This window comes from Arvicanthis niloticus, chromosome X (assembly GCF_011762505.2).
Source record: "Arvicanthis niloticus isolate mArvNil1 chromosome X, mArvNil1.pat.X, whole genome shotgun sequence".
NCBI lineage: Eukaryota > Metazoa > Chordata > Mammalia > Rodentia > Muridae > Arvicanthis > Arvicanthis niloticus.
The window spans coordinates 124,073,052-124,145,140 of record NC_047679.1 but is presented as its reverse complement, the minus strand read 5'-3'; the positions used below and the strand labels follow the sequence as shown (position 1 = coordinate 124,145,140).

General features: G+C 38.8%; 1 protein-coding gene across 1 annotated transcript; it reads right to left on the bottom strand.

Annotated features, from left to right (window-relative positions):
• Window positions 1-39,045: 39,045 nt before the first annotated feature.
• On the bottom strand, window positions 39,046-65,238 carry Fmr1nb (FMR1 neighbor). Its single transcript, XM_076918377.1, has 6 exons — window positions 64,887-65,238; window positions 63,217-63,312; window positions 55,795-55,932; window positions 52,907-53,003; window positions 39,887-39,978; window positions 39,046-39,185 (listed from the first exon to the last, which is right to left on the bottom strand). Exons 1-6 carry the CDS (start codon window positions 65,182-65,184, stop codon window positions 39,169-39,171), a joined length of 738 nt encoding a protein of 245 aa, XP_076774492.1. The 5' UTR covers window positions 65,185-65,238; the 3' UTR covers window positions 39,046-39,168.
• Window positions 65,239-72,089: the final 6,851 nt, after the last annotated feature.

The following is a 72,089-nucleotide window of genomic DNA, read 5'->3' as shown; positions in this document are numbered from 1 at the left end:
CTACTATCCTCACACTTAAGAAAGGAAATCCCAGGCTCTTCTGCAGCTAGGATTCTAAACATAAATTCTCTTTGGCCCATGAATGCCTTTGAACAGTGTGGAGAGGAGCTGAGGGAAAAGGCCATGCTCTTGCTGCTACTGCCTCAGTCAAGAGTCACAGTTAGCTGTGAGTTCTGTGAACATGAGGACTAACAGCAGAAACAGCTGTAGTGTGAGAGATTTAATTACAAGTATGGTTGCTAACTACCAACCTTATCACCCTTTCAAGGGCTTCATAAGCACTGAACCCTGAATACTACATTTCCCTAGGTACTATAAAATCCTTTCATGAAAAACCTTTAATATCAGTGAATCATAAAGGCTACCACTTCAAAGTCTAGGAATTTAGCCCAAATCAACTCCTGTATACATTAAATTTCTAGAGATCACATTTGTATTAAATTTATTTATTGTGTGTTGTGAGGGGTGTGCATGTGCCACACCTAGTACAGGTGGAACTCAGAGGACAGCTTGAACAAAGAGTCACTTCTTTCTTTGCATCTTGGAGTCTTCAGGGATTGAATTCAGGTCTTCAGGCTTGGAAGCAAGTGTTTTCACATACTGAGCCATCTCATCATCCCTAAGGCTCATATTTTATTTTACATTTTAATGCAAATGAAATGTTTCATAATTCATGGCTTTATTAAAATGTTTTAATTCATTTAAATACAAATAAAACACATGCTGGAAAAGGTTGTGTTTATTGTTTATAAACATAAACATTTTTTAAGAACATTCAAGGAACATTTGTAATTACAGGTTCTCCAGGTCCATACTGGAGATCCACTGTGATGCATAAAATCTAGGTTTCTATTTTTTAATTGAAAATAGATTCTTCTCTCATACAATACATCCCAACCACAGTTTCTCCTACATTTATTCCTCCCAGCTCCCTCCAACCACATCTCTCTCCTGGATCCAGTCGCCCTCTGTCTACCTTCAGAAAAGAGCAGGCTTCCAAGATACAACAACCAAACACAACCAAACACAACCAAACACAAGACAATAAGAAAAAGCAAAAAACTCTCATATCGAGGCTGGACAAGGCAAACCAACAGGAGGAAAACAGCCCCAAGAGCAGGCAGATGAGAGTCAAAGACACACCTACTTCCACAGTTAGTAGTCCCCCAAAACACTAAGCTAACAGTCACAACATATACATAGAGAACCTGGTACAGACCCCTGCAGACCCCATGCTTGTCTCTTCAGTCTCTGTAAGCCCATATGCACCCTGCTTAATTGATTCAGTGGACCAAGTCCTTCTGCTGTCCTCCATCACCTCTGATTCATACAGTCTTTCCCCTCCCCCTTCCACTGGGATTCCCAAGCTCCAAGGGAGGGACCCAATGGAAACCTCCAATTCTCATTCTCTCTCTCTCTCTCTCTCTCTCTCTCTCTCTCTCTCTCTCTCTCTCTCTCTCTCTCCACATAATGTCTGACTATGGCTCTCTGCACAGCAGGGTACCTTTCTGAACCTAAAAAACTAGACAGTATGGGTGAAGGTTTTATGCAGGCACTAGAACCACTTCTCTGTGTCCATTGACTTGTGTGTGTGTGTGTGTGTGTGTGTGTGTGTGTGTGTGTGTGTGTGTCTCGCTAGGCAATGGGGACGATCTGCTATCCATTTGCAGAAAACAAGCCTCTGTCTTATCAGCCTGGGATGTTTAGGGATCTCCAGGGGACCCCCTTGGCCAACAACACCACAGAATGGAACCCAGTCCCACCAGTGGAAGCCTTGCCTGTGGCCAAATAAGACTCCATATCCTCACTAGAGTTACCATCATAGATCCCAAGATCACCCTTGGAGATACCTAGGAACTTTCCACAGAAGCAGGTTTCCACACCACCCGAAATGTCCCCAGTTCCAGCCATCACTCCAGGTACTCTCTCCCTCCATCCCATCTTCCCATGCACCTGATCCCCTCTGCTCCTGTGCCCACACATTCCAAGTCTACCCACAAAATCTATTCTATTTCGTTTTCCCATGGAGATCCACACACACCCTCCCCTAAATCCCTTCTCTTTACCAAACCTCTCTGGGTCTAAGGATTGTAGCTGGATTATCCTTTACTAAGTATTTATATCAACTTATAAGTGAGCATATACCATATTTGTCTTTCTGAGTCTGGGTTACCTCAGGGATACTTTTTCTAATTGTATTTATCTGCTTGAAAATTGCATTCTGTCATTTTATAATAGCTAAGTAATAATATATTGTGTAAATGTAATATATTCTCTTAGTCCATTCTTCATTTGAGGGACATCTAGGATGTTTCCAGTTTCTGCTATTATGAAGAAAGCTACTTGGAACATAGTTGAGCAAGTGTCCCTGTGGTAGGATGGAGTGCCTTTTATGTATATTCCCAAGAGTGATATAGCTAGCTGGGTCTTGAGGTTGATAGATTCCTAGTTTTCTTAGGAAATGCCATATTGACTTTCATAGTAGCTGTATGAGTTTGCACTCCCACCAGCCATGAAGAACTACATTCCCCTTGCTCCACAGCCTAGCCAACATGAGCTGTCACTTGTGTTATTGATCTTAGTAATTCTGTCAATTGTATGATGGAATCTCAAAGTAGTTGTGATTTGTATTTTCCTGATGGCTAAGAATGTTCAACATTTCAGTGTTTCTCAACCATTTGAGATTCCTCTATTGAGAATTTGCTGATTAAAACTGTACCCAATTTTTATTAGATTATCTGGGGGTTTTTGTTTTGGTATGTTTTGGTATCTAGTTTCTTAAATTCTTTATATATTTTATTAGTCCTCTATTGGATGTGGAGTTGGTAATAAAATATTTTCCAATCTGTAGGCTTCTGCTTTGTCCAACTGACAGTGTCTTTTGCCTTACAGAAGCTTTGTCAGTTTTATCAGGTCCCATTTACTAATTGTTAGTCATTGTGCCTTTAATGTTACTGTACTGTTCATAAAGTCATTTCCTGTGTCAATGTATTCAAGGTTATTCCCTATTTTCTCTTTTATGAGGTTCAGTGTTTCTAATTTTATATTGAGGTTTTTGATCCATTTGAACTTCAATTTGGTGCCGGGTGAAAATCTATTTAGATTCTTCTACATGCAGATACTTAGTTTGACCATCACCGTTTTTTGAAGATGCTGTCTTTTTTCCAGTGTGTATTTATGGCTTCTTTATTCCTTGGATCAACCTGTTTGTTTTTATACCAATATCATGTAGTTTTTAATACTATAGGTATGCAGTAGATCTTGAAATCAGGGATGGTGATATCTTTAGCAGTTCTTTTATTGTTCAGGATTGTTTTAGCTATGTTGGATTTTCTGGGTTTTTTTCATATGAAGTTGAGAATTGCTCTTTCCATGTCTATGAAGAATTGTGTTGAAACGTTCATGGAGATTGCATTAAATTTGTAGATTTCTTTTGTAAGATGGCCATTTTTACTCTGTTAATCCTATTGATTGATGAGTATGAAAGATCTTCCCATGTTCTGATATCTCCTTCAATTTTTTTTTCAGAGACTTGTCATACAGGTCTTTCAAGTTCTTGGTTAAAGATACACAAAGATATTTTATTTCTGTCTATTGTGAAGGGTGGTGTTGCCCTAATTTCTTTGAGTCCATTTATCTTTTGTATAAAGGGCTATTGTTTTTTTTAGTTAATTTTGTATCCAGACATTTTGCTCAAGGTATTTATCAGTTGTGTGAGTTTTCTGGTAGAATTTTGGGGGTCACTTAGGTCTACTTTCATATCATCTGGGAATAGTGATATTTGACTTCTTCATTTCAAATTTATATAGCCTTGATCCCCTCTACTTGTTTTATTGATCTAGCTAGAACTTCAAGTACTATACTGAATAGATAGGGATAGAGTGGACAGTCTTGTCTTGTTCCTAATTTCAGTGGAATTGCTTTGAGTTTCTCTGCATTTAATTTAATGTTAGGTATAGGCTTGCTGTAATTTCCTTTATGTTTAGATATGCACCTTGTTTCCCTGATCTCTCCATGACTTTTATCATAAAGGGATGTTAGATTTTGTCAAAGATTTCTCAGCATCTAATGAGGTATTGATTTTTTCCCATTCAGTTTGTTTATATGGTGTATTACATTTACTGATTTTCATATATTGAACCATCCCTGAATCTCTGGGATGAAGCCTATTGATTATGGTAAATAATAATTTTGATGTATTCTTGGATTTAATTTGCAAGTATTTTTTGGGTATTTTTGCATCTATGTTCAGGGGGAAATTGGTCTTTAATTCTGTTTCTTTGCTGAGTCTTTATGTTGTGTGGATGTCAACGTAACTGTAGCCTCATAAAATAAATTTGCTAATGTTCTTTTCTATTTCTTTTTAATGGAATAATTTGATAAGTATTGGCATTAACTCTCCTTTGAAAGTTTGAAAGTCTGGTAAAATTCTGTGCAAAAATCATCTAGCCTGAACTCTTTCTTTCTTTTTTACTTTCTTTCTTTTGTTTTCTTTTTTCTGTTTTTTGTTCGTTTTGTTTTGTTTTGTTTTGGAGACTTTTAATGACTGCTTCTATTTCACTAGGAGCTAGAAGTGTATTTAAATTGTTTATCAAATCTTGATTTGACTTAGGTTAAGTATCTGTGGAGAAAATTATCCATTTCTTTTAGATTGTTCAATTTGTTGGAATAAAAGATTTTAAAGTATGTCTCTGGTTTTCCTCTGTGTCTGTTGTTATTCACCATTCATTTATGATTTTGTTAATTTGGATATTCTCCCTCTTTTAGGTGTTTTGTTTTTTTAGTTAAGAACTTGTCTATCATGTTGATTTATTCAAAGAATTAACTTTTCGTTTCATTGATTTTTTAATTTAATTATTAATTCCCTTTAAATCCCAGTTTCATTGATTCTTTGTATTCTTTTTTTCAAGGTCATTCAAAAATTTATTGTCAATTATCTACAGATAAAGTTTAGGGAAAACCGGTCACATTATTTTTGTTTTTGATGCAACAAAGAAGTTGCTGAATATTTTTGTGTTTCCTTTTGGACATCCTGATATTGATCTGGATATTATGCAGTAGTAAAATTTCTTGGGTGAATCTGTTATTTTCTCTTTTTTATTGGATATTTTATTTTCATTTCAGATGCCATCCCCTTTCCCCATTTCCCCTCCCTAGAAAACCCCTATTCCATGCCCCCTTTTCCTTTTTGCTTTTATACAATTTTTTAAAATGTTAATCAAAGGCTTTATAAGTTTGGTAATGCTCAATCAGAAGTGTAACCCAATACCCAACCTAGATATATCAACTATCTTTGACTGGTGGAGACACATGGACATCTGTCTCCATGTCCCCCCCCCCCCTTCTCTCTCTCATCACCTAGCTTCTCCTCTCCTTCTTCTTCTCCTCTCCTTGCTCCTTCTCTTCCTCTCTGTACTCCTCCCACCTTAGCTCCTCCTACATATCACCCTTCCTGTTAAAATAAACTTTTCTATCAAAATACAATTAGAGCATAATTATGCCAATTTGTACCAGTGAGGTACAAGATAGTCCTAATACCCAGTCCATCATTTTGTTGGTTAACCAGAAGCTCTGTCATCTCTCTTAACTAAAACACTTAGTTCTGAACCTGGCTTTTTCCTTGGCTTTAGAATGAATGTCAGCTGACAACCATCCACTCAAATCTTTTCTCTCAAGGTAAATAGCCAGGATTGGCTATGAGACTATAAGTTTTCAACCCCTTCAGAATTCCAGAATGGCCGAGTTAACTAAAATTATGGGAAGCACAAAGCATAGCTTCTAACACTTAGCCAATTTATAGAGACCACTGAACACCTGGACACTCCCTATACTACAAAATGTTGGAGCATCTGATCTTCAGCCTTCTGGCCCAGGATCATCCAACAGACCTTAGTGCTGCAGAATTATTAAGGGCTGATTACTCTGTCTAGGCAGATATAATCAGCCTTGTATTCCTAAATGTGTTATACAGGCACAATGCCCATGAGAGTATCAATATTTATCTCACTTTTATATCAATAAGAAGCTCGTACCAATGAAAACCTTAAATTTGAAATCAAAGTAAATTTTGTACCATTTAAGAAATTATAACTTCATCTTGATAATAATTATACAGATTTCTACCAATAGGTTATGGCTATGCAATAAATCCTAGCTAATCCTCCCTGTTCTAACAAAAACCACTACTTTTCCCTAGAAAGACAGCCCAATATTAACCACCTCAGTCCCCAAGCCCAGGGAATAGGGGCACTGACTCTTCATTAACTTCTTCAAGCTGATTACGGGCGTTGAGATATTAGAAGAGGGGTTGGGGGGGAAGTAAATTGATAAGCCTCTGATGCTGTGTCTTCACTGCCTCCAGCTGGAATTCCCGGACCTCAGAGGTTTGAGCAGGTCTGCTCAACTTGCTTGATAAGTAGATACACCAAGGCTGTGTATTCTGCAATATAAAATTCTCAAAACAAGTTTTAGTATCAAGATAATTTTTTAGAAGGTTGACATTTTATTAAAGATGTTGGTTCTAACAACTTTTCTTTTATTCCCTTTTTTATTGGATATAATATTCACATTCCAAACTTTATCCCCTCACCCCATTCCCCCCACCACCCAGGAACCCCCTATGCCATCCCCCCTCCCTGTGCTTCCATGAGGGTGTGATTTTCCTGTTCCTTTTTTTTTTAATTGGGTATTATATTTACATTTCAGATTTTGTCCCCTTATCCCACTTCCTCCCACCACCCAGAAACCTCCTATCCCATCCCCCCTCCTCATGCTTCTATGAGGCTCTGCCCCCACCTAACCCCGCCCCCACTACCCCCTCCCCATCCTCACATTCCCCCACGACTCTGTGTTCATTTTTCATGGGACCAAGAATCTCCTCTCCCACCTATGCCTGACAAGGCCATCCTCACCTACATATACCACTGGAGTCATGGGTCCCTCCCTATGTGCTCCCAGACTGGTGGTTTAGACCCTGGGGGGCTCTGGTTGGTCGGTATTGTTGTTTTCCTCATGGGGTCACAAACCCTTTCTGCTCCTTCAGTCTTCTCTCTACTCCATTGGGATATTTATCATCATCATGAGAAGTGATTCTAAATCTGAATCCTGCTTTTCCAGTGTGATGGGGTGTCCAGGACTTGCTGTGGTGGGAGAACTGGGTTCTGATGATGCCAAGTAACTTTGGTTTCTGTTGCTTATGTTCTTGTGCTTGCCTTTCACCATCTGGTTAACTCTAGAGCTACCTGCACTCACTGTCTCTGACTGGAGCCTGTCTTTCCAGTTATCTTGCTTGTGTCAGAACTCCTCAGAGTCCTGATGTCTCCATGATCCTGTGATCCTGAGCTCCTGGATGGAAGAGCTCCTGGGACTCAGGCTGTCTCTGGGATCCTGAAATGCTGCTGCTCTGAGTGCAGTGGGTCCTCTAGGGTGGTTCAGGATATGTAGTCTTCACAAGCGCAGACCAGCTAGGTGTCTACCCCAGCCAAAATCCAGTTTGCCTATTAATATGACTGTAAAGAAAGAACTGCTAAACATCTTCATCTGGTTAATTGAGAATCAGGGATTTTAAAAAGCATGTTTTGCATTACAATCAAACAAAGAGAAAAACTCACTTAATATGTGTTGTCACTGGGGTTGGTTTAAAGAACTGTTTACTAATTTCTCGCCAAGTTTGTTCTCTCATCTTCACCAATACTAAAGTTTTCCTTAGTGAGGACCATGAACTTCATGTGATTAGAACTGAGATAATAAAGTGCACAAAAAGCCTTTAGAAAGGAACTTCTTTTGGGGTAGAAAGAGGGGCCAGAGGTTAAGAGCACTTGTTGCTTTGACAGAGAACCCAGGTTTGATTCCCAGTATCTACATGGTGGCTCCACATATCTGTAACTCCAGCCCCAGCATATTGATTCAAAGTTCTCTTCTGACTTTTGTGGTGACCAGACATGCAGGCAAAACATCCATACACATAAAGTAATTAAATAAATAAATAAACAAACCTAAAAGGAACTCCTCTGTGTTCCCAGTGAAAACATACTATGTCATAGTTTTCAGTTTTTGCTTGTTTGATTTTTAAATGATTTTTTTTAGTATAGAATAGTTTATTCAGGGCATTGGGAGGGGAGTTAAGAGGGTAGTAGAGGCAGAGAAAGACAGAGAGAGAGAGTAGAGAAGTAGAGGCCAGCCATGACCACATGGAGAGAGGGTGAAAGGAAGGGAGAAAGGGCAAGGGGATAGAGAGAGCAAGCTAAATAATTTTAATAGAAATAAAATTACATTATTTTCACTCCTACCTGCCCTTCCTTCAGCCCCTCCCAACTGCCTCCCCCAAGTCCCTTTCCTGCCTTAAGCTGAAAGTATTTTTCTTTGATTATTGCTACATATATATATGTACAAGTGTGTGAGTGTGTGTGTGTGTGTGTGTGTGTGTGTGTGTGTGTGTGTGCAAATACGTAAAAATACAACTGCTGAGTCTGTTTTTGTCGTTTGTTTTTATATAGCATCTGGACTGAGCACTCTGCATTGGAAAACATTAAAGGGCATCCTTGGGAGAGGCTAATTCTCTTTTTCACGACAGTCATTTGTTGCCCATAGTTCTTTGTCTATGAGTGGGTCCTGGCAACATATTACATCATTTACATTAGCATGTGCATGGAAACTGCCATTGTTTATACAGCCATTTCTAGGACAGACTGTCTTTCAACAGACTTTCTTGTATACAATTTTATAAAATCTCTTCTTCGAACATGTTCCCTGAAGAGAAGATGCAGGAGCTGTGATGAACATGCATGCATTGGGGCTAGGCCCCTCACAGTATAGTTTTGGTTTTCTGTGATAGTCTCCATTTACTCTAAAGAGAGACTTCAGTACCAGACACTAGAAACCTCTTTTTGAGTGGTTGGTTGAAGTAGTCCAAGTGACTCCCAAAACAATATAGGAGTGTTATCACTGTACTTCTTGGTTGCCTCTCAGGGCTTTAGTGTGGCCTGCTATTGCTAAAGACACTATACTTAGGACACAAGACTCAGATGATTTGAGCTGGATTTGACCTGCAGTTTAACTTCCATGGTTCTAGAAAATACTATGTCAGATGCCAAGGGAGGAACACAACTAAATAATTATAACCAGCTTCAATACTTGTAAACCATTACAATGTCCAGCATGGCAAAACATGCATAAAGATGGAGTATGTAGTTTTCACATGTCAGTAGCAAACCATGGTTTTCTAATTGGATTTAAGGGCCACTCAACAGGAAGGAAATATGCCTGGCATTGGAAAACTAGCTTTCCATGGCTAGTGAGGTCATGAAAGTTAGAAGAAAATTTACAACTCTCCTAGACCAACATAATTTTTTACTACATTGTAAATATTACTTTTATACCCACAAATAAATATAGCCACTACCTTTAACAAAAGAAACCTTTCTTTACATCAGCTGTGCTGTGTTTTTTACTAGAAGAGCTTATATTCCGTAAAGAAATCATAAGTTATAACTTCCAGGTAATGGGATCATCCATGGCTATTGTAAATGACATAGATTCATAAATACTGACACAGAAAGATATCCATGCTGAAATATAAGAAAGTCTGTTGCAGAACAACAAGTAAAGTACAATCCTATTTTGAAAACATATATTTGCTATTATATGTTTAAAAAAATAAGATCTGTGAGATCGCAAAGGAATTTGCTTAAAAGTGGTTTATGTTGTGGGAAAGCTTTGTAGTATAAGGGGACTTATGTTTTCTACTTTATATATTTTTCTGCTGTTTGGATATTTTAATGAGAATGTAGTCTGAATAAATAATGATAAAAGAAAGTTTATGCTAGCACAATCCTCTGAGACCTTGATGTGCAGAATAGAATGGCTGCTCAGTACAATCGTTTCTGCCATTCATCTTGAAAAGACAAAAGCCAAAACAGAGCCGATTAATTAACTTATAAATTACATCCATTGCACATGCAAAGCTGTTTACAATATTAAAAGACTTGAAATGGAACAATAAAAATAAGTATATAAACCACAACGACAGATTGTTCAGAAGGCAGGAGAAAGCAGCTCTGGGAATATGGAATGACTTTGTTACTGGGTAGTTCAGCCCTTACCTTTCTGGTACCTAATAGGAAAGATGCTGACTCTGTTTTCTGTATTTCAATTAAAGGCAAAATACTATAAGGCCATTTTTGTATGACATCTTGCATAGCTGACATTAAGTGATACATAGGACACTTAAAAATTATACATTTTATGAAATATTTAGAACCTTATGATTGAATGTTCTCTCTTTGCATCAAACCACCATTTTTTTCACTAAAAGCTCTTCTTTGGGAAACTGAGGGAATATATTTTAGGCATATACTTACCCAATGGTCCAAATAAATCATTTTAAACCTGTCCGCAAATAAGAATCCACTAGGGAGCGTTTAGAAATTTAGATTTTACCCTGCAGACCTTTTCTCTCTCTGTTCCCCCGCAGACCCAATCTCTCAGGCTTGTCATTAGCACTGCAGCAGTACTATCTGAAGCCTCCCTTCCCCCATCTCCATTCCGCTTGTTGATCCCACAGACCATCCCCTCCTGGTTTCCCTTTGCCAGTTCATTACTATGTCCCTCTCCAGCTTGGGCAGACATTCCCTGCTCAACCAGAGGCCACACCTGCCAGAAGACCAGGTAGCCTTCCCACAGACATTTCCTGCTCTCTTTGTTCCCCCAGCAGACCCAATCCCTCAGGCTCATTCTAGCTGCAGCCTTCTTTCCCCTCTAACCAGGTTTTGGGGAGATTCCAGAGACCATCCCCTCCTGACTTCCTAGAAATCAGCACCTAGACCTATAATTACCCCAAACCCTAAAGCCTATACACCAGTGTAAAAACACTATCAGTAACAGCCAAGACAACATGTGTCCACTAGAGTTCAACTATACTATTACAGCAGACCCTGAATATTCCAACAGAGCTCAAGCACAAGAAAAAGACCATAAAACCACTTTATGAAGATGGCAGAGGTCTGTAAAGAGGAAATAAATAAATCTTGTAAAGAAATCCAGGAAAACACAAAACAATTAGAGGAAATGAATATATTCCTTAAAGAAATCCTGGAAAACACAAACAATTGGATAAAATGAATGAATCTTTTTTAAAAACCAAGAAAAAAATAGTTGAAGGAAATGAATAAAACTGTTCAAGGACTGAAACTGGGAATAGAAGCAATAAAGAAGACACAAAGTGAGGGTATTCTGGAAATCTAGGTTAAAAAATAGGAATTATAGAGACAACCATCACCAACAGAATACAAGAGATGGACTAGAGAACCTCAGGCATTGAAGACACAGAGAAGAAAAAGATACATTGAGCAAGGAATATGTGAAATCTTTAAAAATTCCTGACACAAAACATCCAGCAAATCTTGGATGCTATGAAAAGACTAAATCTAAGAATAATAAGAATAGAAGAAGGAGAAGAGTTCCAGCTCAAAGGCCAGAAAATATTTTAAACAAAATTATGTGAGAATGTCAGGAGCCATCTAGGATAGGCTAAGGCTAACAGGTGATCTTCATGCAGGTGGTCCATTGTTTTGTGTGGTCTGCAGTGAGTGAGTTTGATGGTAAGGTTCCAGTGAGACTTCATTTCAGGATTGTTTTTTGCAGCTGATACACTTTTCCTTTCTTTATTAAATCAATAAAATAATCTCTGGGCAGTAACCTACCCTATTGATCAAATTTCTTACAGACCAACATAAAGATGAACTTTCATGAATTAATGCAGGTTGGATGAGTTAATGATTCTATAGAAGTCCTGGTTTGATTCAAATAATTTTAGAAAGTTTTAAGATATGATCTTAGTTGCTTTGCTAGCAAGATGTAATAAAGTTAGAATCAAGAATAAAATGTGCCCGATTCCTCATAATAGTAAGTAAAGGCTGCAAAATAAGAAATACAATGAGCTTTCATAATTACACTAAAAAGAGAAATAGGCTTGGGACAAATTTATGTTCAAGGAAAAACATTTAAGTCCAAGGATAAAGACACAGGTGTGCACTGTGATAAGACAAAGCCATGTGAAAACTGCTTTGAACTTATAATCAGCATATAGAATGAAACACTGCCTTGAACTGAATGTCAACATCCTTCCATAATTCCCCTTTTATGTAACATTTTAACTCTGAGGTAAATTTCTAAAGAACTTTTTGTCTCAGAAGGTATAAAAAGTCCAGAGAAAAGAAATAAAGTTGGTTTTTTGGGGATCTCTGCCCCATCCATCCATCCATCCATCCACATATGTCTATTTGTATGTGGCTAGGTATATGTGTATATGTAAGCATGTATGAATACTTGTGGAGAGTATTCTCCCAAACAGGTGGTTGAGACCAACAAAAATGTGAATGTGTTAATGTATAAATGAGAATGTTAATGAAAATGTAATTATATATGTGTCTATGCATATTTCTTTTTCTTCCTCTCTTTTTTACAAAGTGTTAACCAGCCAGGCTAGTGAAAGACTTCTGGAGAAAAGGGAGCCCTAGCAATAAATCCTTTACCCAGTCTCTCCACTGTTAGCAACAAGTGTCAAAAGATCCAGAGGAATGCAGCTTTTGGCCTCAGAGTAACTTGAAATCAAGATAGGTATACATTATTATAGACAGTAACCTTACTCTCTCTTGCAAGAAGTCTTGCCCCTGTCAATGAACTTTCCCCTTGGCTGCTTCAGAGAGGATGCAGCCTGGGGCTAAGTTTCCAGAAGAAGAAAATTTTCTTACCCTTAAAAAGAATATTCCATAAATGTATAAGAGGAAGCTTATATAAAACCAAATAAATTGGAACAGAAAAGAAAATTCCCCAGTCACATAATATTCAAAACACTTAACAGAAGAAAGAAGGAATATTAAAAGCTGAAAGGGAAAGGGGCCAAGTAACATATAAAGGAAGACCTATTAGATAGAATTATACTTGACTTCTCAAAGGAGATTTAAAAGCCAGAAGGACCTGGATAGGTGTCTTGTATACCCCAAGAAACCACAGATGCCAGCCCAGACACCTATACCCAGCAAAACTTTCAATCATTAAAGATGGAAAAAGCAAGACATTCCATAAAAAGTCAAATTTAAACAATTTCCATCCACAAATCCAGCCCTACAAAGAGTACTAGAAAAAACTCCAACACAAGGAAGAAAACTGAATCCATGAAAAGACAGGAAATAATCTTATACCATCAAAATCAAAAGAAGGGAAGTTCATGAGCATGCATGTACACGCTTTCACACACACCCACACACCCACTTGCATGCACGTACACACACACACACACACACACACACACCACTATGCCAACAACAATAAAATAATAGGAATTAACAATTATTGGTCATCAATATCTTTCAGTATCAATGAACACATGTCTCAACAAAAAGACACAGGCTAACAGGATGGCAGGATAGATGTGAAAACAGAACCTATCCTTCTGATGCCTACAAGAAACACACTTCAACATCAAAGATAAACATTACTTTAAAGGGTTAAAAAAAAAACACTTTCCAAGCAAATGGACCCAAGAAGCAAGCTGGTGTAGCTATTCTTTTTTTTTTTTTTTTACATCTTTTATTTACACTTCAGATGCCATCCCCTTTCCCCATTCCCCCCCCCCTTAGAAAACCTCTATCCCATGCCCCCTTTTCCTTTTTGCATTTATACATTTTTTAAAAAAATGTTATTCATAGGCTTTATAAGTTTGGTATTGCTCAATCAGAGGTGTAACCCACTACCCAACCTAGATATATCAACTATCTTTGACTGGTGGAGATACATGAACATCTGCCTTCCTGTCTCCCCCCTCTTTCTCTCTTTCATCACCTAGCTTCTCCTCTCCTTCTTCTTCTCCTCTTCTTACTCCTTTTCTTCCTCTCAGTACTCCTCCCACCTTAGCTCTCAGCTATGGACAGATCATGGAAACAGAAACTAAACCAAGACACAATGAAGGTAACAGAAGTTATGAACCAAATGGACTTAACTGACATCTATAGAACATTTCATCCTAAAAGAAAAGAATATACCTTCTTCTCAGCACCTCATGGTACCTTCTCCAAAATAGACCATATAATTGGTCACAAAACAGGCCTCAACAGATACAAAAAGATTGAAATAATTCCTTGTACCCTATAGACCACCATGGACTAAGGCTGGTATTTAGTAATGACAAAAACAATGGAAAGCCCACATACACTTGGAAACTGAACAATGCTCTACTCAATGATAACTTGGTCAAGGAAGAAATTAAAGACTTTTTAGAATTTAATGAAAATGAGGACCCATCATATCAAAACTTGTGGGACTCCATGAAAGCAGTACTAAGAGAAAAACTCATAGCTCTAAGTGCCTACAAAAAGAAAATGGAAAGGGCATACACTAACAACTTGACAGCAAACCTGAAAGCATTAGAACAAAAAGAAGCTAATATACCCAAGAGGAGTAGATGGCAGGAAATAATCAAACTCAGGACTGAAATCAACCAAGTTGAAACAGAAGGAACTATACAAAATATCCCAAAAATATACCCCAAAAGAAGATAGCTACACAAACATAATTCCACCTCTAAAAGAAAAATAACAAGAAGCAACAATTGTTTTTCCTTAATATCTCTTAATAGAAATGGACTCAATTCCCCAATAAAAAGACATAGGCTAACAGACTGGATACATAAACAGGACCCAGAATTTTCCTGCATACAGGAAACGCCCCTCAGTGACAAAGACAGACACTGCCTCAGAGTAAAAGGCTGGAAAACAATTTTCCAAGCAAATGGTCCCAAGAAACAAGGTGAAGTAGCTGGCTAATTCTAATATAGAATAAAATGGACTTTCAACCAAAACTTATCAAAAAAGATAAAAAAAGGACACTTCATACTCATCAAAGGAAAAGTCTACCAAGATGAACTCTCAATTCTGAACATCTATGCTCCAAATGCAAAGGCAACCACATTCATAAAACAAATTTTACTAGAGCTCAAAGTACATATTGCACCTCACACAATAAGAGTGGGGGTTTTCAATACCCCACTCTCAGCAATGGACAGATCATGGAAACAGAAACTAAACAGAGACACAATGAAACTAACAGAAGTTATGGCCCAAATGAATTTAACTGATATCTATAGAACATTTCATCCTAAAACAAAAGAATATATACCTTTTACTCAGCATCTCATGGTACCTTCTCCAAAATAGACCATAAAATTGGGCACAAAACAGGCCTCAACAGATACAAAAAGATTGAAATAATCCCTTGCATCCTATCAGATCATCACCGACTAAGGCTGGTCTTCAATAACAAAAACAATGGAAAGCCACTTACACATGGAAACTGAGCAATATTCTAATCGATGACTTGATCAAGGAAGAAATAAAGAAAGAAATTAAAGACTTTTTAGAATTTAATGAAAATGAAGGCTCGTCATACCAAAACCTATGGGCCACAATGAAAGCAGTGCTAAGAGGAAAACTCATAGCTCTAAGTGCCCCCCAAAAGAAACTGGAGAGAGCATACACTAGCAACTTGACAGCATACCTGAAAGCTCTAGAACAAAAAGAAGCAAATACACCAAAGAGGAGTAGACAGCAGGAAATAAATGCAGGGCTGAAATCAACTAAGTAGAAACAAAAAGATCTATACAAACTATCAACAAAACCAGGAGCTGGTTCTTTGAGAAAATCAGTAAGATAGACAAACCCATAGAGAGACTAACCAGAGGGCACAGAGACAGAATTCAAATTAATAAAATCAGAACTAAAAAGGGAGACATAACAACAGAAACAGAGGAAATTTAAAAAAATCGTCAGATCCTACTACAAAGGCCTATACTCAACAAAATTGGAAAATCTGGATGAAAATGGACAATTTTCTAGATAGATACCAGGTACCAAAGTTAAATGAGGAACAGATAAACCATCTAAACAGTCCCATAGCCCCTAAAGAAATAGAAGCAGTCATTAAAAGTCTCCACACCAAAAAAAAAAAAAAGTCCGGGGCCAGATGGTTTTAGTTCAGAATTCTATCAGACCTTCCAGGAAGACCTAATACCAATTCTCTTCAAACTATTCCACAAAATAGAAACAGAAGGAACAATACCCAATTCATTCTGTGAAGCCACAATTATGCTTAAACTACCCAAAGACACAACAAAGAAAGAAAACTTCAGACCAATCTCCCTTATGAATATCAATGCAAAAATACTCAATAAAATTCTCACAAACGGAATTCAAGAACATAACAAAACAATCATTCATTATGATCAAGTAGGCTTTATCCCTGGAATGCAGGGATGGTTCAATATTCAGAAATCCATCAATGTAGTCCAATATATAAACAAACTCAAAGAAAAAAAACCACATGATCATCTCACTAGATGTTGAGAAAGCTTTTGACAAAATTCAACATCCTTTCATGTTAAAATTCTTGGAAAGATCAGGAATTCAAGGCCCATACCTAAACATAGTAAAAGCAATATACAGCCAACATCAAACTAAATGGAGAGAACTTGAAGCAATCCCACTAAAATCAGGGAATAGACAAGGCTGCCCACTCTCTCCCTACCTATTCAATATCATACTGGAAGTCCTAGCCAGAGCAATTAGACAACAAAAGGAGAGCAAAGGGATACAAATAGGAAAAGAAGAAGTCGAAATATCACTATTTGCAGATATGATAGTATACTTAAGTGACCCCAAAACTTCCACCAGAGAACTCCTAAACCTGATTTAAAAAAAAAAACTTCAGCAAAATGGTTGGATATAAAATCAACTCAAACAAGCCTTCCTTTACTCAAAGGACAAATAGCATGAGAAAGAAATTAGGGAAATAACACCCTTCACAATACTCACAAATAATATAAAATACTTTGGTGTGAATCTAACCAAGCAAGTGACAGACCTGTATGACAAGAATTTCAAGTCTCTGAAGAAAGAAATAGAAGAAGATCTCAGATGATGGTAAGATCTCCCATGCTCCTGGATTGGCAGGATTAATTTAGTAAAAATGGCCATCTTGCCAAGAGCGATCTACAGGTTCAATGCAATCCCCATCAAAATTCCAAATCAATTCTTCATAGAGATAGAAAGAGAAATTTGCAAATTCATTTGGAATAACAAAAAACCCAGGATCCTGAGACTTATTCTCAACAATAAAAGAACTTTTGGGGGAAATCACCATCCCTGACCTCAAGCTGTACTACAGAGCAGTAGTGATAAAAACTGCATGGTATTGGTACAGAGACAGGCAGGAAGATCAATAGAACAGAATTGAAGATCCAGAAATGAACCCACACACCGATGGTCACTTGATCTTTGACAAAGGTGTTAAAATCATCCAGTGGAAAAAGGACAGCATTTTCAACAAATGGTGCTGGTTCAACTGGAGGTCAGCATGTAGAAGAATGCAAATTGATCCATTCTTATCTCCTTGTACACAGTTCAAGTCCAAGTGAATGAAGGACCTTCACATAAAACCAGACATACAGAAACTAATAGAAGAGAAGGTGGGGACACCCTGGACTTCTTAGGCACAGGGGAATCGTTCCTTAACAGAACACCAATGGCTTATGCTCTAAGATAAAGAATTGACAGATGGGACCTCAAAAAATTGCAAAGCTTCTGTAAGGCAAAGGACATGGTCAATAGGACAAAACAGCAACCAACAGATTGGGGAAAGATCTTTACCAATCCTACATCTGATAGAGGGCTAATATCCAATATATACAAAGAACTCAAGAAGTTAGACTCCAGACAACCAAATAACCCTATTAAAAATGGGGTACAGAGCTAAACAAAGAATTCTCAACTGAGGAAACTTGAATGGCCGAGAAACATCTAAAGAAATATTCAACATCCTTAGTCATCAGGGAAATGCAAATCAAAATGACCCTGAGATTCCACCTCACACTAGTCAGAATGCCTAAGATCAAAAACTCAGGTGATAGTAGATGCTGTCGAGGATGTGGAGAAAGAGGAACACTCCTCCATTGTTGATGGGGTTGCAAGATGGTGCAACCACTCTGGAAATCAGTCTTTTGGTTCCTCAGAAAATTGGACATAGCACTACCTGAGGACCCAGCTATACCACTCCTGGGCATATACCCAGAGTATGCTCCAACATATAACAAGGACATATGCTCCACTATGTTCATAGCATCCTTATTTATAATAGCCAGAAGCTGGAAAGAACCCAGATGCCCTTCAACAGAGGAATGGATACAGAAAATGTCATCCATTTACACAATGGTGTATTACTCAGCTATTAAAAATGATGAATTCATGAAATTCTTAGGCAAATGGATGGAACTAGAAAATATCATCCTGAGTGAGGTAACCCAATCACAAAAGAACATACATGGCATGCACTCACTAATAAGTGGATATTAGCCCAAAAGCTCAAAACAGCCAAGATACAACTCATAGACCACATGAAGCTCATGAAAAAGGAAGACCAAAGTGTGGGTACTTCAGTCCTTCCTAGAAGGAGTAACAAAAATACTCAAGGGAGCAAATATGGAGACAAACTGTGGGACAGAAACTGAAGGAGGGGCCATCTGGAGACCATTCCACCTGGGTATCCATCCCATGTGCAGTCACCAAAGGCAAACACACTGATGTGGATGCCAGGAAATACATGCTGACAGGAGCCTGATATAGCTGTCTCCTTAGAGGTCTGCCAGAGCCTGAAATATAAAGAGGCAGATGCTCAAAGCTAACCATTGATCTGATCAAGGGTTTCCCAATGGAGGAGTTAGAGAGAAGACTAAAGGAGCTAAAGAGGTTTGTGGTCCCATGGGGAGAGTAATAATACCAACCAGCCAAAGCTCCCAGGGTCTAAACCTTGGAGCCTTGGAGCACACATGGAGGGACCCATGGCTCCAGGTGTATATGTAGGGGAGGGTGGCCTTGTTGGGCATAGGTGGGAGAAGAGGTCCTTGGTCCTGTGAAGGCTGGATGCCCCAGTGTAGGGGAATTCCAGGGTGGGGAGGTGGGAGTGGGTAGGTGGGTGGGGCACATCCTCACAGAAGCAGGAGGAGGGAGGATGGCATAGGGGGTTTCTGGAGGGGGGAATGTGGAAAAGGAATAACATCCTAAATATAAATAAAATATCCAATAAAAAAGTTTCTTTTAAAAAAATAGACAAACTGATAACAGCTACCCGTTAAGTTGTTTCCAGTTTCTTAGTAAACAACAGTATTTCTCTGGTTAGTGAATTAATAATGGTATATAGAGTCTAGAGAGATGGCTCAGAAGTTAAGAGCATTTGGTATTCTTGCAGAGGACACAGATGACACACGTCCCAGAACCCACATGATGGCTCACAACCATCTGTAACTCCATGACACAAGATCTGAAATTCTCTTCTGGTTTCTATGGGCATCAGGTACACATATGGTACATAAGCATGCATAAAAGCAGAACACTCATATACACAAAACAAAAATTATTTTTAAAAAGCTGTTAGATAATTTGGCTCTTTCTGTGATCACCAAGCTAAGTAAATTGTGATTGTAAAAACCTAGTTTTGATTCAAATCAAGACATTTCAGAGAGGGAGGCATAGAGACCCATATCGTGCTGAGAAAGCTTCTTTTAGCCACAATCATGGTTTATATTACCCTAAAAATATCTTGGACTTTTTCTTTAAATTTATAGCTATGTAAAGAAATCTACTACAAGGAATTGGGTCACACAGCTATGGAAGCTGAGAGGTCTCATGGTTTGCTTTCTGCAAGATGAGGGCCCCAGAGAGCAAGATATAGCATTCCAGAATAAACCCAGAACCCAGCAGTACAGACAGTCAAAGTTCTATTCTGAGTGGGAAGACACTGGTTAGTCTGTGCTATGAACTCAGCCTAAATTCAGTCTATGATTTAGATTCCAATCTTCTCCTGGGAGACCCATAGGCATACCCACAATCATACTGGAGCAGCTATCTGGGCATCCCCTGACCCAGGCACACATAAAATGAACCACCACAACTCATTTTCCTTATTCTCACACACAATTCATGTTTATATGATCTGTGGTCTTCCTTGGAGATTCCTGTCACTCCCCTAGAATGAATTACTTCTTTTCCTTCCTTATATTCTTTTTTTTATTTTTAAAAACTTTTTTCCTTTGGCAAATGTTTATAAAAAGAAACTTTTATATAGCTCATATATCTAATGAACTAAACAAAAAACCTATTTCTTCTGGAGAGGAAAAAAAACAAACAAAATCCACACAGGGAAACCACTGATTCTGTTTGGTATGGAATTGCTTTCTACAACCATAAATATACAGCTAAGTATTTTTTAATCATATCTTGGTGTGTGTGTGTGTGTGTGTGTGTGTGTGTGTGTGTGTGTGCCTGTGTGCGTGTATTTGGAGGAAGGAAAAAACAGAGACAGCAAACTCTAATTTCACATCATTTGTTATTTTTTTCTATCCACTTAACAATTGATCATTGCCAAGATGCTTCACCGATCTCAACGACTTTCAAGAATGTATTTCAAAATAAGGAAGTCTGATGTGGTGCTTCCTTGAGTCCCTCAAATGTGCCAGTTTGCATCATGCCAGACACCTTAAGATGTGGTAAAAGCTGTGGGTGCTTTTAGTAGAAAAATGCTCAGTAGTACATTTTGGACCTGCTTCAAGATAGATGAAATTGATCAAGATGATACTTATTTCAATAAAAGCAATTCATAGAGCCATATGACTAGTGGCAGGTGTGTTCATACAGTTGCATAACTGTTCAGAGAAATGTGTTCAGACAGTAAAAACAATCCTTTGCTGAATTTCACATTTTCTTTTCAAATCAGAAAATAATGTCACTTTATTAAAAGGCCATGCAAACCCATTCAAAGAATGTGCCTCTACTGCCATCTTGTGGATTTGAGGTAAAAAAGAAAATCAGTAATCAAAGGCCACAAAGGATGTTCTTTTTTTTTTTTCTTTCTTTTTCAGTAACTTATTTGTTCATTTTACTCCCTTATCGCAGCCCCCCTCCCTCCTCTCCTCCCAATCCTACCCTTACAAGTCCCTCAACCCATGACCTCCTCCCTTTCTCTGAGGAGACAGGGAAGCCCCTCTTGGGCATCACTCCTGCCCTGGGACATCTAGTCCTAGCAGGACTAAGCACATCCTCTCCCACTGAGGCCCAACCAGACAATCCAGTAGATCCAATGGCAGGCAACAGAGTCAGAGACAGGATCTGCTCCAAATGTTAGACGAGCTACATGCAAATCAAGCTGCACATCTGCTACAAATGTGTAGGGGATCTAGGTCCAGCCCCTACATGATATTTGCTTGGTGGCTCAGTCTGTGTGAGCCCCCATGGGTCCAGGTTAGTTGACTTTGTAGGTCTTCTTGTGGTGTCTGTGTCTCCTTCTGCTAGCTCACTTCCTCAGAGTTCTGGGAGTGAGAACAAAAACCAGCAGATGGGGTGGGGCAAGGCTGGTAACTAGCTCAAGACTCTAGCTGAGATTCCTACCATCAGGGTATATGGAGACTGAAGTGGCCACCTCCTGTAGCCAGGCAGGACTTCCAATGGAGGGAGAGGGACATCAACACACCCACAAAACCTTCAACCCAAAATTTCTCTGCCTGCATGATGTTCAGGGGAAACAATGATGTAGAGACTGAGGGAAAAGACAACCAATGTCTGGCCCAATTTGAGAGCCATTCCAGGTGAAAGAGCCAACCCTTAATATTATTAGTGACACTCTGCTATGCTTACAGACAAGAACCTAGCATAACCGTCTTCTAACAGGTTTCATCCAGCAGCTGATGGAAAGAGATGCAGAGACCCACAGCCAAACTTCAGGCAGAACTTGGGGAGACTTGTGGAAAAGTGAGAGATTTTTTTTTAATATAAGCCCAGTAATGATTCTTGGAGACCTGTGGTTAGAACCTGAGACCTGGGTGATACGGGAGAAATCAGGAACAGATTTTAATCCATTCTCCTAACTGGGCTGCCTTGTCTAACCTCAGTGAGACTATGTGCCTAGCCCTGCAGAGATTGATGTGCTAGAGTGGGAGGATACCCAGGGGCACCACCCTCTCAGAGGAAAAGGTAGGAGGAACTGTGTGAGGGGGGCAGGGAGGAGGACAGTGATCAGGATATAAAGTGAATAAATACATTAATGGGGAAAATGTAATGAATAGGTTCAAACAAAAGATGGGAAGTGAGACTTTGTCACTGAAGCTGAAATCTATAATAAAATGCCATATGTAACATCTGGAAAAGAAAATAGCTCAAATTAAGACCTCAACAGATGGATATAACAACTCATTGGGCAAAGCTGGAAATGGGATTAATACAGCAAAACACAAGCTGGCAGATATTATCTATGGGGTGGGAAAGTAAAAAGGGAAGGCATCCCAAAAAGAGTAGAACAGGCATACGAAAATGGTGGGGAAGTCAACTCTAACTGTTGGAAGAGGGCTCAGAGAAAAAGACAACATGGCATTAGTAGCCTCAGGACAGCAGATACAGTTCTTAAGGAATATAAGTCTATAATATTGACATGGCTATTCCTATATCCTTGAAAAATGAAATCAATTATTTAAAACCTTGCTACATGGAAAAGCTAGATCTAAATGGCTTCATATAATACCCAGAAGAAAACTAATGAAAAAAAAATAGACATACAGTAACAAAGTGAACAGAATGTGCTTCAAAAGACACTAGTAAGATACTGAAATGGGGGTTAGAGAAATGGTTTAGTGGTTAAGAACACTTGTTCTTGGAAACGGTACAGGTTTGGTTTCCAGCACCCTCCCATGTGGTACTTCCCAGGCATCCCATAACTCTAGTTCCAGGGAATCTGATACCCTCTTCTGACCTCTGTGAGCACCAGGGACACATGTGATATATGTATGTATGGATGGATGGATGGGTGGATGCATGTATGTGTATATGTGTGTGTGTTTGTGTGTATGTATAGTGTGTGTGTTTGTGTGTATGTATATACAAGCAGGCAAAATATTCATGCACATAAAAGAAAACTTGAAATGCTTCAAACAATGTAAAGATACTGAAAACAGTAAATATATAAATGAACAAAATTTTGGCATATATACTATCTGATAAGAGACTGTCATCAAAAAATACATAAATAATTCTTACAACAAGGCTTGGTGGCATGTATCTCTAATTCCAGAGTTTAGACATCGCAGACAGGAAGATCACAACTTTAGGACCAGTTTGCTGTAAGCAGCAATCCCTATCACACAAAACAATGATTCTTCTAAATGAACAATGAGAAAACAACTCAGTTACACACCAGACAGAGGCTTTTCATTTCCTGTAGCCCAAAGCACTTAAGCTGTTCAACGTCAGTAACCGTTAGGGAGATGCAAATAAAAAACAAAATTTAATGCCTCTTTACTCATTATAATGTCTAGAATCAAAAGAGGAAAACAAGTGTTGGTGGGAATTTGGAGAAATTGAAAGTTTTATACATTGCTGTCTTCAAAACATTAAGAATCACAGCGTATTATCCAGCAAGTCCATTCGTATCTATGTATAGCCAAGAACTATGAAAATATGTTCATAAAAATTTCTTGTACATGAATGCTCATAGAAGTGATTGAGATTAGAACAAACACAAATATCTATCAAATTAATAAATTAACAAAAGTGCTATATCAATATGGGGAAATGTTACTAAACTCTTAAATGAAGAAGTGATAGTTATACAATACAATAACATGAATGACTTTGGAACTTGGTGTTAAGGGAAAGAAGTCAGACACAAAAGACCATATGTCATATGGCTTTGTGTATATAGAATGTCTAAACTGATGAATTCACAGAGGAAGCAGATTAGAGGTTACCAGGGGCTTAAGGAAAGAGGACTAGGATGAGGCATTTATCAGTGCAGTATGAAAATGTTCTCACAGACTCATCCACATATGTGAGAATTAACTAAAAATGATTAACCTGTTCTGGATGTTTGTGGAACCATTCACCAGGGGGACAGGCCCAGATGGGACAAAAGAAGAAACATAAGAGTGTCTTACTGACACAGGCATTCATTCTCTCTGCTTCTCAAGCTACCATGATGTGAGCTGCTATGACTGACTAAAACCTCAGAACTACTGATCCCAAATAAATTCTCCCACACTTTTAAGTTGTTTCTGTCAATCATTTTTCACAGTGATGGAAAAGTGTACCTGGCTGGGCAGTGGTGGCACATGCCTTGAATCCCAGCACTTGGGAGGCAGAGGCAGGTAGATTTCTGAGTTCGAGTCCAGCCTGGTCTACAGAGTGAGTTCCAGGATAGCCAGGACTACACAGAAAAACCCTGTCTCCAAAAACAAAAACAAAAAAAGAAAGAAAAGTGTACCTAACACAATGGTAGTCCTCAAGACAAAACTGAAAATTCAAAAAGTATTCTACTGAATTGTGTTCCTTTTAAAATTGTCATATTTTAGCCAGCAAGATGGCTCAGAGAGTAAAGTCACCTGCCACCAAGTTTGACAATCTGAGTTCAGTACCCAGAACCCATAAAATCAACGGAGAGAACTGACTCCAGAAAGTTGTCCTCTGACCACTGGAGCACTGTGCTGCATGTGCACACTCATATGTACAAAACAAAATAAATAACAAAACTTTTGAAAAATAAAATGGCCATCTTAACGTATTGAAGTGTATCACAATAGGGCTACTTACAAATTCTGTAGCAGAATAGCTCCTCATCGGGGATGTTAGAAGCCCATCTCTAGTCCATACACTATTTCTATTCACATCCCTTATTTAATCATTTTCATCAATTTTACTTTATTCTTCCTGTATCTTTTTTTCTAAAAATAAGTAATACTCTAATTGCTTTTTTTTGTACAAAGCAATAAATAACATACCACAGAAAGTCCTTTATGCTGCATGTTTCATCTATTACTTCAGCAAGGAGATTATTCTCCATTAGCACACAGAGACCATACTTACTCTGTGTAAGGCCACAATGACACCCCATCAACCAGTTCCATATAAACCATCATTTAGATTATGATATTTTCTTATTAAGAATACTGCTGCACTAAATAACCTCGGTGCATATGTTGGTTCATTATTTGTGGAGAACTATGTTCTGGCTAATTTACTAGGAATGAGATTGCTCTGTCAAAGTACAAAATAGTGCTAAATCTCTCTCCTTAAGATTCATTATTAATTTCAAGCTCCAATTAGCAATATACCAGACTCATCTTGTCCCACAGGCAATAGAACTGCTGCCCACAAAATATGTTCCCAAGTTTCTGAGGCCTCCTCCATTCTCAGCTAACAATTTTGCTTCCTACCTACCTGAGAATATTGGTATAAGAACCTTCCTCAGAAATCTATTGATACTCATGATTCCAATATTTTTATGCCCACCCCTCCTTTCTATATTATTATACCTTACCTTACTATTTGATTTCTCCTACTAGCATGCAAGTGCTTCTATTTCTCAGAGAGAGGAGAGAGAGAAAGAGAGAGAGAGACAGAGAGAGACAGAGACAGAGACTGATTTAACCTTAAGGAGATTCTTGAACCTGAAGGTGAAGAAAACATACTTTCTGTTGCAAAATATGAGATAGAGCTGTTCTCTGACCATAATTTAGAAGTAAATTTGCCTGATAAGGGTGTTCTGCATCAGTGACTCCCAAGCCTTAGTGTGCATTAGTATCCTGTGTAGAGCTTTTTAAGACACAGAGCTTCTAATTCAGTACATTTGGAGTAGGCTCTTCTGAATTTGCTTTTCTAATATATCCCCAGGTGATTTTGATGTAACACTTGTGAGAACCTTATTTGAAAACAACTGCTTTTTACATTTAACACATCAAGTCTGAACACAATCTGCATTAATGGTGCATTTGTCAAATAATTTTAATAGTGGTAATTATTTCCTTTTAAAAATTATAAAATACATTACCTTAAGAAACATACACACACACACACACACACACACACACACACACACACACACACACACACATCTTTTGATCTCACTCTATCCACCAGCTACTGCTTGATTTCTTTGTTCCCTCTGAAAAGAAATTTCCTCAAAGGAGGGCCTATCTCAGCAGTCTTCAATCCCTCCAGTCTTACTTAACCACACTACAGTCAGGCTTTCATTCTGACTACTCCATCACCACTGTGCTCAGTGAAGTTTATAATGACCTGCATATTGAGAGATCTGCCTTCAAGTTTCCACTCTCATCTAATTGACCAATAGGCAGCATTTGACAGTGAATCACACGCTTCTCTTTTCTTCTCCTGGCTTTCAGAACACTATATACTTCTTTGTTTTCCTTCCATTTCATTTGAGTCTGTCTTCTTTATTGGCTTTCCTTTGTTCCCACCTCAATATTGGTCCTTACTTCTACAACTTTCCCAGTCAATCAACTGAATGACTTGAAATCTCATTTTTAAGCAAATAATCAACTTTAAAATCTACAGCCTGAGCCAATGCATATGCCTAATTACTACTTCAAACATGTGTACTCCCATATCTAATAGCCACCTCAAATCCAACATCACCCATTAATTTTTAAACTTCTAACAATTGAGCCCGTGAAATGGCTCAGTGAGCAAAGGTGCTTACCACTAGGCATGACTATTTGAGTATAATCTCTGGGCCCCACATGGTGAAGGGAGAGAGCAACTCCCCCTAGTTCTCCTACGACCTTCACACAAGTACTGACATGCACAGGCACACATGCATGCATGTACATGTGAACATATGCACACACACACACACACACACACAAGAAATAAATAATTTAAATTTTAAAATCATAATTATCAATTCATATTGTTTATAATAATGAGTTTCCTTGTGAAATTTCCACACTTGTATGTAGAATACTTTAATTACATCCACCTTCATACTTTATTTTGCCCTGCATTTTTAACCTCTTGTTCCTTTTTTTCTTCCTCAGGGATCTCTCCACTACCTTCAGGAACCTTTATTATAAAAATAAACATTTAGCTTATACATATTAAGGGAAAGTTTGTTTTCCTTCTGTGTCATTTATTTTACTTAACATGATGACCTCTAGTTTTCCTGGAAATCAAATTAATTCATTCTTATTATTGTTGAAAATATCCTGGGCATATCCTCACAAGACACACCACCATACAACAAGGATACTTGCTCAACAATGTTCATAGTAGGTTCATTCATAATAGCCAGAAACTGGAAAACCATAAATGTCCCTCAACTGAAGATAAAGAAAATGTGGTATATTTATTCAATGGAGTATTACTCAGCTATTAAAAACAATGGCAGCATGAAATTTACAGGCAAATGGATGGAACTAGAAAAAAAATCATCCTGAGTGAGGTAACCCAGATCCAGAATGAGAAACATGGTATGTATTCACTTCTAAGTGGATAGTAGCTTTAAAAAGAAAAAAAGAAAAACAAAACAAAACAGGATAACCATGCTATAATCCACAGACCCAAAGAAGCTAAGTAACAAGGAGGACCCAAGAGAGGATGCTTGAATCTCACTGAGAAGAGGAACTAAAATAGACATTGGGGCGTGGAGAGAGGAAGGGATCAGGCATCGGGGTGGGGGGAGGATGGAGGGAGTGAATACAGGGAGAGGCTATTGAAATCAAAGAGCTATGATACGCAACGGAATCTTCCAGGAATCTGAGCGTGACCTTAGCTAAGACTCCTAGCAACATGGAGCCTGAATCTGCCATCTCATGTAACAAAGCAAGACTTCCCTCTAGAGGGCTTGGGACATCAACGCAGCCACAAAACCTTCGACTTACAATTTGTTCCCCCTACATGACACGCTGGGATAAAGATGGCTCAGAAATTGTGAGAGTGGCCAACTAATGTCTGATTAAACTTGAGGTCCATGCCAGGAGAGCAAGCCCATGGAATGATTTCTAATGATATTCTGCTATACTCATAGATTAGTGCCTAGCCCAATTGTCATCAAAGAGGCTTCACCTAGCAACTGATGGAAACTGTTGTAGACATCCACATCCAAATATTAAGTAGAGCTTGGAGAATCCTGTGAGAAATGGGGAGGAAAGAATGAAGGAGCCAGAGGGGTCATGGACACTACAAAAGATCCATAGAATCAACTAATCTTGGCTCATGGGGGCTCAAAGAGATTGAACCACCAAACAGGGAGCCTACATGGGACTGACATAGGCCCTTTGCACATATGTTACTGTTGTATAGCTTGATCTTCTTGTGGCACTCCTAACAACAGGAGCAGGGGTTGTCTCTGACTCTGCTGCCTGCCTTTCCTCTTGCTGGATTGCCTCATTTATAGGAGAGGAAGTGCCTAGTCTTACTGCTACTTGATATGCTATGGTTAATTTATATCCATGAGGGACATGCTCTTCTCCAAAGAAAATCAGAAGAGGGGCAGATGAAGAGGAAAGAGGTGAAGTTGGGGAAGGAACTTAGAAGAGAGGAAGGAGAAACTGGTCAGGATTTAAAAATGTTAATTTTTTAAAAAGAAGAAATATAATCTCATATATATATATATCAGATTTTTCTTATTCATTCATCCATAGTTGGACACTTATGTAACAGAGGATGGCCTTGTCTGGTATCAATGGGAGGGGAGGGAAGCTTGATGCCCTAGCATAGAGGGAAGCTAGAGGGGTGAGGCAGGAGTGGGTGAATGGGAGGAGGAGCACCCCCACAGAGGCAATGGGGAGGGGCAGGGGGAGGGGATGGGAGGGTTGTGGGGGGATAATCAGAAAGGGGGATATCATTTGAAATGTAAATAAATAAAATGATTAATAAAAAGAAAAATGTATAAAGTATAATACAAATTAAAACATCAAAATTATTTCTTTTATTTTAACAAAAACAAAAAATAAAAACATAAAAGAGACTCCAAATAAATCAATGAAGACAATCCAATGAGCTCGCATTTTGCTCACCTATAAATTGCCAGGGTTCCCTCTATGAGTCAGAAAGTGAGCCAGAGGCCTAGAGCCCATGCCTGTGGGGGTAAACCTGTGGAAATATACGTGCACGTACATCTGAATCTTAGGTTTTGCTTAGATATTTTATTACTGTCTACTACTAATATATACTAATCAGTTTCATTGTGACATTTTTGAATGTGAATATAAGTAGTTCAATCCCATTTACCTCTAGACCTTCTCTTGCACTCCCCATGCCTATCGGTCCCCTTCCTCTTCCCAACTAGTCTCCTACTTCATGTCTTTTACTTACAGGAGCAAACCGAGAGGTTAGAGAAGCATGTACAACTTACCATTAACTGCATCACTGAAAAAGGATTTCCTTTTCCCCTACCAATAATTAATGGCCAATAATTCCTCAGACATGGTTGGGACATGAGCCCCTCCCTGCCCAGGTATTAACCTATATAAATCAATCAAAGAGAGTGAAGCAAGGTGACGCAGCATGGGCTCCTCCCCATTCTTACAGAATGTTGCTCTATATAAAACTAAGTGGTTAATGGCTCCAAGTGTAACTCTGTGATGACACAGTCGTGGTCAAATACTTGTCTAGTTTGTGTGAGGCACTGGATTTGATCATCAGCACTTAGAAAAAAAAGCCAACATAATTGTATAAATTTTTGTAGTTTCTAGTTAAAAAATGATGGTATAACATTTCAACTTAGTTATAATGGTTAACATCCAATTTTAGAATTCTTTTACATTCATTATTTTAATGCTTCTTTGAAATGTGATATTCTGTTTTAAACAATGTTCAGTGTGCCACCTTACAATGAGCACACATCTTGTACTGGGTAAAAGACTTGATATTTCTGATTATCCAACTTGTCATGGATATTTTCTCCCTCTGGTGAATGAACTGGTCATTTGACTGAACTGTCTAGATAAAACATGGTGTAAGAATGTTTAGCAAAGGAATTTCTCTAGCTGCAGATGACACTGCAGCCTATAGAAAAATGAGCAAAAATTTTCATGCTATATTTAGCTTTCTCTTGTCTAACACATTACTTGGCAAGGCATATAAGTATCAGCCAGCTGTAGCCACTCCTCAGAAATTGGTTCTGAACTAACACAGAGAAAGCAAAATAGTCAAGGAGTTGTTTTAGCTTCTCCTAAAAATGCTAAATGAAATCTCTTAATGTTGTTGTTTCTATACTTTCTAAAACTGTATTTTCAAATAATTACACATTAATAAGTTACAAAGGTAGAAAAAAGAGAAAATAATATCAAGTTTTCCCAGTGGTTACACCAACAAACCTACAGTACAGTACAAAAACTGTAAAATTGTCAGGATACAATGCATACATGTGTCATATTCCATTTGATCATGTATAGATTTATGTCTTCACAATTCAGATACAAACTCATTCCACCACTAAAAAAAGATTAGCCTCTTCCTCACCTTCTACACAAACTATTTTGGATTGTGGTGCCATGGAGTGCCCTCAGACTGTGACACAAATATCCTTAAAACCTTCAGTAACTGACCTACATCATTTTCACAATCTCACACTTCCCAACAACTTGTCAAACCTGTGTTTGGAGCCTGGACTTTTCTGACATCTGCATTTTACATGGAAAGTCCTTTCTTTGACACCTTACTACCTGTAAGCCACACACCTGCCTTGCTTCCACTTTACCCCTGCTTCTCTCCTTTCCCATTCTTCCCTCAGCTCACGACTTAAACAGTGCTACTCTTTGTTCTAAAAAAAAAAAAAAAAATCATCTACAAACAGGTTAACAATATCTTCGGCAGTTAAGAACACTCATTTTTCTTGCAGAAGACTTTAACTCAGTTCCCACCACCCATGTGACAGTTAACAACTGTCTATACCTCTAATTCCAAGGGATCTGATATCCTCTTAGGGCCTCCACAAACAGCAGGTACACACAAGGTATGTACGCATATATGCAGACACACTCACACACATAAAATGAAAATTAAAAGCTGAAACAGATCTACAAACTTCATTATCTCCACCTAGTGTCTAACAGCACAATCTTGGAAACTCAACACAACAAGAGAACTAGTGATAAACTATGACAACTACAACTTGTACCTGTAGTCTATTATCCTGCTCTATCACTCAGCAGCAGCAGCACAAGTTCCTCCCTACACAGCCCAATGTTCTGGATTCTTGAATGAAAGACACATGCTACAGCCTTATATTTAATATGCCTTAAACAGCTCACAGGCTGCCAGTGGCCAGTGGCTGGGCAGGAAGACAGAGATGGGACTTCAGAATTCGCATTCAATTTTGGGAACCCAATTAACATAGTACAAGCATTGAATCAAATCCACAACAACTCCCTTTACCCTAAAGAGAAATAAGGAATATAATTCCAAATTGAAGACAATTCACCAAAAGGATTCATGTAAAATAAAACACACAAAAAGACTGAATAAAAGAAAAAACAAAATAACAAAGTTCTGTTCATCCCAAATATGCAAAACACAGATACACAAAACACGACTAAGAAAAGGCAAGTATCTGAAATAAGAATCCATTGCAGTGGGTGGTGGGTGGGGATATCCTTGTGAAGACAGGGAGTGAGGAAGAGGTCTGGGATGTGGAACAGTCAGAGGGTGGACCAGGTGAGGAATAAAATCTGGAATGTAAAATACTAATAATAATAATAATAATAATCCACTGCAGCACTTCCTCAAGTGCACAGCTCCTCAAAAATGGGAGCCAAAGGCACTGAGACACATAAAATGACAAAGAAAGGATTCACAGAATCCTATTATTTAAAGGATTAATAATCATATAGAGGATTCAAATAAACAGATGGAAGAAATAAGAGAAACAATCGAAGATCTAGAAAATGGATGCTTAATAATTGGAAAGAGAAACCCAAAACCACAAGAGAAACAATTAACAACAGATTCAAAACTTTGAAAAAGATTTAAGTCGCCAAATTTAATTCGTTTCTTATGTCTACATAGGTAGGAGATTATTTACTAGTCAAGAGAAACATATCAGTGGCTGCACCACTGAAAAATGATAGCCCTACAACTGTTCATTGCCAAAAGACAACCAGGTGGATGTGGAAAGGATGATAGACAGGCAGATCTTGTTATATTTTTTCTTGTAGTATCATTAGCTTATTATGATACTTACAATATATTAGTTTCACAATGATTGGGCTAAACATTACATTTACCCAGATTTTCTAGGAAGGGCTGGTTGTGTGGAGGCATAAGTGAAAGATCTTTGTTTTTTGACCATTTTGTAATTTTTGGCTTCAAGTCTCAATTTGTACAGTTAGAGAGACTGATAATTCTCAATGTAATGTAGTTACATTAATCCAGTTAAGTTCAGCATCGCAGCTACTTCTCATTTAGCTAATGTCTTTTCACTTGGATTAGATACAGTAACAGCATGAGCTAAATGAATGCTAATGTTTGTGCATTAATGACATACTTTTGATTTCTCCATCTATCTCTTGCAAGGCTTGATCACATACAAGACATGATTAGGCATCAGGGTTGGAGATGGCAGTCTGAATAACTTTGTTCCATTTCCAATTTTCTGAAAGTCTCTTTGGCTTTATTTTTTGGGGGGTTTACAGGCTGCTTGCTCAACTTCTCACCTCTGGTCTGGCATTTATTAGATATCATTAATTGTTGAACTTCAATTTAAGACTACATTCTTTGCCCACTGGTTGGTTATCTTTGTGAGTATAACCAGAAACTTAGCTTTTAATCCACCAGAGAACAGTGATAAATATTTGTTTCTCTCAACCTGCTTTTCAGTCTATGCATATTATCTTCAGATCACACTGCTGTTACAATTTAAGTCTTATAAAGTACTTTTCCTAAAGTAATTGTTTCACTTAAATCTGCCAAAGAACGTTTCTGTTACTCTTTTTTGTGTAGTTTCCCATAAATGTTGTTCTTTTATAGCAGCAATGCCAGGTTCTGGTTTACTATTATTATTTTGTCTAGTCACTTTACATCCCGCTCATGACCCCTCCCAGTCACCCTTTCCCACAATCCTTCCTCCATTTCCCCCTCCCCTTCTCTTACCAGGTAGGGGCTGGTATCCCCCCCCCCCCCCCGGCACATAAAGTCTCTGCTAGGCTATGTTCTGCCTCTCCCACTGAGGCCAGACAAGGCAGCCCAGCAAGAAGAATATATCCCACAGACAGGAAAACTTTTGGGATAGCCCTCTTTCCAGTTCAGAACATACATGAAGACCAAGCTGCACATCTGCTACATATGTGCAGGGAGGTGTGGGGAGAAGGCGGCTATCATCCTTGCAGCCATCTTGAGCCATATAACCTGACAAGAGATTTGATTACAATAGCCTGCAACAGCTAAGCACACTCTGATAACATCTTGTTTTAGATACCCAGGATCTTTCCTTGGGTGTGTGAGACTTAAAGGTGTGTGACTTAAGGGCGTGACTTAGCGATCAGATTTAGAAACAAGGCCTAAGGGTATGACTTAAATGCATGACTTAGAGGTGTGGCTTAGAAGTCAGACATATAAAAGGCGAGAGGCAGACAGAAGAAATTATTATTATTAGGTAGTACAACTTAGAACTAGGAATTAGGTTAGAGAGTACAACTTGGAGCAGATTATTAGAAATTAGGCACTTGAGTCTTGGCACTTGGAGGAAGAGCTTGGAATTAGACATTAGGCACTAGCACTCGGAAGAAGTAACTTGGAACTTGGAGGCACTAGGGATTAGGGACTAGGAACTCAAGACTTGGGACTTGGAGAGAAGAAGAGAGACTGAAGAATAAACAGGATTGAATCACACTCTGCCTGGTCTCCATTCTTCGAGTCCATCCTCACGCTCTCTCTCTTGCTGAACCCCGACCCACAGACTGGAGCTGCTTGGGGCAGTGCAGGCTAACAAGTTAGTCCCCAAGTTTTTTGGCAGTGCGGGTTCCAACACTGACAAAGCAGCTTTCAACATTTCTGGCCCCCAAACGTGGGGCAGCTCGGGCTGCAACAGGGAGGCCTAGGTTCAGCCCCTGCATGTTCTTTGGTTAGTTGCCTCTTTTGGTCTTCCTGTGACGTTTCTATCCCTTTAGGGGCCCCAATCCTTCCACCTATTCTTCCATAAGAGTACCCAAGCTCCACCAACTGTTTGGCTGTGGGTGTCTGTATATGTCTGAGTCATTAGAAGATGTGCAGCTTGGTCTTCATGTGGGTCCCGAACAACTGGAATGGGGGCTATCTCAAAAGTGTGGGATATGTTCTTCTAGCTCTCAGAGGGCAGCCATGCTAGACTCCTGTCTGCAAGTGTAACAGAGTATTATTAATAGTGTCAGGGATTGATGCTTACCTGTGGGATGTGTCTCAAGTTGGGCCATGTTTTGGTTGGCTATTCCCTCAGTCTCAGCTCCATCCCCAAATCCCTTTATTTCTTATAGATAGGATGAATTTTGGGTCAAAAGTTTTGAGTGATTTGGTGTCCCTCTCTCTCCATTGAGGTTTCTGCCTGGCTACAGGGGGTGGCTTCTTCAGGTTCTATATCCCCAATGCTGTGAGTCACAGGTTAACACCCCCACTTATTCGTGGGTACCTAAATCAGGCCCTCAGGAAGAATAGCGAGTATTCTTAACCATCTCTCCAGCCCAGTATTTTACTGATCTATTTTTCCTTGTTATTTCCTTGAACTTTGTTATGCCATGTGAGAAAGGGTTTTTGTTGTTGTTGTTGTTTGTTGTGGTGGCCATGGTTGTTTTGCTTTTTTCTTTTTAATATTTTTTGTTACTCTCTTGTGGTTTGAATACATAATGTACTCCATAGACATGTTTGAAGACATGGTTCTCAGCCAGTGCTATTTGGTAAAGTTATGTATCTTTAGGAAGTAAAGCTTTGCTATAAGAAGTGAGACAGTGGAGGAGAGCCTTGACATTTTATTGTACAGGGACACTTTCTGCTCCCTCTCTGCTTCCTGACTACATATACAATGTGACCAACCACTTCCCTCCTCATGACACCATGGTCTCCCATCTATGATGAACTGGGCATGCTGCTGAACCTTAAAAATAAACCTGTCATTACACAGTATTTGACAGATACTTTCTCACAACAATGAAAAGAGCAACAGTTACATTCTTTGTCTCAGTAGTTACAGATGTACTGTTGATTAAATGGATAGTTTAATTCCATTCCTATCCAAGGTAGTCACTGGAAAGTAAACTAAAAATTTTCTTTTTTTTCTATAAAATACCTCAGAAACTTCTTCACCTTGGGAAATTTTGCAGTATATATGTATAGAAACTATCTTCAACAACTACTTTTCAACTGAGGGTTTTGTTGGATCAAATGGCAGTTCATCCAACAGAATGAATCTACATAGTAAGTGCACATTTCTCAGACACTGTGTCTTTATAAACCTTCACTTTATAAGGACTCTTTAACATTCATTTTATAAGCATCCTCGGATCTATATGGAATTTGTTGCAGTTTCTATAATTATATCCTTTTCCCTTTATAATTAACAAATCTGCTGGAGAAATGCAATCTATTCAGATTACAATGAATCTTGGTAAACTTGAGTGTCAACCACTTTCAGTTGTTGTCATTGTCCAGGTAACTCCTAGTCTACGATATGTCTCTGTTAATGAGCTTTGCTAAGAACTTGTTATTCTTTCTCTTAGAGTTGTACCATCACCTGTATACCTGCCTTGCTTGCCAGATTACTGTCAACCCAGGGAAGGCAAAGCTAAGTCTATCTCATGACTATATCTTAAGCACACAGAGAGCATAACACATAGCAGGTCTCATAAATGTCTATGGGTTAAATAAGTAATAAACCCAGATGAAGTTGGATACTAGAAATTGCAAAAGAGGAAAGTGATGACTAAGAAAGTTTAGGACTGAGGAGACAGCCCCACTGTACAGTGTTTGCTTAGCATAAGCAAAGACCTGATTTTGAGCAATACTGCCAGAAAAAAAAGATTATTTTTAGAAAATATCAATTTGTGTGTATTAAAGAATACCAGGTCCAGTGTGTTGATGCATGCTATTAATTCCAGCACTTGGGAGGCAGGGAGAGCTGGATATCTGTGACTTCCAAGGCCAACCTGGTCTACACAGTTATATACTGAGTTCTAAGACAGCCAGAGCTATGTAGATGGACATGTCTAAAAAAAAAGCAAACAAACCCATACAATTTTAACAGTATTATATATAGTAATAAACTATATATATAGTAATATAGATAGATAGATAGATAGATAGATAGATAGATAGATAGATAGATAGATAGATAAAGTTGGGGCAGTACCTAAAATGTGGGGCTACCCAGATGATATGTACCACAGCTGGTGGCCCATGCAGATTCACATCGGAACTCTGGATCAAACGAAGATCTTGAGTAACCCCCAGCCCACGGCCCACCAGCTTTTGGCACTAACCCAAAAGACCCAAGCCTTCCAACTCTGAAAACAAATACTCTTGTCTTCTTCCCATTTCTGTTTTCAGGCAGGGCTACTACAGGGACCTCCATCTAAATCCAGACAGTCTAACTGAACATTAACAAACACTGAAATCCCTGCTTCCACCCTGACACCGATTATAGAGTACCACCAAGACCCTATGCTTCTTCTCTTTCTGCTCTACTTTTAGGGTTTACAAAAAAACACACCCCTGCCTCCAAGCAATACCAGCCAAGAGAAAAAACACACACTTGGCGGTGGGGGTGGGGGGAGGTGGGCAACCTGTCTGCTAGAGCAAATAGCCAACAACTGCTGTGTGCTAGAACAGACTCTTCCCCCTCCATCTAGGTGAAATGGGCCCTATAAACAAAGCATACTGAATGAGATCTTGCTGCTGAGAAAAAACACACCTGAAACCCTTAACCAAAGTTTTTCATGTTTCTTTAAATCCTTGTCCTTCTCCCTAACAGGAGCACTTGTAACAAAGTTTGTGCCTTTTAACCCAAAATTTTCATACTTCTTTGTTTAAATCTTATTTTTCTCCCTAGCAGGAACACCTAAAACAATGTTTATGCTTTTTAACCCAAAATTGTTCTAAGATTTTTCAATTTGTTTAAAATTTCTTTTAAGCTTCAAAAATCATATTTAATCTACCTCCCACAGGTCAAACCAACTATGTTAATAACAATTATTTAATTCTTAATAAAATAATAGTATCTACTTAAGCCAGTTTCTTTTTACAGACAAAGTATTACTGCCTAGCCCAGGTACATAGTTAACCTGGTCTTATCTTCCTCAGCTTCCTAACGCAGATAAACTCTGGACTCTTCCTTTTCCTTAATACAACACAGGTATTGCCTTTTTTTCTAGGACCATGGCAACAGACCACCAGTGGGCTCCCAATTAAACTGTTATAGGCTTAACATATACAACTATGCAGACATCTCCCTGCTGGGGTTTTCCTCCCCTGTTATGATTATCCTACATGCTTATCTCTACAAAAAGGAGAAAGATAGCGCCGCTACAGGCTAGACAGGATTCAACCCGCCATCTTCTTTGACTTGCCTAGGGTCATGAAGCTGCCTTTGTCCAAACGCACCATCTGTCTGAAGACTTTGGAGCCAAGCAGATACTGAGATCCACAAATGACAACCTTGTGTCCATCCAGCAACAGATGAACTCTCTTGCCAGAGCCTAATAGCTAACCAAACTTGAGGAAACTTACATGATAGTAAGGAAAATGTTATGTCTATGTAGATCAATCAAATGTTGTTTTAAGACCAATGTCAATACCCTTACAAACTCTGTACAAACTTATTCTCAATTTCAATCCACTGAACAATTAATTGGTTCAATAATCCCTTGGCTTCCCAGCCCCCATCCCTCATTACCTCTTCTGGCCAGTGTTGTGTTTTATTTTAATGCTTACTCCCCACCCCACTCAAAATTTGTACTACAAATAACAAAAGATAGCCCCTCCAATGACACCTCCCCTTTATAAAAAGAAAACTGAGGAGTTGTGGGATAAGTGGAACTGTGTCACCAGACAGAAAAACTGGTAAGGTCAAGCAGATTAAGGACCCACCATGGCAATTCTCGTAATTGAGAATGGTAGGCTTTCGAATCTGCTCTCCACCAGGTTCCTGTCCCAGAGCATATGACCATGACACCCTACTAAGAAGACCATGGCAACTGGTCGCATAGCATGGTGCCCAGAGTTCTCCATGCTAATGAGGTATCTAGATGCACCCCCCAACACACACACCAAGTGTTTGGCCAATAAGCTTCCCTTCCTGGACATTCCTTCCTGCAAGAGGTATTTAATCTCTGGTGCACCCTGAATAAGTGGTATGCACTCATTTTCCAAGATGAGTAAACAGTTTGGACAAGCAAGGACTTTCTTATCAAGAACCACCATGGGGGGGGGAAGCCTTTGTCATTACAGAGCCCCACTGCCTAAGTCTCCAGCAAAAGGCCCCTCTGTCACCCTGAGCTAAACTGGATTCCTCCTTCCCCAACCCTGGGATCATTCCCACTCTACCCCAGCCCCATTCTCAACTCTTCATGGTTCCTAGTATCTGTGTGTCCTCAGCCACAACCTGTGCCATTACTCCCATTACTCACCTGGAGAGACGGGGCTGGAGTCCCCATCTTAGGCTGCATTCTGCCTCCCCTGGGTTGGTATGTTGGCATGTCCCACAAGGCCAGCATCCTGACAGCAGCAAGGATGGAATGTAGCCTAATACCCCTGCCTCATATCTGCTCCAGGGGCGTACACACACACCAGCAGCCAAGCAAAACACAGACGCATAGGTTATAGTTAATTTTATAAAGAAAAACATGATCTTCTAAAGTTTTATTTTGTGCATGTGTGAGTGTGTTAGTGTGTGGATACACACCCTATGCTTGTGAGGCCAACAAAGGAGTTTCAGGTGGCATGTTCCATCATTTTTGGCCTTATTTCCTTGAGACAGGGCCTCTCACTGAACTTGGAGCTAGGTTTACAGCCTGCAGGCTCTAGTGACTGTCTCCGAGCTCCTTCCTCTCAAACAGCGCTGACGTTTGAATGTGTAGCCAACCCATATTTCTGAGTGTTGGGGATTCAAACTCAGATCCTCATGCTTGCACCGTAAGCACTTGAATCACTGAGCCAGTAGGATTACTTTTTTTTTTTTTAACAAAAAGACTCCAGATTCTGATTTGATGCATGCAATGGAACTTTAATTTGATTTAAAACTACCACAAAAACTGTCTTTCTAAAGTTAACTGAATTTGGATGACTAAGAAAGTCTCCTCTCCTTTGGCATGGCAGATCTGTATTCTCAACTGGAAAGTAAAGCTATGGGAGAAAAATAAAATAAAATTAAGCAACTTGGAAGAACTAATATACACATATATCATAATCTATTATAAAAGTAAATGACAGCAACACAATTTTCAAACTAATAAACTGTATATGCTGGTAGACATGTACTTTTAAGAGTCTAATAAACACATGGATCTTATCTTGTACTTTAATCTGTTTCTTACACTACTGCTCCTTAAATATGCACAATGCAATATTAGAAGGAGTTGAAAAAGGAGACCTCACCTCATAATCATATTCCATGGACTCAAATAAACTCTTAAAGATGTGCCAGCCTTTCCTTGGGCAAGTGTTATGCTCAAGACACATTGGTAACTGTGGCCATGATTATTTATCAAATAGCACAAAGAATTAGATTCAAAACAGTACAATTCCATCTCTTTTTTTTTGCTGTGAATAGATAGACTATTCTTTAGCAAAACAGTATCCAAACACTTTGATACTTCTCTTCACTACTTTATTGTTATCCAAATATCCTTAGTTGTCATAAAGTTTCAGGTGATAAAACTTTCTGAAATATTTGCCTGTAAAAATAAGTGTCAGTCAGATATATTAATCCTAGACATATAAAGTTACTAACATCATGAAGACATATAAAGTTACTAATATCAGTGAGCACTTGGAGTTTATATGCTCCCGTAAGTTAACTCTGCTCTCCTGCCCCCTCCTATTACCTCTCTCCTCTGGTGCCTTCTGCCCTTTAGGCTCCTTCTTCAGTTTTGTTTTCTGTTTCTTCAAAACCTTCAACATCCTGTTCATCCTCTTCCTTAAAGGATTAAATCATGATACAATATGTAAAGCTCAAATGCACCTTTACTTTCAACAGTAGTGAGATAAGTGAGATAAGAACACTGTTTGCCCACATTACTAAACTTTCCTGTCTGATTTTTTTTTACCTCATTCTAAAAAGAAATGTAATTTATTTGACTCCTTCAAATTTATCACTACACACTATCATTCTCACTAGTCATTATGATCATATGATCCTCCACAATTAATTAAATTAATGTGGCATCAAATTCCTCCATAGCATGAATGGTACCTACTCAACACCCTCCTTACATATTTCCTAATCTAGGACACCTTCCTTTTTACTCCTACTCCAGAGAGAATCCTTGCCCTCTGACCTTCAAATCAATAGTAACGGTTTATACTGCATTACTATTACAATTCTGAAAGCATTTTAACTTACTTTGGTGGTCATTTCAGCAACAAGGACATTATGTGCCAAGATCTTGCCCAGATACCTCATATAGTTTATTTCATTTAATTCTCATGAAAATCCTAGAAAGTACTGGATTTCCTCTTTGGAAATTATTAAATTAGCACTAATATCAAGCATCACTATACTGTAGCACCAGGTAGTACACGCTACCCTCAGGCATGTTACAGAGTATATCATTAATGTCTTTATGTATATGAATTGTCCTTACTTAACTTTTATATTTTTTAAATTAAAATATAATTACATATTTCCCCTTTCCTTCCTCCAAAGCTTTCCCATGTCCACCCCATCACATCCATGACCTTTTAATCATATAGTACACATAATAGTACTTGGATCCAAAACCTCATTTAATTTTTCTGATGACAAGCACAGGCACTAGCTCTATCATTTCCATTTTTGCAATAAAGAAACTGAGCCACCAATAAGGAAAGTAACTAGCCTGGGGTTGCCAAATTACTTAATGAGCCAGGATTCAAATCCATACCTAGAAAATGCAAAGCACATTTTTTTCTACTTCTGTGCTCACCTATAACTTTCTCCCCTCTAGGCATGTGATTCATTTAGGATAGAACATTATCTTAGAAATATTAGTTGATTATTTATTAAGAAGTGTTGATTATTGTTTATAGATCTTTCAGTTTCTAAAGTTTCTAAAGACACATGAAATAGGGGCAAAGGAATTTTCATGGTAGAGGTTATGTAGGGAAACCCAAAGGAGAGAGAGAAAAGGTCAAAATATAAGATTAGAAAGAAAAAGTAACAGATTCCCCATCTTTTTACCTCAATGCTAAGCAGCATAAGGAAGAGAACATCAAGCCACCAAAAACTGTCCAGAGCAACTAGGCTCTGAGCATGTAAGAGTCAGAGATAAATAAGCCTGCCTTTGAAAGGATGGCTTTCAAGGTAATACTCACTTTTCTCTGCTAAAACTACATTACTGGGTTGTCACTGAGCTCTAATAGATAAGACAGGTGTGAAGGGAAGACACACTTTTCCCTCAATTCATCATCAAAACATCTCCAGGCATAAAATGAAATACTGTGTAAGGCCAAAAATATATTTATATGATTTTCCTATTACCTCTTTATGTTGTTATGTTGTTAACTGTAGTCTCAGGGGAGAAAAGAACTAAAACTACATAGTTTTCAATCTTTTAGAGCCAGCTATGTATCAGAACACAGGATTTTTTTTTTAAAGAAGCATGATGTGATTTACTGATTACTGTTTGACACTTCCAAGGAGCCTTGGGCAACATGTCATAATAAAACATGTTAACATTTCTACAGTAAAATATATGCATATTCATTCTAAGCAGTAAATAAGACTAGAAAAATCTCAGATCAGATTAGATCAGTATCTGTTGCTTAAATGACTTAGAACAAATATTTACGTTTATAAAATTTTTAGACATCCAGAATTATAGATAAGAAATTAAGAAAATTAAGGCTTATATAAGCCTCCTGATTCTGTAACATTAATATATCTTACTTTTCATCATAAATTACCAGGTGTCCTTTATTCACATGGTATATTTTAAATTTGGTGGTATACATTTCACCTTTACTACCAAAGAAAATATGGCATAGTCATATTACTTTGAAACCTCCTGTGGGCTGAGGAGATGGCTAAGTCAGTAAGAATACATACCACATAAAAACAAGAACTGAGTTTTGATCCCCAACACCTACATAAAAGAGTCAACCATGGAATCCTAGCAATATGGTTGCCTTAACAAAACCTGTACAATGATAACACCAGATGACATTCAAAAGTGGATGAGGGAAATCTAGCAAGGCCTCTCAAATATAAAACACAAACAAACAAATTATGATCAATTATTTGATCCCTGGAGAATTAGCCTTCTCCAAGGAAAAGCCATGATAGGTTATCCAGTCCCAAGCGTTCTGATCCTAATCTTTGTAGAGGTGCTTGGCCTCTATGGTCTCATCATGGCCCTAATCCTCTCCACAAAGTAGTCTTTTTCCACCACCAGTCACAGGATAGGATGTAAAGATCATCCCTCCTCATTTCAGAAAGGACACCTTAATGTATGCACAGGCAGCTGCCCCCTCAGTAGTTGGTCTTCTAAGTGTGTAGTGTCCTAGTGCCCACTGTCTGTTGCCCCCACCTTGCACCTGCTACTCCTCGCTGTGGACATCTGGACCCACTCATCTCCCACCTAGGTCCCTGACCAGTGCTGATGTCAGCCTCTGGTTACCCCACCCATCGCCCTAGCGTGCTCCTTGTGTGTAAGAATGAATTAGAGTTTTTCTCTTCACTGGATGTTTATTTATAAAAGATTTGACCTATTCATGTGTCTATGGAGCAGCCCTGTCTCCCTACTATATAGTAATCATTAGTAGACTGTTGCCTTGTGGGGTTCCTGTTGCTGAGACTCTTTAGACAGAGCCACCCTCCCCCAAGCCCTGAACAGACAGAGTGGAGGATAAAGTGCTACTGATCCTCAGAGCTGGCTCCCAGCTGTGTCCAATAAAAGCTCTCTGATGTAAAAAAATAAAAACTCATAACCCAAAACATCCAGGAAATCCAGGACACAATGAAAAGACCAAACCTAAAGATAATAGGAATAGAAAAGAGCAAAGATTCCCAGCTCAAAAGACCAGAAAACATCTTCAACAAAGTCATAGAAAACTTCCCCAACCTAAAGAAAATGGCCATAAATGTACAGGAACACCATATAAATTGGACCAGAAAAGAAAATACCTGTGACGAGGTCTCTCGTCACATAATAATTAAAACACTAAATGCATAAAACAAAAAAAAAGAATATTAAAAGCTATAAAGGAAAAGGGCCAAGTAACATATAAAGACAGACCTATTAGAGTTACACCAGAGCTCCCAACAGAGATACTAAAATCCAGAAGAGCCCAGGCAGAGGTCATGCAGACCCTAAGGGAACACAAATGCCAGCCCAGGCTACTATACCCTACAAAATCATCACAGATGGAGAAACACAATATTCCATGACAAAACCAAATTTAAATGATAGCTATCTACCAATCAAGCCCTACAGGGGATTCTAGAAAGAAAACGTCAACATAAGGAGGGTACCTACACAAGGGAAAAACAAGAAATTAATCATCTCACAACAAAACCAAAAAGAGAGAATTACATACACATAATGCCACCTACAACAAAAAACATAACAGGAACTAACAATCATCTGTCTTTACTATCTCTCAATATCACCAGAGTCAATTCACCCATAATAAGACATAAGCTAACAGACTGGATATGCAAAAAAAGATCCAGCATTTTGTTTCATACAAGAAATATACCTCGATGACAAAAACAGACCCTACCTCAGAGTAAAAGTCTGGAACAAAAGTCTTCCAAGCAAATAGTCCCAAGAAACAAGCTGGAGTTGCCATTCGAATATCCAATAAATTAGACTTTCAGCCAAGAGTTATCAAGTGAGATGAAGAAGGACACTTCATATTCAGCAAAGGAAAAATCCATCAAGAGAAAGTCTCAATTCTTAAAATCTATGTTCCAAATGCAAGGGTACCCACATTCATAAAAAAAAAACTTTACTAAAGCTCAAAACACACATTGAACCCCACACAATAATAGTGGGAGATTCCAACACCCCTCTCTGATCAATGGATAGGTCACTGAAACAGAAACTAAACAGAGACACTGTAAAACTAACAGAGGTTATGAACCAAATGGATTTAACAGATATCTACAGAACATTTTACCCTGAAACAAAAGATTATACCTTCCTCTCAGCAGGTCATGGTACATTCTCCAAAACAAATTTTGTTTGTTGGGCACAAAACAAGCCTCAACATTTACAAGAAAATTGAAATAATCCCATGCATCCTTTCAGATCACCATGGCCTAAGGCTGATCTTCAATAACAATAAAAACAACAGAACACCCACATACCCATAGAAACTGAACAATACTCTACTCAATGATAACGTGGTCAAGAAAGAAAAAAAAGAAAGCAATTAAAGACTTCCTGAAATACAATAAAAATGATGGCACATACCCAAACTTATAGGACATAATGAAAGCAATGCTAAGAAGAAAAATTATAGTACTAAGTACCCTAAAAAGAAATTGGAGTGATCTTACACTAGCAACTTAACAGCATAACTGAAAGCCCTAGAAGAAAAAGAAGCAAACACACCCAAGAGGAGGATGGCAGGAAATAGTCAAACTCTGGGCTGAAGTCAACCAAACAGATACAAACAGAATAATACAATGAATTAACAAAACCAAAAGCCCCTTCTTTGAGAAAATCAACAAGATAGATAAACCCCTAACCAAACTAAATAAAGGACACAGAGACAGTTTCCAAATGAACAAAATCAAAAATGAAAAGAAAGACATAATAACAGAAAATGAGGAAATTCAAAAACTCATCAGATTCTACTACAAAAGCTTATACTAAACAAAACTGTAAAATCTAGATGAAATGGATGATTTTCTAGTCAGATACCACATACCAAAGTTAAATCAAGAGCACTTAAACTACCTAACCATAAGACCATATCTGCTAAGTAAATAGAAGTCATTAAAAACCTCCCAACCAAAAAAGGCCCAGCTCGAGATGGCTTTAGTGCAGAATTCTACCAGACCTTCAGAGAAGAGCTAATTACCAACACTCCTCAAACTATTCCATAAAATAGAAACAGAAGGAACACTAATCTAATTCATTCTATGAAGCCATAATTACTGTCATACCTAAACCACACAGAGACCCAACAAACAAAGAGAACATTCAAATCAATTTCACTTATGACTATCGATGCAAAATTACTCAGTAAGATTCTAGCAGACCGAATCCAAGAATACACGAAAACCAACATTCACCATGATCACGTAAGCTTAATCCCAGGGATGCAAGGTTGGTTCAATATATGAAAATCCATTAAAGTAATCCACTGTATAAACAAACTCAAAGAAAAAAATCATATGACCATCTCATTAGATGCTGAAAAATCATTTAACAAAATACAACACCCTTTCATGTTCAAAGTATTGGAGAGATCAGGAACCCGTGGCAATACCTAAACATATCAAAAGCAATATGCAGCAAACCAACAGCCAACTTCAAACAAAATGGAGAGATACTTGAAGCAATCCCACTGAAATCAGGAACAAGATAAAGCTGCCAACTCTCCCTTATCTATTTAACATAGAACTCAAAGTTCTAGCTAGTTCAAGGGGGATACACATTGGCAAAAAAAGAAATCAAGGTATCATTATTTGGAGAAGATTTAATAGTATACATAAGTGACCCCAAAAATTCTACCAGAGAAGTTCAACAGCTGATAAACAACTTCAGCAAAGTAACTAGATATTAAATTAACTCAACAAGTCAGTAGCCTTCCTTTATGCAAACAAAAACAGGCTGAGAAAGAAAAGAGGGAAACAACACCTTTCACAATAGTCACAAATAATATAAAATATATTGAAGTAACTCTAGCCAAACAAGTGAAAGATTTGTATGACAAGAACTTCAAGTCTCTCAAGAAAGAAATCAAAGAAGGCCTTAGAACATGGAGAGATCTCCTGTGCTCATGGATTGGTAGGATTAACACAGTAAAAATGGCCATCCTATAAAAAGCAATCTACAGATTCAAACTCATCCCCCTCAAAATTCCAACACAATTCTCCACAGATGGGGAAAGCAATTCTCAACTTCATATGGAAAAACAAACAAAAAAACAAACAAACAAACAAAAAACAGTATAGCCAAAACGATTCTCAAATAAAATAAAAATTAAAAAAACTTCCAGGGGAATCACCATCCCTGAGCAACAGTGATAAAAACTGCATAGTATTGGTACAGAGACAGAGTGATCAATGTAATAGAATTGAAGAACCAGAAATAAAACCACACACTTGAAGCCCAAAGTATATAGTGGAAAAAAAGAAGCATCTTCAATAAATGGTGCTTGTCTAACTGGAAGCCTGCATGTAGAAAAATGAGAATACATCCATATTTGTCACCTTGCACAAAGCTCAAGTCCAAGTGGATCAAGGACCTCAACATAAAACCAGATACACTGAATCTAATAGAAGAGAAAGTGGGAAAGAGCCTCGAACTCATTGGCATGGAGGGGGTATTTCCTAAACAGAACTCCAATGGCTCAGGCTCTAAGATCAAGAATTGACAAATGGGACTTCATGAAATTTAAAAGCTTCCATAAGGCAAAGTACATTATCACTAAGACAAATTGGCAACCTACAGATTGGGAAAAAATCTTCACTAACCCCACATCTGATAGAGGGATAATATCCAAAATATATAAAGAACTCAAGAAGCAGGGTCCCCAATGAAAGAGCTAGGGGGAGGACTGAAGGAGCTAAAGGGGATTGCAACGTCATAGGAAGAACAATATCAACTAATCAGACCACCCAGAGCTCCCAGAGACTAAACCACCAACCAAAGAGTACACATGGTGGGACCCCTGGTTCCAAATACATATGTAGCAGAGGATGGTCTTATCTGACTGCAATGGGAGGGGAGGCCCTTGGTCCTGTGGAGGCTTGATGCCCAGTGTAGGGTGATGCTAGAGCAGTGAGGTGGGAGTGGGCAAGTGGACAGAAGAGCACAATCATACAGGCAAAGGGGAGGAGGGAGAGTGGGGATGGGATGGGGGGGTTGTGGAGGGGTAACCAGGGAAGGGAGATATTATTTGAAATGTAAACAAATTAAATGATTAATAATAATTTTTAAAAAGAAGCTCAAGAAGCTAACATCCAAAAAAAAAAAAAAAAACCCAAAAACCCAATCAAAAATGGAGTATAGAGCTAAACAGAATTCAAAACAGAGGAATCTCAAGAATGGCAGAGAAGCACTCAAAGAAATGTTCAAAGGCCTTAGTCATCAGGGAATGAAAATCAAAATGACTCTGAGATTCTACCTCACACCAGTCAGAAAGGCTTAAGATCAAAAACTCAGGTGATAGCAGATGCTGGTGAGGATGTGGAGAAAGAGGAACACTCCTCCATTGTTGGTGGGATTGCAAACTGGTACAACCACTCTGGAAGTCAATCTGGAGGGTCCTCAGAAAATTGGAAATAGATCTACCTGAAGACCCAGGTACACCACTCTTGGGCATATACCCGAAGATGTCCCCACCATACCATAGAGGCACGTGCTCCACTATGTTCATGGCAGCCTTGTTTGTGATAGCCAGAAGCTGGAAACAACCCAGATGTTCCACAACAGAAGAATGGATTTAAAAAAAAAATGTGGTTCATTTACACAATTCAGCTATTAAAAACAAGGACACCATGAGTTTTTTAGGTAAATGAATGGAACTAGAAAATATCATCCTGAGTGAGGAAACTCAGACCCAAAAGTACACGCATGGTATGTACTCACTGTTAAGTGGTATTAGACAAAAAGTACAGAAATACCTAGGATACAATCCACAGAACTCAAGAAGGTTAACAAGCAGAAGGGCCCAATTGAAGCTGCTTCAATCCCACTTGGGAGGGAGAAGAAAGCAATCTCAGAATGGGGCAGAAGGAGGGAGGGACCTGGCTGGAAGAGAGGAGGTGGAAGAGAAATGGGGAACATGATCAGGTATTGGTGTATATACAGGAGTGAAGCCCTGAAGGCCAGCTGAATGGATGGAAATATGCAACCTAGGAGTGGCTGGGAGGTGTGGAAACCTTCTAGAATGTACCAGAGATTTGGGAGGTGAGAGACTCTCAGGACTCAAAGGGAAGGACCTTAGATGAAGTGCTCTACAGTGGGGAGAGGGAACTTGTAGAATCCACCTCCAGTAGAAAGACTGGGCATCAATGAGAGGGATGGGGTTGCCATCCCACAGTCAAAAACTCTGACCCAGAAATTTTCCTCTCTAAAATAACTGCAGGGATAAAAATGGAGAAGAGACTGAGGGAAATGTGATCCAGTGACTGGCCCAACTGGGGATCCATCTCAAGGGGAGGCTCCTGACACAATTACTGATGCTATGGTGTGCTTACAGACAGAAACCTAGCATGGCTGTTCTCTGAGAGGCCCAACAAGCAGCTTCCTGAGACAGATGCAGATACTTATACCCAGCCAGTGGACTGAAGTCACTGACCCCTGGGGTTGAATTAGGGAAAGGCTAGAAGAACCTGAGGAGGTGGGTGATCCATAAGAAGACCAGCAGTCTCAATTAACCAGGATCCCCGAGATCTCTCAGACACTGAGCACTAACCAGGCAGCATACTCCAGCTGGTCTGAGGTTCCAGATACATATACAGCAGAGGACTGCCTGCTCTGGGTTCAGTGTGAGAAGATGCACCTAACTCTCAAGAGACTTGAGGCCCAAAGGAGTAGAGAGGCCTGGCAGGGGGAGAGACATCCTCTTAAAGAGACGGGGGGGGGGGGGAGGAGGAGGAATAGAATGGGGAACTACGGGAGGGCAGACTGGGAGGGGGTAACACTGGACTGTAAAAAATATAAAAATAATTTTAAAATGAATAAAAATAAATAAATACATAAATGATTGGTGTAGGATGCCCATCCCAATGTGGGTAGTGATACCATGGGTGGTCATCAGGTGGTCCTGGGTGGTCTAAGAAGCAAGCTGAGTGGGCCCTGAGAGCAAGCTAATAATCAGCAAGTCTTCCTTGGCCAAAGTGACTCCAGGACTTTCACTGAGTTGCTGCTCTGATTTCTATCAGTGACCTGGACCGGTCAGCCAAATAACTGCCACCCAAGCACCTTAAATTTAGTCTTGGAAATAATCTAACTCAAGTCTGTATTTCATAAGAAAATCAATACACAAAATTTTTAAGCTTAATAGCCATGAAACTGGTGGCAAAATAAGAATTAAAGCACAGGTAGTTTTAAATGTTCTACTACATATTTCTAATTATCTCTGAGAAATGACAAGAACATTGGGGAAACAAGCAGTTTAAAGAAAGACAAGCAGACTGAGAAGGATTAACAGAGTAAGAAATGAGACATCCCTAAAGGAGCACTAGGGATGTAGTTCAGAGACAGAGAACAAGCCTCAGAGGAGCAGGGCCCTGAGTTTGATGCACAGCAACAGAAGGAAAAAAATATGAAAAGAAATCCAAGAGAGAAAAGTTTTAAGAGCAAATCTGTCAGCAGAGATAAGTAAACAAAAGGTCAGGAAACATGAGGTTTGGGAAAAGGCCACTGCATTCCTCAAAAATGTTATTAGTTTCTTGGCAACAGATTATCAGACTGTTCTTTATAATAGTATCTACTACTCCTGAATTCTCAAAAACAGTGCTTCGGGATTCCTTGTAATAGGAACATCTTACACTTGTAATCCTCATATAGTGAGGTTATATTATTGTTTCAGAACACTTAATCCTGAACACCTTGCAAAAGAACTGACTTTCTACAATTTCTATTCTATAGTGTTACAAGAGTTTCATTTCATCCACATTGCCATCTGACATATTTTATCAAAGTTCCTACAGAAAAATCCTTTTAAAATTTACAGATTTAATTTCTTCTTCTGAATTTATATGAATATAGTGCTAAGAACGCCAAACCTTCCAATAGTTGCCTAATTATTATATATGGCTTATCAAGAAAGCATTACTAATTATATTGTTTGATAAAATAAAACATAACACAGGGATTAAATCCAAAAATGCCTTTCTACTTAATTCTATGATGAGTTTAAGGCAATCTTTGATATATTTACTCCCAGTTCTTTACAAATCATTCTAAGAAAATAAGTGGCAGTAAGACTATAATCATAATGAGAACCACATTAGAATATGAGAATCACACAGCACATCAGTCTGCACATAGATATTTTCTGGATTTACATGAGATGTGTACTCTGTATATCACTTATCAGATATAGTCTTTAAAAGAAAACTTTTTATTATTTGTCAGGGAAAGAAATGTCATTTTAATACTAAGTTCTGAAATCTTTAATGTGAAATTACAAATTTAATCCAGCATGAAGAAAAATGCAAAAATGTACTTCATATGAATTTACCTGGCATGGTATTATATTTGAAACTTCACCTTACCAAGGTTAGGTACATCTTCAAGTGTCATACACTGTCTAACAAACAGTTAGTACTTGCACATAAATTTAAACTAAAAACAGATCAAAATTAGAAAGTGAATTTGTTACTTCATAATGTCACTGTCACTTAATCTAATGGTTGTGATTGAAATATCCTCTGCTCACCCCTCCCCAAAGCTGCATCCCACCCTTCCACCCCTGCCACCTTTAAAGCTCTCCTCCTCTGTTTCTTTCTGTCCCCACCTACTTGGTCTTTTCTTTCCTCTTCAGATAAGTCATTCTTAAGCCTATCAGTGGCACTTAAACCTAGTGAAGCTTCTGATCCCTATTAATGAGGCTAAAAATAGTTGTTACACAACCTTGAGGGTGCAGTGAATTTCAAAACACATTGTGTATGCAAGTTTAATTAAGATATTTAGCAGCAAATTCTTAGAAAGCTTTTCACTCCTGTTCTGTTCTCCCTTATGCAACTAGTTCAAGCAGGCTTGAGTTTCTAAGTACTTGGATTATATTAAATCTGACCTCAAGTCTAGAAGTAAACTGGAGACTCAGTTCCAATTATTCCAAGGACAAAATTCAGCATCATCTGCTTAAAAGTGACAATAGGCAGTTAAAGAACCTATACTAAGGAGATCTCCTTCTGGATGGAAAGAATTCTGTGGAAAGGCTCCTTCCCCATTCAAATCTTGTCTTGTCTTCAGAACTGAGTTCAAGTGGCACCCCTCCACAGACATTCTCCTTCCATCCCCACTTACTTTAGTTCTGTGTTTTGTCTAATATCATGAGGACTGGAGTTCCTATGTCAGCACCCACATAATAAGCCATGTGTCCCTCAAAATATTTGTAATACCAGCTCTGAGGTAGGCAGAGACAGGAAGATTTATGGGGCTTTTTGGTTTCCAGGCTAGCCAAGAAAACATGAACCCCAATTTCAGAGATGAAGCCTTAACTTAAGGGAATAAGCAGAGAGTTAAAGCAGAGGGCTTTCGGTGCCATATTGGCCTCCATGTGCACACACATGCACACACAAACACACACATACACATGTGCGCGCAAATACACACATAAATATACAGATATTTTATATTTTAAAAAGGCATGCATGCCTTCAACATCTCTGTACAGTCTACATAGCAAAGCAAGTACTGAATTAATATGCTCAGCTGTGCATTGATTTGGTTCTGGAAAATGATGATAGTCTTCAACACTGCTTTCACTTCTCCCACCTGTTCTCGTTTTTCATTGCCCCAATTATTGCCAGTTGTTAGCTCTTTAGGTGGTATGTAAACAAAAAATACTGCTCAAATATAAGAGCCAAGAGAATATCAAAATCTTGCTTGTTTTAGTTTGCAACTGAAGACTGAGAGAGGTGTTAACAACAGTTTCCTTCCTAAGAAACCCTCTACTGGCTCATATGTAAGACAGAATGTGAAACAAATGAGAACAAGGGTACCTTCCAATACTAAAGGGGCAGAAGGATTCTTTCAACAGAGACCCAGATCATGTTACTGCAGATCTGTACTTGGCTTTTAGTTCTTGTGACTTAAACAATTGTGTCTGGCGTCTTTTCCTTTCTAAAGATTTCACTTTCAAAGGGAACTGTGTGTGAATGTATGTGTGAGAGAGGTTACAGGCCTATCATCCCAGATACGCAGAGGCTGAGGAAGAAAAGCTGAAAGTAAAGGTCAACCTGACCTATGCAGAAAATTCAAAGCCACACTGGACAACTCAATGAGACCCTGACTGGAGATAAAAAGGGAAAAGGCTGAGGACATAGGAGACACTTGTTATCAGTCTGCCTGTGGTGACTCTGTACTTGAATCTGAATATGTGGTTTCCCTAAATACCACGCTTCCAACACCCTAGCATTTTTTCCAGTGCTGAGAATTGAACATTTGAGCCCCATGCAAAGGAAGGACTATGCTGTTTAAGCTATATTCCCCTGCCTCTCACTTTCATACTCATTCTGGCTGTGCTATGTACCTTCACACCCATTCTGCTGCAGGGGTGGAGATTTATAAAAAAAAAACAAACAAATCTGAAACGTCAAGTGCTAGTTTTCCACTAGGATTTTGTATAAGTTTATGAAAAGCATCTGGCATGATGTCTTGTAAAGACAGACCAATGTTTACAACTAAAGACAGAAGAGCAAAGGTATCCAAACATTTCCAGGGATCCCTTTCATTTGCAGTTAAAACTACTCCAACTCCACACATCTCCAGCTTGCATACTTCTTTTTCTTTCCAGTTGGGATTTTCTTTTATGATGAAATATATAAAGCCTATTAAACAGTACATCTTGTACTTGTGGAGAAAAATAACCAAAGACAAATTTGGTAATTTATTTTTAGGTTTTCTCAAAAAATAAAAGAAACCCAACCATAATCCCATCATATTTAAAGCACTGGAATAAATATCCACATACAGTTAGCAATTAGTAAAGAACAGTTTATGTTTGCCTACCTCCTCCGGCAAAAAGAACAGCAATACACAGGCAGAAATCCCAGGATTATCATGATGATCATAGCAACTCCAAACAGCCGGAGCATCTGTGTAGGCTCTGTTGGTTTAATTATATCCTGTTACTTTATGACTAGGCAAGAGAAGCAAATCTGAAGTATTTCAAAAACTGTGAGTTAATAAAGTAAAATAAAATGTGACTCTTGTTATGCTTCAGGTAGGAATTCTTGAAATGCAACTAAATGCTACTTTTAAAATGTGACCCAACAGTATCTTAACAAAGTAATCAGGCTGCTTTCTTTGGCAACTTATGATTCGTAATACTGGATTCTTTCTATGGCCCTAAGTGTACTTGTTCTATGGCCAAATGTTCTGCATCCTAAAGCATCTGAAGAACAAATCAATCTATGAATAGTTAACTTGGGAAAGAAATGGCTTCTTCAGTGTTTACTTCCAAATTATAAAGCACTCAATTAAACATGGATTCAAAAATTTGCAGGTGAATATGCATACTTTAGCCTCATATACCCTGGGAAGTGCATTCTAATGTGGTTGGGGAATTGTTAAGTCATGGCTCAATTTTTTCCACTAAGAGAACTGTTTCTTCACACATAATAGAAACAGTAAACTGATGAATGGATTCTAAGTACTACATGACACATTAAAACTGCAATACTATACTCATGATCAACCTTTGGTTTTCATCTTTAATACTAGATGTACGACAAAGAGCTCTAAATTGAAGAGGGACTTATATAACTCTAAAATACTGTTTTTCATGGATCCTGTTACTATTTCTTAGTGCTCTATCACATCAAATCCATCCATCACTGGAGCAACAGATAGTATGTCCCAGCTAGCAAATGAAGGCAAGAAAAAAAAAAGATGGTATATTTCTTTAACTTTAGAAATAAAAATCTTAAATCAGCCAGGCAGTGGTGGCGCACGCCTTTAATCCCAGCACTTGGGAGGCAGAGGCAGGCAGATTTCTGAGTTCGAGGCCAGCCTGGTCTACAGAGTGAGTTCCAGGACAGCCAGGGCTAGGCGGAGAAATCCTGTCTCGAAAAACCGAAAAACAAAAAAAAAAAACAAAAAAAAAAAAACAAAAAACAAAAAACAAAAAAAATCTTAAATCAAAACCCCATAAAGGATAATTATGTTGAAAAGAGACAGAACAAAGTAAAGCTAAAACAGGCACCTAACAGCCAACAATCACATCTACTACTACATGCCAAGCTGTTGAACACAAGATACATGGGAAAATTTTTACATAGAGAATCTGAGAATAAAAGGTTAAGCTAAGGCATACTAAGGTTTCAGCAGGACTAAGCAAGAACTGATAGCCCAGAGGAAAGGCCTCCCATGTAGCCTTGGAGGCCCAGAAGCTGGTAAATTGGTTGCTTAGGATGCATGGAACCTGAGGTGTGACCTATAGCACCATGGCTTAAACTAAGTGTAGTAGTGCATGCTTATAATCTCACTGCAAATTCAAGGTCATCATCTGCTACAAAGAAAGTTCAAAGTCATACTAGAAGTCAGGAAAAAAAAACGTCAAATTTCATTTTGATTTTCTCCTGCCTTCATATCTCCTACTCCTCACTCCCCTCACGACAGCTCAGAGAAAGCAGTCCTTTTCCCTAAAGCCAGCCATAAGCTCAAAACTTACTCTGATCTTCCCCTAAATTCAATCTTGGAGATAAAGAAATCCTTTGACCAACTGGCTGCTGCGGCACGGGACTGTAACTAGAACATCTGAAGTTATGAGATAGGAAAATGAGAGGTTCCATGTTATCCTCAACTACATAACATATCTGAGGCAAGCCTTAGTGTCCTGAGACCACATTTTTAAAAACAAAAGCAAGCAAGCAAAGAAAAATCAAAAATGACAGACAGGAAGAGAGAGAGAACACAAAGAAAGAAATCCCTGACTTAGTAGGTCATGGGACTTCTATTTTAAAAAGGCCCTGAGGCAGATACCGGAGAGGAAGGAATGCTATGCACAGATGATGTTAAGAGTTTGGTCATATCTCACCAGTTAAATCTCTTTTTATCCAATCAATTTCCAAATGTGCCTATGCATTATAGAATCTAATTATATTCAATGTTGCCTTGCATCATCAACTCTTAACTTAAAAAGGCTCAATGTCACATAAATTATAATCAAATACATTTATGAGGTTTTTCCTCCTGTTAATCTCTTTTGGTATAGGTATACCATCAATGATTCTTTACAGTGAGTGAGAAAGAAATACTCTCTGTGACAGTGTTGACTGGCAATTGACCCGCTTCAGAAAAACCAGAAAGATTAAGTGACTAATATCACTGAGTGTATCTTTAAGGAAATCTCCAGACAAATTAGATCCTGAAAGTTCTGCAATTGATCAATGATTCAATCACTTGCTAGAATTTTAGTTTACTAATGGCACTGGGGGGTAGTGAAAATTAGAGGCAGGGCCCAAGTAGAAGAAAAACATCTTGCCAAGGCCTTCTCCCTGCATCCTCCACCTCTGCTTCCTAGTTGGTCATGAAATGGCTCCTTCTACACTCTTTTTTATACCTTCATAGTACCTTCTCTGAGGAAGAGGGTCACACCTCATACAAGAGCTTAGATGCTTTGGAAAAAAAACAAAACAGAGTGACTGAACCAAATGAACAGGTTAGATTAATTCTGAATGGTTAGTTATTATCTAGGGATGAAACAGAAACTTTGAGGGAATTACCTCAGAATTTTTACTAATGCTATTGGCCTTGAGTTGGGGGTTCTTTAGAAATGTTAAGCTGGGAAATCTAAAGATATACTTGAAATTTTGCAACCTACTTATTTAAATTTTTTTTACTTGTTTTCCCCCAGTATTTAAAGCAAATAAACAAATGAGACAGGATCTACTTACTATCCCTTAGTGGGGTGTGGCATCTGACTTTGGTCCCAGATGATGAAAAACAGCACTTGGCTCTTAAACACTCACTCTTGGTGAGATGTGGCTGGTTATTACATGACAGTACCTCCTGATTGTCCCTTATGAGGCATGCTTTCAAAATAGAAATCCAAGGAAGAATAGTTAGCATGATTAATAAGCACTTTTCACAATCAAATAAATACAAAGCAGGAGAAAAAAGACAAACATGTAACAGTACATTCAAAAATATAAATAACGATGAATGCTAAAATTAAAATGAGAAAAAAGTTACCACAGTTATTTTAACAGTACACTTTCATCTTGGGTAAACTGTAGAAATACACAAATTGCTAACTAATGGAATATCTTTTTGAGACCAGGTCTCTAGCCACAAATAACCTTGAATTCCACATCCTCCTGCCCCAACCTCCTGACTGCTAGGATTACAGATGTATACCACATGCCCAGTTTCATGCAGTGCTGTGGCTCAAACTCAGAGGTTTATGCATTGTATGAATTGAACTAAGTCCCTAGCCTGGTAAAATAGTTTTAAAAGACTTCTAAGCCACAAGGTGGCTGGTAGTAACCCAAAGACAACAAAGAAGGAACTAAATAGCAGTTAAAGATACTTTTTGTGATTCTGAAATAACAGCATTTACAAGAAAATAAAGGGAATGAGCAATTTTTCTTTTAAGTAAAGCAATTTAACCTCAAAAATGCTACATACATATCATCTCTCATACACATATCCTATAATCCTTTATATCTGTATGTGTTAGCATTCCTTCTAGGCTCTGCCCCCCAGGTACCTGGCAACAGGCAGATATTCCTGACTCACTATAAAATGGGCTGCTTGCCCTCTCCTTGCTCTCTTCTCTGACTCACTCTGTCCCTTCTGTCTCCATTCCTGTACCCCCTTTCTCTCCATGTGTTCCTTGCCATCCATCCTCTCTCCTCTCCTCTCCTCTCCTCTCCTCCCCTCCCCTCCCCTCCCCTCTCTCCTCTCCTCCCCTCTCCTCTCTCCCCTCCCTCCCCCCTCCCCTCTCCCCTTTCTCCTCTCCTCCCCTCTACCCTCTCCCCTCTCCCCCCTCCTCTCTCTCTCTCTCTCTCTCTCTCTCTCTCTCTCTCTCTCTCTCCCCTCCCCCCTTTCTCTGCCTCTACTCCCTCCTCAATTCCCCTCCCCATGCCCAAAACAAACTTTATTCCAAACTGGTACCTCAAACTGAAGAGATGTCTCAGCATGGGGCCAAGAGAGCACCCCTCCACCTCACTATAGCTCACTTTATCAAATATATCCTGGCCCTTTCTTTCTTTTTTATAAAACACAACAGTGTAAGTACGTGATGCGTATGAAACTAGAAAGGAGATTTATAACAAGGGGTAAAAAGAGTCTTAAGGGAGTAGAAAAAAAAGAAGAAAAAATTAAGCTGAATATATGTGGGGGGTTGAGATGGCTCAGAAGTTAAGAATATGTCACTTCCAGAAGACCAGACTTTGATTCCTCATGTCCATGTCAGGTGGCTCACAACTGCTTGTAACTCCAGCTCCAGAAGAATCTAATACCTTTATTTTCACGGGGCACTTACACACACATGCACATTGTACATGTACAATCACATACTAACATACAGACACATTATTAAAACAATAAAATAAATGGTTAAAAACATAGTATTATGACATGAAGCAAAAGGGAGTTACTGAGAAAAGGAGGAGGACAAGGAGGAAAACCAGAAAAGAAGAGCAGCAAGAGCAAAGGAAGGATGCAAATACTAAACTGAAATCTAGTCCTTTGTATGTTACTTTTAAAAGGCTGATTTAAGAAATACATATATGTAAAACCCATTTCAGAATCACAAAAATGTATCCTTAAATGACATGCAATAATTATATACATTTATGGGCTCAGTGACCTTGCAATAAATCTATATTTTTATATGTACACAGTGTATATGTAATAATTATTTCAGAGTAATTGATATATATATACACCATATATATAATATATATATTATATATATAATCTTAAACATTTATCATTTCTTTGTGTTGGGAATACTCAAAATCCTTTCCATCGAGTAGTTCATAATTATTGTTTTCAAAACAGATAATGTTAGCACTCTGTCTAAGCTCCACCCCACAGTTATCTGGCAATAGCCAAGTAGACCTGACCCACTATAAAAGAGGCTGTTTGGCCCCTCCTAGCTCTCTTGGTCTCTTGCTCTTTTCTTCTTGCTCCCACTGTCCCCTTGTCCCTTCCCCCTTTCTCTCCATGTGGTTGTGGCTGGCCTCTATTCCTCTACTTCTCTACTCTCTCTTTCTCTGTCTCTACTACCCTCTTAACTCCTCTCCTCATGCCCTGTATAAATTCTATTCTATACTATACCTTTGTGTGTCCTGTGGCTGATCCCTCAGGGGGAAGGGATGTTTTGGCATGGGCCCCTACACCTCATCACATTTACATAGCACATATCCCTTCTTCTCTTTATCATTTTATAAACACATCATTGGTGCTGAAACCTGGGATTTAGAAACTCTGCAGGTTTGCATAGCACCTGCTACAACATGGAGATCCATGTTTGCTAGCCCAAACTTTAGAGAACTGGTAAGCCCCCCTCTTCCTATTGGTCATCTTAAATGTCCACATGATCCCAGGGGAGAGTTCTTGAGCTCAGAGCTACCCCTGTGCTGCCTGTGAGGATGGGAGACATTTAGTCTTTCACTGACCCTTGTTCTAGGACTTTTCTCCTTGGGTGAGATTTTCCTCTTTTCCTTGGAGATAGTTTCTTTCTTGCTGCTGAGAAATTCCTGGGCCCAGGTAAACTGCTCTCTGGCTCAGGAGCACTGGCTCAGAGTGTAGCCCAGGCCCCCACATGAAGACCTGGAGGTCTGACCTGTGCTAGAATCTCTCTGGTTATTAATGATGCCCTTCAGGACGCTGGTAGGGGCAGTTAATAATCCTATTCTCTCACCCATGATGGGTCAATCTTCACCTTCACACCTTGTCCCAACTTACTGGTATGTCTTAGTCTAATTCAGTTAACAGAAAACAACATCTCTACATGGCCACTAAACTGGCACTTTCTCACTAGCGACCCATAGTGTAGGCTTCCCCCCTCCTCCCTCCCTCATTTGTTGGCTCCTGCTCCAACTCTAGCTGCTGCTGGTTCTGCTAGCTGCTGTTGGTTCTGCTAGTTCTGACAGTTCACCACCTGAAAAGCAGGTCTGGCCCTGCACCCTGCCAGGGACTCTGTCTACTGCCCTTCCACCCTCACATTCGCTCCTGCTTTGCAGTGGGGATGGGGGGAAGTGGGTTTGGCCCCACCCCTTGTGTCCTACCCAGGACTTTGTGAGACTTGCTTTCTCACACTCTGACCACCTGCCTCCCACCCCTGCCAAAGCTGCCACTGGGCCCTGTCTGCCTGCTAAAAACAGCTTTGGCCCTGCCTGCTCCTATCTGCCCTGTCTCCACTTCCACTCCAGCAGTGAGAAAAACAGCTTTTTCCTTGGAAGCCACTTCCCCAGCCCCTGCCCTCAAGGGAGCCCCTCCCTATCCCTCTCCACCCCCCACTCTACCCAGGACTTATAAAGTGAGGGCTAACAGTGCCTTTCGACATAAGAATAGTGTGCACATGGCTGGGATAGGGGACACTACTTCAGATGCTTCCTTTAACCCACCCAACATGGATTCCAATAGCAGGAAGCACTGGGCTACGACTTCCTCCGGCTGTTAGAAGGAAGTCCCGCCCCAACTTGGCTGACGTAAGCATACCACTGCGGCTGTCTCAAAATAAAAGAAGTGATAGCTATACATGCCTGCCTGTTTTTAGCTCCAAAGAACGGCTGTGGATTGCTGGCTGCTCTGCACAACCAACTCCAACCATTCTGCTCAGTTGGCTGCCACTGCTGCCACCACGGCTGCTGTTCAGCATACCTGTCTCCTGTGGACCAGCCTGCTCTCTTTACAGCCGGTTGCATCTGTGATATATGCCTGCGCCTTCGACCTGTTCTCATGGCCTGCCCAGACAGTCCTTGTCACAAGCCTGAACCCAACTGGACAAACTCACTTTCTTTCATCATGATCTGAAGCCACTGCTGTTAGCACTCTTATTCTGGTCCACACCAACTCTAAGACAAATGTTTCTTTGCTAATGCAAAAATGTGTTTTTCTTTACTTGCACAACCTCTCAAAGTTACTTAAGGTTTTTGTTTTTATAATGATTTTTACTACTGCCATTAAATTATGGTGTGCTCTATTCAGATATAACAAATCAATATAGCCCTCAATCTTATCAGATCTATATAGCCCTCAATCTTGTCAGAAGTCTGCTAATTACTAAGTTTATGACAGAGAGAATCTCCCAAAATCTTTAACAGTTTATCCCACAAGGTCCAGGATAAGAAGATTTGGACACAGCTACAAGATACTGCCTTGAATGTGATATGATAATCACCGAGAAACACAGTGGACAAAATTGGATACCCTGAGTCTAATGGCTCATCAAAATCAAGGTAAGCCATTTCTCATTCACACATATCCATTCCACAGAGAAAAAAGTCTCTTTGTCTTCTGAGCTTGAAAGCCAGACTGATTCTGCCCAAGTTGCCACGGAGACCACTGGGAACTATTGGATAGTGGACTCTGTCAATTTTTAAATATATGACTGCTAGATGATAGACTTCTGACTACATTGACAGCTAAGATAACTGTAGCTTGACAACTAGGAAAAAACTTTTACATATGTAATCAATTAATTCCTTACCTAAACTCGGGCTCCATTGATTAAATTCGTCATATTTCTTCTTATCTTTCTGTCCTAACATTATCTGAGTTCCTAAAGACAATTCATGTTGTTAACTCATATTGTTATCTCTTTAAACTTACAAGCTACAGGAAACCCACTCAGATCTACCTCTCATGGACCAAACAGACCCCATCCAGATAAGTACATCTGCCTAAAGTTCCCACTTACTACCTATTCCTGAGGGTGGAATTCCTCTGGGTTTCAAATGTACATCTAAGAAAAAAAATTTCTTTCTCCCAAATGAACTTAATCTTATTCTCTACCTTTAGTGTGTGTGTGTGTGTGTGTGTGTGTGTGTGTGTGTGTGTGTGTGTGTGTGTTTCAGCATCTTGTCAAGTCCAGGCATTTACTACATCCTGGACAGCTCCAGAGAAGCAGCCTATAGATGCCCAACCTTCTCTCACAGACACAGACACTTCTACTGGACTTGTTCCTTCTGATCTGTACACAGATGGTTCCATAGACCCTGGACAGCAAGCAAACAGCCAGCTCTCCTAAGACTGGGCAAATCCCCAAATCTATTCTGAGTTTCCTAGAGACACCATCGCTTCAATACCAGCAGGAAGTAGCCAGATACTATGATCACCCTATTCCTGCTCTACCGTTGATGCTAACTTTTCCTTTTTTAATTAAACCAAAACAGGGGAGTGTTAGCGCTCTGCCCTACACTTACCTGGCAATAGCCAGGTATGCCTGACCCACTATAAAAGTGGTTGTTCTCCCCCTCCTTGCTCTCTTGGTCTCTTGCTCTTCCCTTCTTTCTCTCACTCTGTCCCCTTGTCCCTTAACCCCTTTCTCCCCATTCTCTTCCCCCTCTCTCTCCATGTGTTCATGGCTAGCCACCTCTACTTCTCTACTCCTTCTTTCTCTGCCTCTACTACCCTCTTAGCTCCCCTCCCAATCCCCTGAATAAACTCTATTCTATACTATACCTTGGTGTGTCCTGTGGTTGGTCCCTCAGGGGGAAAGAATGTCTTGGCATGGGCCCACTGAGGCACTCCCTTCCCAGATACCTTACCACATAACCACAGAATATATCCCCTCTTCTAGTTATCTTTTTATAAACACATCAAATAGCATGTACAGTTGATAGGTATTAATCCTTCATTTTCAAACATGTGACTCAATCTAGGTCAAATGTTTCTTTAAAAAAAAAAAAAGGAAGCAAGGCTGGGAATGTGGCTTAGTTGATAAAATCCCTGCCTAATATACATGTGACCCTGGGTTTGATTCCCCAGAACCACATAAAACCGAGGCTTGATGGCATATATTTCTAATTCTAGAACTTGGGAGATGGCAGCAAAAGGAACAGAAGATTAATATCATCCTTGACTACATAAAGAATTTGCAGATTACCTTTGACTATGTTGGTCCCTGTCAAAAATAATAAAAGAAAGAAATGGAGAGAAGAAGAAAGAAAAGGAGGGAAGGAGAAGAAACTATTTGATTTGAGGAAAAATAGTTTTATACAATTAATTTTGATTCAAATTCTTCTGTTAGGTTAGGAAAGTTAAAATTAAAAATAAATAAACATATCTCATTTGAACTATTTTCAAGGCCACTTTGCCAGTGTTTGTCTACTGCAACCATCCTAGGCAAGTGTTTGACAGTTTATTTCTGATTGTTTTCAAAGTTCTAAAGCTTAAACTGTCACTTTTTTGTTATACTCAATAAGCCCTTCTTTTAGCCTATCCGACATAACACTTCCCAGACTTATTTTCTTGTTCATTCAACTTGACTATGGCAGTACCTTTAATTTAAGAAACCAATTATTTTTCTATTCTCATAGGTAGCAGGTGTTATAATAGCTATTTTATATTTGATCATACCACTAGATAAGCTTAAAGAGATTTTTTTTTCACAGAAAAGTTGAGTGGTGAGATAATGAATTCAACAGTGGATTTAACTTTGCATTTATGTAAGTATGCTGGATTTTCTTAGAATAAATTCTGCATAGTTTTTAGTAAAATCTTTGTCATGACAATTTAAAAATCATGTCATGACAAAACTTCACTTTGAAAGGGGACCATGTAATGCACAAAATAAAACACGATTATTTGTGGTTAATAATTCTCAAATGCAATCATGTGCTTGATTTAAAACAAAACAAACAACAACGAAGAACACTATATACATATTACAAAATGATGTGACTTGAAACCTGAACTCTTTATCATTAACACAGATGGGAAAACATCTGGCATATTCCGTAACAACAGAGCCACTGCTTAACGCCACAGAAGACATCAATTTCACAATACTGGGCCAGTGACTAAATTAGGCCATGTCACTCAGGTAAATTATAAAGGCTTTAAGTATTTCTAAAGGAAAAGTATTTTAAGAAAAATTACAAATTTAAGCCTTAATCTGCCACATTTGCCTTGCAATTATTGTCCCACTTTATCTTCAAAATTCCTGGGGTATACATCTTCATTATAAGATGAAAACACTGATCCCAGAGAGATTATCTTGCCTAAGGCAAAGGGCAGAGTCCGGGTCTCAAGTGTAGGTCTGTTCCACTCCAATATTGAGAAAGCACACCCCTTCCTGAGTACTTAATTACTGTTTTAAAACAAAGACATTAAGTTTGAAAAAAGAATCAACAACTTACTTGTTGGAAAGAAAAAATCCAGCATACTTTCCCACTGAGGTCCAAGTTCTACAGAATCACCGAGCCAGGACAATTTCGCTTTTGAAGGCAGAGAGTCTGAGAAATGTTAACAAGTAAAATTATTAATCCCAATATATGTAAACATTTGTCATTTTCAGTGAAGCCTTAATAGTAATTAACCTTTGCTTAAACTAATTATGGAGATATAATGTGTTGCATTTTAATCTGTAACAGCATAAAGGACATTGATAATCAGATTGTGATTCTGCAATAAAACTGAAAAAGTATTAAAATTAGCAAATATTTAACATACCATCTCACACATACTGTTGGCCTTCTGAACAATGATTTAAATAACAATTTTGCCTAACAAAAAGCTTAATGTTTAAAGGTCTACCAATGGAAAAATCAGGAACAAAAAGGAAAAGAAAAATCAGAAACAGTATGTATTCCAGCTAAATTACAACCTATGATACAAAGTCTTGAAAACTGTGCTGATGTCCTTACACAGGGATACAGAAAGTCTTCCTTAGCCCTCTTTTGTTCTACAACAAAGAACCCAATTTTAGTTTCATTTGCATAATTCCCATGTAAGAAAAAATATTCTCCAACCATCTCTTTAATTATTCCTCAGTTATTCCTTGTTATGGCTCAATTATTATTTAGTAAAACATGTTGTTTTTAACTCATTTTTATTTCAAAGAACATTCCAATGATTATCATCTGCTTAGAATATCATTAGAGCTATATATTTGCTAATATTTTAAAGTTCTTTTTGATAAATTCATTATTTTGTTATTATTTGTTTTATTTGGTGATATTTTTCTTTTTAATACTTCAAATTAAACCCAGGGAGGGCTTTGAATACTGTACCACTATACAGAGGACTGATCTGGTCCTAGCAAGATGAGCTATTGATAAAGCACTTGCCAAGTCTGACAACCTGCATTTGATTCTTGGAAGGTAAGTATAAAGTTATGAAGAAAAGAATTGACTTGACTCTACAATGTTGACCTCCATATGCAGTCTATGGTACACACAAACATCCATTTACTCACACATACATATATCCTCACATAATAATATTATTACTTTTTTATTATTCTATAATATAGTGTCATTATTAATTGTAATTCATATAAAATACAAATACCCTAATCAACATAATTTTATTAATATTATTGATGTTGTTAATAAAATAGCACATTTTAATGTGTAATTACATGTTTATAATTATTATTAATATTAAAGTTTATATAATATTGCTAATTTATATAATTACTATAATAATTATTATTATAGGTGCTAGTGAGATGATCAGTAGTTAAGAGCAATTTTTGTTTCAGAGGACCAGAATTCACCACTGACTCCACATCCCATCCCCCCAGCACTGAATTATAGGCTCCTGTAAACCCTGCCCCTGCCTCTTCCCCACTCCTGTGCCTCATCCCCTCAATCCCTGCTATACTAAGCCCTATCAATCCCCCTACCCTTCTGTCTCGCCCTGCCACCTTTGGTTCCATTACCCCTGCTGACTAGCACCATGAATACCCTCCTTTATTCCAATCCCCTCCCAAGCCTACCGATCGCTCTGTCCCAAACTTGCCTTTATCTTCCTCACACTTTCCAAGTCCCTGTCACCCCTTCTCTTACCTAAAACCAATACTCACCAGTTTTCACAAGATAGCACAGAATCACCAGAGTCCAGAGTAAAAGCAGAAGCAGGCCCAAGTGCCTTCGGGCCCACAAATTTTGCAGATACTGGCTTACTAAAGTCCAGAAGCCAAACCGAGGGGCACCCGCCATGTTGTTCCCCTGGGCGGAACTCGGAGCCCCGCGATAAATCTTGACTGTAGAAGTTTCACCTCTGTTCCCAGTATCAGCCGCGGTTATCTTTGAACGTGCTCCATGATAAGCACGGCTCTTAGATCTATTCCTTCCCTGCCTTGGCTTCACATCCGAAGGCATGATTGAGGTCTCCAACTAACTAACCTGAGGCAATAGTGACGCCCCACCGATTGTGACCGCCCACAACGTAAGCAGTTAAACTCTCGTGGGACTTGAAACTCTCATGGAACTTTGAGCTCTCGTGATAGCTGCTGATCTCGCGAGATTTGGGCTAATTTTTTTTTTTCCTGATGACGTATACACCTACTGATTTTTAACCCTTTAGATGGATGGTGTTTTATATACTTCCACTTCACTTACCATGTTATACACGTGTATAAATATTAATACATGAAGGAATTTTGTAGTATGTATATTAAAGCATTGCTACTTATTGTACATCTTCAAAAATAAATAACTAAAATAATAAATTTTATCAGGCTTCTAATTCCTCTTAACATTCCTGTTTGTGTTGTAGTTGTTACAGTCACTATAATTAGTCACATGTAGTAAAACTCAGCCAAAAGTGGCTTTGTAAGCATAAATTTTAATTCAAGTTTACGCTTTATTTAATTTATCTAAAATTCAATGAACTTAATAATTCAGTTTCTCAATCATAGTCGCCATATCAAGAATTCAATAACTGCCTGGCTTGTGTAGCTTGTGACTATCATCTTGGACATAGGGATTATTTCTGTAGTCACAGAAGGTTGTTTTGTGTGTTACTGAAAAATACATCTAGAGTCAATATGACAGATACTCAACAGATAATTATATAGTAGGACATAAGTGAAATAAAATGGTATTTCTTTCCAGAACTCCTAAAATTGAGTTACAAATAAGCAAAAGAACAGAAGCAAAAATTAGAAAAATTATAGAATGATAAAAAATGCATGTAGTTTTTTACCATACTTAGAATCCATGAACTTGAAACCCTTCCTCTTACTAGATTTAAATCTGTGTGTCATATTTCAAATGAGATGCTTCACATGGTCTATATCCCATTTTTCTATCTCTAGAATATGTCTCATGAGCAAATCACAATAATTCTGTTGCTTTTAGTCAAAGAACCTTTAAGGTGATACTTCAATTTGTATTACCATAATGCATTTATGTTTAGAAAGAATGTGAAAAGTACTTCCCTCAATTATATTTCCATCTTTATCCTTATAGAATATATTCACTTTCTACTAATTTTCTTCTTACATTTCTATCTTTATCCTTCTAGTATATATTCACTTTCTATTAATTTTCTTCTATCATTCCTTGCAAAATTACTTGATGTTACATTAAAAGAGAAGCAGGAAAGATTTCCTATTCAAATAATAATTAAAATTTATCACACACTGCTCCCCACTCAGATGTCAGGGAATATTTCACAATGATCTTTATTTATAGAAGATGACAAGATAATAACCTGCTTTCCATTTCTTTTATTTTTGTTTTGCTGTTTTCTTTTGCTTCAGCAAAACTATTTTAATTAGAACACAACTTTCAAAAAATACTTAAAAACTTCTGAAACTATTGCTTGCAACTGGGAATCCATAAAGTGTCTGAGATTTTGCTCTCTACTTTCAAGTATCATGGTAACAAGTTTCATAGATGCCAGCATAAGATTCAAAGCTATTGAGTAGGCAACAAGGAGCAAAAACATTCTTCTTATACATGCAAAATTTCAATAGACCCATGAAACACTGCCCCACAACAACAAAAACCTTATTTCTGTTATAGCACATATGAAAAAATAAAAGCAAATATATGAACAAGTACCACAAAACTACTCTGGAGGCTCAGAAGGTCAAGCTGGAGGGTAGCAATTCAGTTCAGACTACTTCAATTGCTAAGCTTTTTTAGGATTTGCTTTCCCCTGTACCAATTATGGGCTATGAACAGCCTGACTATGAAGATATCTTCCACTTTTGGTATTCTATGAGTCATTAAATACAGCATTTGAGAGATTGTGTAAGTAAGTAAGGCCCGATGGTCCTTATACAATATAATCTGTCCAAGCAATCTTCACTATACTATTAGAAACACAGATTTGAGCATTTCCAGGTATTCCCAACACTAATATAAGATTAGTACCACAAAAAATCATTGCAGTTTCTATCTTTCTTGTACATTTTTCAGTTCCATAAAAACACTTTATGCTATAAAGTTAAAATGAAAAGATGCTTGTTTCAACTCACATTCAAGAGCATGGCAGGAAAATGTGTGTAACATCTAATAACCTTGTTTATCCTGCATCATAACATGATCAGTAACATCACAGCTTGAAGGAAAATAAAATGATAACTGTAGTGGTTTGAATATGTTTGGCCCAAGGAGTGGTAGTACTTGGAGGTATAGCCTTGGAGTAGGTGTGTCACTATGGGCATGGGCTTTAAGACTTTCTTCCAAGCTGTTTGGAAGCTAGTCTTTTCCTGTTTGCCTTTGAATGGAGATGTAGAACTCTCAGTTCCTCCTGCATCATGTCTTCCTGAACCCTGCCATGCTCCTGCCTTGATGATAATGGACTGAACCTCTGAACCTGTAAGCCAGCCCCAAGTAAATGTTGTCCTTATAAGAGTTGACTTGGTCATGGTGTCTGTTCACAGCAGTAAAACCCTACCTAAGACAAAAGTTGGTACCAGGAGTGAGGTATTGCTGTAATAGGTCTCTGACCATCCTTTTGTTTGGAAGAATGTGGACTTGGTGACGTTGGATTTGGAAAGCTATAGAATGTTTTAAGTCTGGCTTAATGAGTCATCCTAGTAGGAATATGGAATACTGTTGCTGTGAGAGACTTCAACTGTGCAGACCTGGCCCAAAAGTTTTCAGGGGAGAATAACTTCAATATATGGCTAGAGGCTATTTTATGGTAGTTTGGTAAAGAATGTGGTTATCTTTTACCCTTGTCTAAAGAGGCTGCCTTAGACTAAAGTAAATAGACTTAGATTAATTACACTATCCAGGGAAGTCTCAGAAACACTCATCATAGACTTTGTTCTGGTTAAGTCTCATGAAGACCATTTTGAATAAGCATATCAAGCTTAGAAAGGAAAATTAAAATGTATGGTTCGAGTATTAAAGGGGCACCAAGAAGTGAAATGGAGCTGAACCCTGTGTTCAAGGATATTAAATTGAATTAAGGGAGTGGTAATCTTAGGACAAGATCCCACCCAGCTAAATTTAGGTCCAGACATGGTGCTATACACCTTAATCCTAGGAGAAAAAGCCAAGCAAATCTCTGAGTTCAAGTCAGCCTGGGACAAAGCAAGTCCCAGATCCAGGAGTGGTGGTGCACACCTTAATCTGGGCCACACCTTCTGCTGGAGGCCTACATAAGGACATTGGAAAAAGATTCACTCTTTTTCGATTGCCAGTACATCTGTTAGAACTTATTTCTACAGAAGACCAGCAACTCTTATAAACAAAACCATTTAATTGAGGCTTGCTTACAGTTTCAGAGGTTAGTCTATTTAATAATGGACTACTACTACTAATATTTTAATAATAGTGAGAAGCATGGCTGAAAACATGGATGCACACAGGCAGACATGGTGTTGGAGAGGTAGCTTAGAGGTCTACATCCATATTCACAGGCAATCATAAGAGTGACACTGGGCCTGTCTTGAGTATCTGAAACCTCAAAGTCCACCACCAGTGACACAATACCTCCAACAATGCCACACCTACACCAACAAGGCTATACCTCCTAATAATGTCACTTCCTGGTGACCAAGCATTCAAACCTATAAGCCTATTGGGGGCCATTCTTATTCAAACCATCACACAAAATATAACAGAATCTTATAAATTACCAGATATAAATTAAAAATTGGTCACTGGCTTTCCTCTTTCTTTTTATACCATTGTGTTGGTCACCTTTCCATCACTGTAATAATATACTGAAGAAAGTCACCTTAATGAAGGAAGGATTTATTTTCATTTATGATTTCAGAGGTTTCATTCTGTAGTTGACTGCAGTGGTTTGAATAAGAATGACCCCCATTGGCTCATATATTTGAATTCCTATTTTCCAGGGCATGACACTATTTGAAAGGACTTGAAAGATTAGGGCATGTGACTTGTTGAAGGAAGTGTGGACTGGAGGCAGACATTGAGGTTTCAAGAGCCCATATAAAGGCCAGAGTCGGATTCTGCTATGTATCAGAAAGTAGCTCTTAGTTACTGCTCCAGCATCTGCCTACATGTCACTATGCTCCCTACCATGGCATTAATAAACTAAACCTCTGAACTTGTAAACAACTCCCCAATTAAATCCTTTCTTTTGTAAGAGTTGCCTCGGTCATAGTGTCTTTTCACAATAATAGAACAGTGACCATGACAATAGCTAATTGCTTTCAGGACTTAGGTAAGGCATTTAAGTGCCAGAATGTTATTGAACAAAATTGCTTACTTTATAGCAGTCAAGAAGCAGAGAAAATCAAAAGAAGGATCCAAAGACAGATTTCACTGTTCCATGTAGCGGTAATAGGCTAAACTATACTTTGGCTCTCAGTGAGTCGTATGTGTGCAACTACCCAGGAGCTATCTGGATTGAATAAAAGACACACACACACACACACACACACACACACACACACACACACACCAGTTAATTTTAATGTGCCTTGACTAGTTCAAAGGCTAGGCAGTTCTTAACCTTCCAACTGTTAACAAACATTACCCTCCAGTACTTCTGAGTTAACATCTTTTAAAATTTAATATTACACAATTGGGGAAGTGGCCCATTTGGCCACTTTCTTTGATTCTCATATGTGGGCAAGTCTTTAGTTTTGGTCTCTCTTCATCCTGTCATGGTGATCTCTCCCTTCCCTTTCCCCCACCCCCACCTGGTTTCTAGCCTATACAAATCCCCAGGTCCCACCTCAGTTTACCTGCCCAGCCATTGGCTGTATGATAATTCTTTATTTCCATTCAAATCCAGCTGGGGGCGGAGACCCCCAGAATCAGCCTTTGAGTGCCGAATTGAACTAAGAGAGCAGTAGAACCAATCTCTAACAGTTCCAGGCATTATCCCCAATAAGCTACTTCTCCAACTAGGCCTCAGCCCCTAAAATTTGCACCAGCTTCCAATAATTCATCACATGAGTCCATCAGTGGATTGATTAATTAATTCATGGTGTGAATTCCTTCATGATCTCATCAGTTCACAAAAGTCTCACATCAGAATATTGAGAAATTGGGGACTAAGCCTTCAATAGATGAGATTTTGGAGGTCATTCAAAGTGTAAGCTACAACAAAACCTTATAAATTAAATATTCACATATTCTGTGACTCAGAGCTCCCATTTTTCAGGTTATCTACCACTTCTCACATGTATGTAAGGAATTATGTACAAATATGTTTACATTACAATTGAAAGATATCTCAGTTGGTGAATGAAAATAAGCCATGGTTAATAAATACAACACACAGCAGTAAATAGTGATCAAGACCAATTGCTTTTGCCAATGCAGCAATTAGCTTTCATTTTGGTTTGCTGACTGACATGAAGTGACAATCTTAAGTTCTAATTTAATGTCATCATTATTTTCCTAAGCTAAATATCCCCTACGCTTGAATAATGCTATACTTTAGAAATCCCCCTGATGATCTGCAAGTTAAAGGCTTAATTGTTCCTTTTTGGTTTTACTTGACTTGGCTCTCATATGGTAAACAGGCCTTAACTGCCATGGTCTCATGCCATAATATACTATGTAGCAAAAGGTTTAAAGCATCAGAACCAAGAAACTAAACACTAAAACTTCTGAAACCATGACCCAGAATAAGCCTTCTAGTGTACCTACTGATGGCAATATCTTACAAATAATAAGTTGATAAAATAGTAGAAGTCTTATTGTGGGAATAAGAAGCAAAATGAAAACGTTTTTGTAAGTAAAACATTAGGTAACATTATTTTCATGACCCCTTAGGTCTTTGGCTCATGTTGAGGTTTGGTCTTGCCACCTACTATAATCCTAAGTGTAGGCCCTCAAGATCTGGAGTCTGCACATAGACCCAAGTGTTACTATGTGACCCTGACCACAAGTAATTTCTGATTGTTAACTAAGATTGGTAACTAAATGCGCGGGGGGGGGGGGGGGGGGGGGGGAGGGGGAGACACTGAAGACCCAAGTGCCATGCGCGGGCCTCTGAATCTTGTTGGGTGGTTGGTGATTCCCACTGCTCCGACAAGACTGGAGAGCACAACACTGGGCAAGTGCTGGGCTGTGAGAGGCCGCTGGGGTGCCCCCTGGAGGGGCGTGAACTCAGCCTGATTCAGCAGGGGTGCAGGGCTCTTGAGTGGACCTGGAGGTAGGTGTCTCCATTCGGGGCCCCCAGACGCCACTTGGGGGTGGGGGGGGGAGGGTGGCGCAGCAGAAGGTAGACAAGGAACAGGCAGGCTCTGCACTTGCTTGTTCTACCCACTTGGCTTGAACTGCACTTCCCATGGCTGGAACGCAGAGAATTCCTCCATGAAGGCAGCACGGCATGCCCCAATAACAAGAGAAAGTTTAGGGTTCCAAGAGCTTTATTGACATGGCAGATGATAGATGGTCTGGATGTGTACGCCGCCCCCCCCCCCCTTAAGCCAGGGAACCTGACTTAAATAGGGAGGGAGAAGGAAGGGGGAACTGGGAAAAGAATCCTTAATTAGCTACACCCTCCGGTAACTCATTAATATGGAAATCTCTCAAGGCCTGAGGCCTGTAGTCATACCCTCTACCTGTGGATGGTGATGCATTGTCCTACATGACTGCAAGGCACAGGTCAAATGGAGGTCTTAGACCCTGGGTTCTGGGGGTATGGCTGAACACCTGCCATTGCCCCATTGGGGTTGGGGTTCGAGGCCAATGCCACACCAAAAACCAAGATACCCTTTCACAGCCTTACAACTAAAGATGCCAACAGCCAACAGTTGAGCAAAAGAGACATGGGTGGGATTTTACGATTTCCAGGCTTGGAGATGGAGGAGGACCATGAGAAGAAAGAGGTG

Coding starts and splice junctions, on each gene's coding strand:
- Fmr1nb (XM_076918377.1), bottom strand. CDS start 65,184: ATGCCTTCGGATGTGAAGCCAAGGCAGGGAAGGAATAGATCTAAGAGC. Junction 63,313..64,886: donor GTGCTATCTTGTGAAAACTG/GTGAGTATTGGT, acceptor AACATTTCTCAG/ACTCTCTGCCTTCAAAAGCG. Junction 53,004..55,794: donor CCACACCCCACTAAGGGATA/GTAAGTAGATCC, acceptor TTAAACCAACAG/AGCCTACACAGATGCTCCGG.